The following is a 72,089-nucleotide window of genomic DNA, read 5'->3' as shown; positions in this document are numbered from 1 at the left end:
TCCAAATAAATTCTTTAAAAATCAGACAATGTGACTTTCTGGATTTTTTTCCCCATTTTGTGTCTCATAGTTGAGGTATACCTATGATGAAAATTACAGGCCTCTCTCATCTTTTTAAGTGGGAGAACTTGCACAATTGGTGGCTGACTAAATACTTTTTTGCCCCACTGTAGATTTAGGAGAAGTCTTCTCAGGTGAGCTTGAGAATACCCAGAAGCATGTCATCAGTGTATAAAGGAATGTTAATAGGTTTATTAGAAATCTTAGGCATATGGACATTGGAGGAAAAATGGGTTCCTGGAATGTCATTGACAAAGAAGTTGAAGAACATCAACACCAAGATATACCCTTGTCTTAACACCTTCGTAGGTGGGTATAGTATATTCTGTGTTAGGGCACCATTAGACCCTATATGCACTTTCAGATAGGTGTTTGTATAAAGGACCTTAACCCATTTTGTAAAAAGTGAACATTGTCCACTCCTCCCTCCCCCCATTGTTCTTTCTTATTCTGATGGGACATTTCTGGAGGCCTCAAAGTATTGCCTCATAGTTATGTTTCCAGAGGCATTCTGGTTTCCTATACATTTTTTAAAAATTAAAATTATCTTTTAAAAAAAAAGTTGCTTGGGATAAGGAACCTGGTCAGCAGCAAGCAACATATTTGATAACATACTGATGCCTGCAGGCAATATGTTGCCTATCCCTGACTTAAATCAAGTGAGCCACTGAGAGTTGTTCACATTTCTGACATTTCTTGCATGCTGAAAGTTTAATAATGAAAACGTATTAATTTACAATGAGCAAACATTTCCCACTAAAGCAGGACTTAGTGTAATTTTTTAAATTGAGGGAATATCATGTACCATTGTTATGCAGCTGCAACACCATGAGAATCTCTCCTCTTGTTTTGCTTAACATGCTGCTCTCCCACATCAGCACAGAAAATTGAGAAATCCATCTTTGCACATGTAAATTGTACTCAGATTAGTAGAAATGGAAAGCTCAGAAGTTCAGCAAAGCAAGACTAGATAACTAAGATGAAAAAGAAGGTTTTCATGATATGAAAAACTGAATGAATTTGTGGATTTGATAGATAATTTAGTATGTGCACATGTGGTATAGCCATTAATTTGTTTTTATGTGACTAAGTGTTACATATTTATGAAGGGTTTTAATTATAACTATTGTTTTAATTAATTTTAATTTTCTTGATTAAAATTGATTTCAATTTTTAATTATTTTTTTAAATTCAACCTGGGTGTAAGTATTCTGAAGCTCAGAATCAGAGGGGATATTTGAAACGTGTTCCCTTTCTTATCGCAGTTTGCTGTCAAATTAGCACAAATTGGAAGGTTCTGCATAGGCAATTGGTTGGCCATTGTGGGAATAAAATGCTGGACAAATATATTTTTACTCTGATCTCCTAGGACTCTTTCATTCTTAACATAATCCTACAGAACTGCTCATTAAATTCAATGGTGCTTTTCCCCTGGTAAGTGGATATAGGATTGTAGTTCTTGCCGTTACCTTTATTGCTATTGTTATGCTTTTGCCATTGCTAAACCCTAGGCTGACACTGAGAAACTGGTTACTTGATGTTTGGCCTCTAAATCTATTAATATGCTATGTATTAGCCACTCTAGCATCATCTTACAGTTACTTATTTGTTAGATTTATATCCCACCTTTCCTACAGGAGTTCAAGATACCATATATACTTGTGGATAAGCCCACGTGTGGATAAGCCAACCCTCAAAATTTTAACCAAAATACCATGCAAAATATGCCACCCGTGGATAAGCCAATTGTGAAAAATAGAAGTATGACCATTTTAAGGGTTGGCTTGCGGGGGGGGGGGGGGTGCTTATCTGCAAGGATATATGAGATATATGGATACTTTAAAAAAGCTTGAGGGAAAACCTACTGTAAATACTTGTGGATAAGCCAAACCCAATGTTTTGGGTATATTTGGTGCCTGAAATTCTCAGTTTACCTGCATGTATATATAGTAGTAGTATTCATTTATTTAAAAGGTTTGCATGGCCACTCTTCTGAAAGTACAATTCTGGGTGGCTCACAGCAACAATAAAAACATACAACTGAAACAAAAATCTGGCACCTAAGTCATCTCCCTGGGATGCCCCAACCACCCTCCACAGGTTCTACCACTCTACCCCAGTGCCTGGATAAAAAGCCAGGTCTTGATGGCCTTCCAGAAGGCTAAAGGGATGGAGGCCTGCTGGATCACTGGGGTGGAGGGTGTTCTACAAGTGTAATGGTATGTGGGAATGACCTTGGGAGACAGGGCAACAAGATGCAACCAAGGGAACAGTCAGATAAAAGGCAGCTTAACCTGCAGCATTAGCCCATCATGTTTCCTGTCTGGTCTACCTCGTAAGGCTGACATAAAACTTGCAAGTCTGAAAGTACTTATCTCCCTTTTACAGCTCAAAAACTAGGAAGAGTCTCTTCTGAGCCTCTTGCCCTGTCCACATTCCTGCTGTGGGCTAAGCTGCCTTTTATCTGATTGTTCCCTTGGTTGCGTCTCATTGCCCCATCTCCCAAGGTCATTCCCACATACCATTGCAACAAGGTAGAGGCAGCAATGGAAAAGGCATGCTTCCGAAGTCCCACTAGATGGCAACATTTCAGGGAAGGGACCTGAAGCGTGCCTACCCTATCTGATGGAGAAATACTCTCAGGAGACGTGGTCAAATAACCTGGACCCATGCCACATAGGGCTTTAAAGGCGATAACCAGCACTTTGAATTTATTAAACTTGTATGCTGCCCGACTCTCAACGACTCTGGGTGACTCACAACAAAGCAAAAGATAAAATTACAAGTGCAATGAAGCAAGGGGTCTCACTCACCCTCACCAAAGGCCTGGGTGAAGATGATGTATGGAAGACTTTGCCCTCTTATTTTTCCTCACACCAACAACTCTTTGTGGTAAGTCAAGCCAAGCTAAGGGAGAGTGACCGGCTCAAAAATCATCCACTGAGCTTCTGGAGCATTGTATACTTGAACTTACATCCCTGAGGATCTAATCCAACACCTTAATCATAGTTCCTTTTCTGATCCATATTATATATTCTAGTGAGGAATTATTTTGGCTTTAAATAATCCTCAAATAAGAACTGACTCTTTAAAAACAAAAACAAAAAATCCCCCCCCCCTTTTTATTTGGTGGGAGGGAATTGTTGATAGCATGGTGATCTCTATTCTCCTTCAGTTCCCCTATTACATGTGTTTGAAGTAGGGAAGACTTTGAGAATAGGAGGGATCATCTTTTTCCACTAGGTTCAAACTTGATCCTTTATCTTGATAATTCATTTTAAAATCCCCTCAATCTAAAAAAAAGTACATGATGGATGGTAAATTACATTAATATTAATCAGAGATCAAAATATCTACTTTCAATCAAGAAAATGTTGACAGCTCTTCAAGAAATAATTGGTCTAGTTTAAAAAAAAACCTTATTAGCTAGAGGAATAGGAGTAAAATTCATGTAATTGGCTTGGAACCTTTTTGTTTTTCACAATTAAAATAAGCATAATTAATTGTTTTCTGGTTCTCTGAAATGTTCTTAAGCATGTTTACTTTCTTATGATTTTTTTTTAATCCAGCAAAGTGCATTTTATAATATGGTAGTAGAACATCTATCCTGAAAGATCTTGCTTCAGGTTCCAGTTCCTGGAGATTGCTAAACTGACCTTTAAAATAGCCTTCAGATATTTTGGATTTCATCTTCCAGAAATTCCAGCCAGTTTTCTGAATGTTGTAGTCCTAACAAATGTGAAGATCACTTGGAAGAACTAGGCCTGGGATGGGGATCTCATTATGGATAATTGAGTTGCTGTCTGCACAGCCTCATTCTATTTCAGAAAGGGGCAATTATTTTGTACTATCTTAAGTCTTCCATTTTGTTCTTTAATTCCCTAATGGGGAAAAAAAATGTCTATTTTTGAGGGAATTCTTGGACACCAATTTTTGCTCTCTTTTTTTTTGCTTTTTTTTTTTTTTTTGCATCCCTTAGCTCCTCAACTCCTGAATAACAAGTTGGCAGTACCCACACCATAAATCCTCTAGGGAGCTACAAAATGGGTTGGGGACATATGTAAGTTTTAGTTTGCCAATTTTTGTGGCACTCTCTTTGCTGGTTTTGTTGGATTGGAACAGAATAATGGGAACTAGTCTCTAGCTAGGAGGATTCATTTTATAGTGTACTAACATATAATGCTTACTCTGCTCTATCGATTTTATAATCAAAGATTTTTAAAAAAAACGATAATAAATAAAATGTAATGCATAAAGAAGCAATGCAATGAATGAAAGTTGGAGAAAAATGAGCCAGTGCAGTTGAGATTATCTATAAGACACTTTAATGTAAATGATAATGCTAATAAGGAGTGAGGAGAACTTAGCAACATTTCTGGAAATTTTCAAGTCTGAGAGTAGGAAGTGAACAGTTTCAATTTCTGGCCAACCAGCATGGCTGGTAAGAAGTAACTACATAAGGGCAGCATACTAATAATAGGGGCAATGGAGTATTATGTGAGCAAGTGACTAGTGGAGTGAGTAAATATGTGTTCTGAATAGGGATATAAGGGTAATAATATAATTTGCTGCTAGTCTTTTGTATATTTACACATCAGGAATGAAGGAATGCTATGCCACTTTCTTAAACTCACTGCTTCTTCAGATTCATGGTGGCTTATAGGCAACAGTTCAAAACGTTCACAGTATAACGCAGAAATAGAAGCCATAAAACATCCATGATAAAAATAGAAACATCAATATCTACAGCAATTAGATTAAAATGTGCATGGTGAACAACCAATAACATTCTGATAGGATGATTATTCTAAAAATCATAATTATATCAATCTTACAGTAGCAATCACCAGTAAGACAACATTCACCAACCAAAGGCCTTCTGGAATAATTTTATTTTCAATGCTTCTGAAAGGCTGTTATAGTGGGTGTAACTCTGGTATCTACAGGGAAGCTGTTCCATAATCTTGGGTCCATAACAGAAGAATATTGTCTCCTGGATTCTGTCCCACATCTCATTTTAGTGCAGGATCCATCATAGTTTTTTTCCCATGATAAAAGTACTGGATAGGTTGGTTCTGATAGGTCTTTAAGAGTGGAGCCAACTCTTTTCCCCTTCCTTCTTATGCCTATCTGCATGTTTGCTTAGCTTGTGTGCTAGAATCTGCTTTTCTCCTAATCTCTGTAAGGTGTTCTAATGGCAGTTTGGGTTATTGAGTGAGTAAAAATGCACTTTAAAATAAATGAATTTTTCCACAAAGCTGTGAAGCTTCCATAATTCCTAAGATTTAGAAGTTTGGGAAATCACATGTTTAGTTCTGTGGAGAACCTCCACAGGTACAAGAGACTGCTGGCTACGGATAGCTCTCCTTCACATATGCAGCTGGAGTGGGTGAGCAGAGGTCATTCCTATTTCTTTTCCTTATATGTTTGACCCAGGATCCCATTACAGTTTTCCCCAACTAGCACTGTCTAAGCCTGTAGGACTATAAGTCCCAGAATTCCTGAGTGGCATTGTTGGGAATCATGACTGAAAAGAAGATAGGTTTCTATTTTATTTGTTTGGATAAAAGTGTAATGAATGAGATATACAGTATTAGATCGTTGATTTAAAAATATGGCAGAAATCTTTAACATACCATATTTTTCCGACTATAAGACGATACTTTTTTCTAAAATCCTTACCCTAAAAACTGAAGGGTGTCTTATTCAAGGAAGTCAGCCAAGAATCGCGGTTGCAAAACTGCCCATACTTTGTTTCTGCAGAGAGGCTTCCTCCTATTGCTAGCCTCCAATCACGAGTGAAATAGCTTGTCTCCCAAACAGACTTCCTCCAATCACGAGTCTGATGTAACTGACGTCGGCTGATGCTGAACAAACCAATTGGAGGAAGGCTGATTGCAGAGACAAGCTATCGGCAGTTTCACTCGTGCTTGAATGTAATCAGTTATGCAAAAGAGCATGGAAATAGAGCTGCAGAGAGACGGTTTGGACCTCCTCCCACCGAGTGTATCAGGTAAATGTTAACTAATTACTAAATAAAAATGTGTTCTGCACTATCTTTAAAATACTGATTTTTAAATTTTGGGCTAGAAAAGTGGGGGGCGTCTTGTACATGGGGGCGTCTTATTGTCGGAAAAATACGGTAATTGAGGTTTCAGTTTTTCTATTGATGCATCATGTTTTCTGGTATGATTATTATAATATTAAAATGCTGAGCATGTACAGTTTGATCTTTTACTTTTTTGATAGCGAGAGACTATACTAAGGGATATCTAATTTATGAATGTCACATTTGGGGCCATTTATTTAGAGAGTTATCAGACTTCAATTCTGAATGAAATATTTAATAAAAGCAAAAACTCTCTGCTTTCTCAATGTGTGTCAATCTACTGTGTGTACCTCCAAGTTAGTAGGATGCAAGGCACACTATCCTGGGTTGCAAAATAATCTCTAGATTTGTCAGCCTTACTAGGTTGACCGTCTAGAAACCGTCTGGAAACATGACCAGATGAAATAATGCTCCTTTATTGTAAGGTTACATTAATAGAATCTTGCTGGTCTGAAAGTACTTCTCTCCCCTGTCCCCTTTACAGCCCAAGAAATTAGGGAGTGTCTCTTCTGAGCCTCTTGCCCCTCCCACATTCCTGCTGCAGGCTAAGCTGCCTTTTATCTGATCGTTCCCTTAGCTGCATCTCACCCTGTCTCCCAAAGTCATTCCCACATACCATTACAGGATTAGAGATCCAGCTTGCAAAGAACAGGATGAACATGCTTGGAATAATACTGAACTTTGGTTGTGTTTGTGGCATACTGGGCAGAATGTGTCATTACCCACTGGTACTGTCCTTATTCTTAGTAGGGAATGTGATATGTGATATAGGTACAACTATGGCTAGTAACCTAGTTTATCCCTTACTAAAAAGCATTATGTTAAAATGTTAGTGGTGAAGGTCAATATTCTAGGCAGATTTAGTGATGGTCATGAAAGATTGTGATGTGGAATGTAAGAGGAATAAGTGGTAGAGTATGAAACAACAAACTAAAGAAAACAGCTATGCTGTATGTCTGAAATTAACAGAAATGGGAATGAACAACATTCTGAATCAAAATGGAATGGAGTTGATAAATATAAGTATAGAACTGAAGGGGTAAGTTTAATTATGAATCAAAGAGCTAAAAGTATGTTAGAAGGCATGAATTGGTATCATGCAGATTATTGTGGGGGCATTTTAAAATAGAAATCTATATATTGGTGGTAAATCCATGTTATATTCCAATGAATGTTGATATAGGAAGAATGAGAGATAAATTTGGGAGAAAAACGTGCAGCGGAATGTGATCAGGGAAGGGGAGATGGATTCTGTTCAGTGACGTGAATGAGATAAGAGAGTCCATAAAAAGTGATTGAATCATTTGGAAACCCAAGAATGAATGAGAATGGTGACTGTTTGGTAAATATCTGTGCAGAAAATGCTATCTTTGTTTTGAATGTATGTTTTAAGCATAAGGCTATTCATGTATGTACAAGATAAAGGAATGAATATAAATCTAAATGCATGATTGATGTCATTGTTTATGATGAAACAGAGGGAAGTAGTGAAGGGTGGTAGTGGTAAGTGTTGGATGGAACATTTTTTGATAGTATCAAGAATGGAGCTTGGGAAAATGGGCATGGAAGAAAAGTAAAGAAAGTACTTTCTAGAATGAAAGTAGTAAAACTGCAGGAATAGAATTTGTGAGTCATATATAGAAAACATATTAAAAGAGAGATCAGTCCAAGGACAATGAATGGAAAGTGGATGTAAGAAAAGATAATGTGGAAATTCTTTGAAACACAGTGAAAAGAATTATATTATGTAGCACAATCGTACTTGTGTAGGAAGGTATGCTAATGGGAAGGGTGAAAAAGGATGCATGGGGAAATGATGAAATGAAAGAGGCTGTGGATGAGAAAAATCTATATATGAGATGATTGCTGCTAACAAGGAAGATGAGAGGATGGTATTGTAGAATGAGTATTATAGAAGAATAATTGTAAAGATCAAGGAATGGTTAAGATTAAAAGAGGGAAAGAAAATGCAAAATGATTTATTGTTTTTGAAGCGTGTGAAGTCATCTAAACAAATGGAATTAAAATTTTTAAAAATGATTAAAAGTAATGAAGTGTTTGGAAGAAAAATGCAGAACAGGTGTTACTCTTCTGCAGGTAATTGAGAAATGTATGAATGTGAGAAATCAAGTTTATTGTGCATTTAATGTTTTAGAGGAAACATATGATATAGTGAATAGGCTTAAACTGTAACATGTTTTATGTGAAAATGCACTTGAAAAATGTGAGGAGGATAGGATACGATGAAAGTAAAGCATGCAAGGAAAAAAGCAGAATGCTTAATGAGTGGTTCAACATTGACCAGAGAGTAAGACAAAGTGATTATAGATAATCTAAATCCATATAATCTAATAGACATCACTTTTTTCACCTTTCCCATTCATTATATTTATCCATCAGCGTATTAGGGATGCTTGTGGTGACATTAGAGTGTGTCAGTCAGGGACACAAATAGATGCTGAATAAATGTGATTGGATAAGTAAGTTAACAAGAAGCATGTTGAGATGATTTAGTCATATAAAAGAGAATGACTGTCACAAACAAATATATGAAAGAATGAATGGGTCAAGAGGAAGGGGGAAAATTGTAGGTTGGATGAGATTCTTAAAAAAGGAAGGAAGGCATTGTATGAAGTGTATAAATGTGGAAGAAAGAATGGTTTGCAGAGATAAAAAGGTGTTTGTAGTGGATATTGCTAGTGTAAACCAGATTTAGCTCTTCTTCCATGGCTTTAATTTCTTTGGCGTATTATTTCTTGTAGCCTTTCTGCCCTTTTTAAATGTTGCTTACTCGAGTGATGGATATGCATAGATAAACCTCTCTGGTTCCATCTAAATAGATTTATGTCTGCTTTGATATTTTGTTTACATACATTTAGATACTGCCCAGCCCCTGAGACATTCTTAACTTTGTAAATCTGATCTCTTCCTTTTTTTCCTTCTAGTTTTTAGAAGTATTATGAACTCCTTAAATAGTCAGAAACTGTTGATTTGTAAAATAAATGTATTTTTAGATTTATAAAAGATATAAAGGGAAGGGAGTGTTATAAATAAGCTAAGTGTTATAATTTTGTTTCAAAACATTCCTCTCTTTGTAAAACATGATCTTACATTTCCCCCAAAATACATGAGTCTAAATTTTATGTAACAAGGAAAAAAATTCCATTCCTGTTATAGAGAGTAACATGACAATTTCTGTTTTGAATGGGTTACTTACAGAAACCACTAGAGGGAGCTAATTTACTACCCAGTATACAGTAGTTATCTGCTGGGACAGAATTAAGATTTCACTGTGTTTTGGGTTTGTTGATTGATTGATTTGGCGGTAGTGTTAATAAATTGGCACAACCATCACATAAGTAAGTAATAAGAGAAGGGGAAACTCAACTCTGCTGTTTAAAGTCACTTTTTTCTCTATCATTTCAAATTCTGGTGGTATATATCTTGGTGAAATCTTTTTTTCCTCTTCAGAGGATATAAATACTTTGACAAAACTTGTTTTGCTTTTATGGAAGTTTCTAATATGCAATGCATAGCCATCTAAAATTTTACTTCTCATGCTTTTGTCCTGCAGAGGATTGAGAGAATTGATAAAAGTTAGACGATCAATTTTCTTCTTTCCTCACAATAGAATATTAACTTTTAAGCACTGAACAATCCCTTTATTTGGAAATAAACCATAGCTTAGTGCAGCGCATGTTCTAGTCCTTATATGGCATATTATCTAATTCTAAACAAATCATAGAGCATAACTATTTAAAGCAGACTTCTGGATAATAAGTTGCTGATGGTAAGACTTGCTTCCTACTGCCCACTAGAAAATTCTCCACAGTTCACTGTTCTTACCTGCTGGGGAGCAGCCGTGTGCTTCCCTTCGTAGCTGTGGGGTATAACTTCAGATGTATTTGCAAAGCTGATTTAGTAATTAGAGTTTCAGCAGAAGTTTGAACTTTGGGCTCCAAATACAAACCAGATGTACTTTTCTCAAATACAAAGCTAACATGAAGGTTTGGGATTGGTCCCCCGCTAATTCCCTCTCTCAGCCTAGTCATCTGTTGGCCTCTATCATTGTAACAGTGGAAAAATTGAAGTACATTTTTATTCTTTACTTCCCTTCCTCCTGAATTATCATTGAACCAGTCACTCTGGAGGAAGTTTTCTTGATGCTTTCTTGATTCCTTGTGGAATCCTGGCTTTTGGCATTTTATGCACTGATCAGATTAATTTGTATGAATAGAAAGTCTTCAGTGGTCATTCATAAATTCAGTAACATGCAGTGGGGTCTTGGATCTGGTGCCATAGCTATCTACTCATGGATGATCTACAGTTGGGAAATAAAAAAATTGTATCCAAATGCTGAATTTCTGGCAGATTAGCTCAGTGTTTATCCACTATGGCAACTCCCAGGTGTGTGAATTTTAATTCCCACAATTCTCATCAATAGTCATGCTGGTTGTGGAATTCTGGGATTTGAAGTACATACACCTGGAAATTGCCAAGGTTGGGAAACACTGAATTCGCTCCATTCAGTGGAATGGAAGATGGACAATTCCCTTTATAGTCTGTCAATGTTCTACTAATGGAAAATATTCTCTGAGCAGCAGTGCAGAGAATGTAACCATGCAATGGAGATCCACAAATGAGCATGAGAAAAGGGAAGCTAAATCTTTGTTACTTAGGGAGAGGCCGGGAAAAAAAGAGCACTCTCTAGCCTGTTCAATGGCTATCTGTAATGGTGACCATTCCTGAATTACAGTAAATATTCAGCTGCTTCTCCCTGCTGATGCCTGTCTTGAGAAGGCTGGACAGCCTTTCTGACATCTTCTCCAGTGAATTGATAGATTTTTCAGAGCACATTTTGAGGACTGATGTATTTTCAAGGGATTCCAGTATTGTCTTACTATACAAGGCTGAAAAGGAACCCCTGGAATCATCCTGACTATGATTATTTAAATTTGTACCCCGCCCAACTCCCAACAATTCAATATAAGGTACAGTAATGTAGCCAGGCAGTTGGTGTTTTGTGGGCCTATGCAAATTAACTACAACCTGTCACAATATGATGGTCTATCCCATTTTGCACTGGAAATGCACTTTTGCACGTATACAGAAGTCCCTGTTACTAAGTGGAGTGGTTTGGCTGCTCCACCCCAACAAATAGAATTAGGACACCATTTAACTTTGTGGTTTCACTTCATTTGGGGCTTCAGAAGAGAGATTCAACTGCTTCAGTTGTTTCATAAGAGAATAAGGCTGTCCTGTTTAGTGGGCAGAGAAATTATGTCAGGTGGCATCTCTTAAGAGTCCAGCCTATTATTTTTCTGCAGTCATAAAAAGTATTTGAAAGAGGCGCTCCACCAAGCATTTAGTGCAAGCAGAAGAGCCCCCCCCCGAAGAAGCAGTTTCTTCTACCAGGCTTGTGCTGCTGCTTTGAAATCTGTCCAAAGGATGCACGTGCATGTAGAGACAATAGTTGGGCTGGGAATATAAGTGAAACTCTAGTAGATGTACATACTTTCGGACAACCTTTGAAGCAGCCATGTAAGCTTTCCAGAGGATGCAGTTGCTTTAAAGCTGCAAGATAGGGGTGAAGCTTTAGTGCTCATACAGGCTTTATGAAGCACTTCTTTCAAATCTTTTGCATGGTTATTTTTTTCTTTTACCTTCCTGCTTTTCACTGGATTCCAGCTGAAGATTTGGAACAAGAAGGAATATGGCGGGATCACCAGCATTCCAGATAACCTTTCCTGACAAATTTCAGCTTGTGAGTTTCTAAGCCCAGGAATGCTGAGAATGTAAATAACCAATTGCCACCTAGTACAACACAGTGTAACACAGGGCTTCCATTAAGCCGTGAAAAGGCAGGAGAGAAGGCACTGAGTTTAAGAGGGCATAGCGTGTGAGCAACCACCTTAAGTGTCAGAAAGCAGTTTGGAGTAAAGAAGTCCTAGTGTACAATAATGTTGAATGTCTGGAAAGCATCAGCCAAGTTTGATCCAGCCAAAGGAAAAAGCCTGGCAGCCTGGGTTAGACAATTACTAAGACAACATGCTAGTAAAGTGGCTGGTTTATGTAATAGAAACAGTTAGTAATGCAAAGTTACATATAGTTTTCTGAGCATATGTCAATAATTTAATACTTGTTGGTACTACTACAATGGCATTTTTGTAGAAATAAGAATGCACAAACTTTTAGAAGACTATTTTTAAATGATTGCATGCTCAGGAGTAATGTTAACAGATTCTTCCTTGGAAATTATGTTTGATTTGAAAACATTGACAACAAATACAAAAGCCAGAAAGACAATCTGGTGAAGGATTAAGCTATAGCTCCATACATTCTGAGGTAGACTGGTCAGTTCACCTTTGACTGGATGTAGGAACTTTGGTTCACTATTGAAATAAGAGATAAGAAGATAGACATATCAACAGTTCAAAAGTATGAGTGCAGCTCAAAGACACAACAAATAAACATCCAAATCTATTATCTGTGGAGGGTACAAGTGAACGCAGAATTCCAAGTCGACCAGAGTTTCCCTTCACTAAGGGAACAAAAAATTATCCTTCATGACGGGACCCCCAGTTTTAATAGCAGTTGAGTATCATCCCATTTGCTTTGCCTATAACCAACAATGGCTTTGCAAGATAATTCTTTTTTTCCCACTGGGAGGGAAGTTGAATGTTGCTGGCCACTAAAGTAGTTGGCATTGGTAGGCTTATTTTTAGTTTTGGGAGGTTTGGATGGATTTTGGAATGTCTACATGTGTTGGGGAGTTGGGTTGGGCTCCAGTTAGGTGCAGAGGCTTGGAGTAGAGCAGAGCAGAATGAGATTGAATGAGCGTGTGGTGGAATGAGAAAAATGAATAATCAGCCTTCCAACAACAAACAGAACAGCCCTCATGTAGGCCTTCTGGCTGTGTTTGGTGTGTTTCTGTCAGGGTTGGGGAGGTAGACGCCTAGTATGTTATGGTAATGGGGATATGTTGGAAGCCCTGCCACTCTGGCCTGCATGATCAACCAGGAACAGATGCAGTGGCGGGAAAGCTTGAGTAGACTTGTCCTCTGGCAGATAGAGACTTTCGGTGATGCTGCAGGAAGAGTCAGGGCAATGGTACCTGGTAACTGGAATTGTGAGTGGTGGATTCACCAAGATATTGGCCTCCCACACATGTGGGAGGTTCCTTCCTACTGGTGCCATTCTGGTGCCATTGATTGCACACACAGTTTGCTTGGTGGCTGTTTTTAGGCCTACTTACATAGATGATCATTGGAGGGTTAAGAATCTGGATTAGTTTAGGATAGTTATATTTAGTGTTCCTAGAACTTGGGGGAGAGGAGTGGAGGGGGGCTGACAGAAAACAGATGAGGCAATAACTTCCAAGTGGTGATAGGCAGAGGGAGATATGGTGGATATCTGGAAGGGAAGTTGGAATCAATATTTAATATTCACCTTCTGGCTCCCAGTATTCACCCCTATCGCCAGATCTCTGGATCTTCAGTGGGTCATCTCCAGTTGGTGCTGGTAAATGCTATGTTGGTATGTAATAAAGCACCCCTCATCCATGATCTTAGAGCAGATGAGACAGCCAATCTGACGTATATAATCAAGATTTCTGTGGGTGTGAGGCAGGCTCTCTCAGAGATATGCCCACCTGGGTTTTTGGTTGGCACCAACCAGAACCCCAGGGCAGAGGGATGGAGTAGCACTTATCTTCTGGGAAGCCTTAATGGCTTTCAGAGACTCTGCATTGCAGATTACCTGTGTTGAATTTGTTGTAGGGAGTAGTTGGGTTGTTTCTGTTTTGCTGGTCTCCCTACTGTGCAGTAACATCCCTGCCTGAGCTGTTCAACTCTGAGTTGGCAAAGGAATTGCCAGCCCGATAGTCCTGGAAGACGTTAATTTACCCTCACATGCATATAGTTTGGTGCTGTAGAGAAGTTTTTAGCCTTCATGGCAACCATGTATTTGACTGAAGTTATTGAGGGCATAACATACCCTGAAGGTCAGCACTTGATCTGGTTTTTGTCTTGGGGCAGTTGTGAAGTGATCTGAAGTGAGGACATTACCATCAGTCCTTTGTGCCCCACTCTCTTCACCTGCCTGCAGGGAGGTAGGGCTGTTTAATTGATAAGACAGAGTAGCTATGGGTACACGGTTCTTCTGGTCCTAGTAATTTTCTGTCTTTGGACTGCCCATGTACCCAAGCTGCACTGGTTACCAGTGAGCTTCTACATGCAATTGAAGGTTCATTTTGCCACTTATGAAGCTCTTCATGTAATGGAGCCTGTCTATCTGACAGACAGCCTTTTTCCAGTTCCTTCTGCCCACCCATAAGCTTTGACAGGGTGGGTGTGCTTCACGTCCCATCTGTTAAGCAATGTCATCTGATGGGACTTAAGAAGTCCATCTTAATCTGTTGGAGCACTTGTGCTACGGAATAGCATTCATGTAAGCTTTTAGACATTCTTTAAAAACCTGGCCTTTCCCCCAAGCTTTGGCATAGGTTGGTGGTGTGCCCATTTGATATGCATTGTTGGTTTTCTTTGTGATATATGTTTTTTCCTCTTACATGATTTTCTTTCTGATTTTTTAAATTGTTTTTAGGTGTTGTACTGGTTTTAATTGTATACTGCACAGAGTTGGCTTTGAGTTAGGTCAGCCTTAAAAATCAAAATTATAAACTTAAGTATCTTTGATTTCTTCACTTTCAGAAAAATAATTTTTTTATCAGGATACTTTCTAATGAAAGCTATTCAGCCACCTTCCAATTTTGACTCCATGTTGCTTTCCATTTTTAATGTTGATCTCAAGAAAAAATATTTATCAAGGCTCTCATAGTTTTCTAAGTGTTTCAACAAGATGAAGAAAAAATGCAGTTGGTTCTATTAACAAATAGGATTTCTTGTTATTCACCAGTTTATTCAAATATTAACATCTGTTAATTAATTTACTCATGGCTACGCATTTCAGATTGGAAGAGCCCAGGGAATATAAGTGGGTGTGTTTGTGTGTGTACACGCACCAAACCAAACCAATACAATACAAACCAAAAATGCATATTACAGCTATTTTCACTGCAAAACACCTACATTATATTAATGTAAATACTGGATGTTTACCAAAGAATTCATAAGCATTGGGCAATATAATAGTAGTCTCAGAGATGCTCCGTGATGTCCTGCATGCCTTTTATCTTTCCCATTATTGAAGCTGTTTTACTCAGTGGCATTTTTGATACAGAACCAGCTCTTGCTCTTTCAGTATACAGTGCATTCAGAAAGAATTCAGACCCCCTTCACTTTTTTCAGTTTTGTTATATTGCAGCCTGATACTACAATCGTTCAAATTCATTTTTTTCTCATTAATCTATACTCAGTACCCCATAATGACAAAGTGAAAACAGAATTTTAGAAATGTCTGTAAATTTATTAAAAAGGAAAAACTGAAATATCACATTGGCATAAGTATTCAGACCCTTTGGAACAACACTTGAAATTTAGCTCAGGTGCCTCCCATTTCTCTTGATCGTTGCTGAGCTGTTTCTACACCTTGACTGGAGTCCACCTGTGGTAAATTAAATTGATTGGACATGATTTGGAAAGGCACACACCTCTCTATAGAAGGCCTCACAGCTGACAATGCAGACTGTACCAGAGCAAAAGCCATGAGGTCAAAGGAATTGCCTGCAGAGCTCAAAGACAGGATTATTGCAAGGTACAGATCTGAGGAAGGCTACAAAAAAATGTCTGCTGCACTGAAGGTTCCCAAGAGCACAGGGGCCTCCATAATTCTCAAATGGAAGAAGTTTGGCACAACCAGGACTCTTCCAAGAGCTGGTCTCCTGGCCAAACTGAGCAGTCGGGGGAGAAGAGCCATAGTAAGAGAGGTGACCAAGAACCCAATGGTCACTCTGACTGAGCCCCAGAGATCCTGTGTGGAAATGCAACAAAGTTCCAGAAGGACACCGATCACTGCAGCCCTCTACCGATCTGGGTTTTCTGGCAGAGTGGCTAGATGGAATCCTCTCCTCAGTGCAAAAGACATGAACACCCACTGAGAGTTTGCAAAAAGCACCTGAAGGACTCTGGTCTGGTGAAACCAAGATTGAACTGTTTGGCCTCAATTCTAAATGTTATGTCTGGAGGAAACTAGGCACTGGTCATCACCTGCCCAATACCATCCCAAGAGTGAAGCATGTGGTGGCAGTCTCATGCTGTGGGGGTGTTTTTCAGCAGCAGGGACTGGGAGACTGGTTAGGGTTGAGGGAAAGCTGAATGGAGCAAGGTACAGAGATATCCTCAATGAAAACCTGCTCCACAGTGCTCAGGACCTCAGACTGGGCTGAAGATTCACCTCCTAACATGACAACGATCCTAAACACACAGCCAAGACAACACAGGAATGGCTTAGGGACAACTCTGTGAATGTCCTAGAGTGGCCCAGCCAGAGCCCTGACTTGAACCCTATTGAACATCTCTGGAGAGACCTGAAAATGGCTGTCCACCAACAGTCCCCATCCAACCTGATTGAGCTTGAGATGATTTGCAAAGAAGAATGGCAGAAAATCCCTCAATCCAGGTGTGCAAAGCTTGTCACGTCATGCCGAAAAAGACTCGAGGCTGTAATTGCTGCCAAAGGTGCTTCAACAAAGTACTGAGTAAAGGGTCTGAATACTTAATGCCAATGTGACATTTCAGTTTTTCCTTTTTAATAAATTTACCGACATTTCTAAAATTCTGTTTTCACTTTGTCATTATGGGGTACTGAGTGTAGATTAATGAGGGGGAAAAAAATGAATTTGAACGATTGCAGTATCAGACTGCAACATAACAAAATTGAAAAAAGTGAAGGGGGTTGAATATTTTCTGAATGCACTGTAATTAAGTATGATTCCCTTGAATGTGCTATTTTTTTCCTCTGGAAATCCCAGAGAATAATAATTTATAATAAGAATAAATTTAAATGGATGAAAGTCCAAATAATATTTACATTTCTTATTTGTTGTTGTTTAGGTTTCTGGGTTCCATTGGCTGAGATTCAGGCGGTGCAGGCTAATGTGAAAACTTATGAGAATTGCATGAATAGTGCTAGATGTAAGAGTCGATTCATTTGCTGGCTTTGCTTTTACTGATGATTTTGTAGCAGTGACTTAATGTGCAAAAGCATAGGCTACTTGCAAATGTAAGTGGGTCATTGGGGGCGCATTACTGTAACTCCTTTGATCGCTAGAGATTCCAGGTGAAAGTAATGGTTCTGACTTGACTTTGGTCTCTTAACTGCATAGGCCTTACTTCATTCAGCTGCTGCTTCTCAAGGATATCCATATGTTTATGGTTTTATATCCATAAAATGTTTGCAAATGCAGAGATAAGGAGGCCCAAACTAAAAAAAATAAAATAAAATACTGCGATAGCATGGTCTTTTTTTTTATGAGATTTCCTACATGATACTCTGAGATGCCTTAAATTGAACTACTTTTATTATGGAAAAGGGTATTCAAAGAGCACCAGCTTATTTCCATTTCAGCCCTCTTTAATTAGAATACAGCAGGGAAGGCTAAGAGGTGAAGGTAACCGTTCATGTACAGTCCTGTCTCTGTGGAAATTAGGTACCTATGCTCTATTCTGGCCTTAGAAGTCTTGAATTTACTAAAGTCAACCCTCTTTCTTTTCCTAATTCAGTCAGGCCAGTATTGTACCATGCATCGGTTGGCCGTGAAAAGCTCTGAGTAGTTGTATGACCTTCCATTTAATAGGGAAATAGACTCACCTTGAGCATTCCCCATAGCTCAGGGAAGTAAATTCTCATTTTCCTACCAATGGTTGCCTCGGTCTTGGAGACTGTAACTGCTCTTACTTGTTTATCACACTTATGCTCACTGCAATCAAAGAGGTTCTCAGTGGATTATGGTAATTAAGAGCAATCAGACAAGGCACTCCGAATTAAAACATCCACATTTAGAGTACAATAGAGGCTAAAGCCATAAACATAAAAAGCATACATGGGTGTCTTGTCATTTACAGTAAACTCTCAAAATAACTCAGTTTTCAGAAGTTTCTGGAAGGCTAAAACTGTGGAGGGTAGCCTGGACCCAATGTGATTTCAAAAGAGCAGTCTTGTTGGTATGCGATTTAGGTATTTTTGAAACTCCTGGGTTTACCTGGCTTGAGCAGAAGAGTTTGCCCAATAAACACTTTGATATGGCTAAGTTACCCCTGTTTTTCTTGCTGTCTTTTGGACTGGTGCCATTTGTACCAGTAGAATTTTGCTCCCCTTCAGTCTATTGTGCTTTTGGACAAATATCGAAGAATTATATCCAATTATATTTCCTCCTCCTTTGCTCCCTCAGATTATCCCTCCTCCTCCTCCTCCTCCTCTTTCCACTGCATTAGTCGTTTTATGAATACAAAACGTCACCACACAGATGTTCTTGGCTGTCTGCCATCTCATGTGTTTGCATCTCTCTCTGCATCTTTCATCCTCTTCCTTCTTCAAACTCTCAGTAATTTATATTGCAATCTTGCCTTATTTTACTTTCTCTGTAACATTTTCCTCTTCTGGAAAATCTTTGCTTCCATTAATTTCTCCCTAATATGTTATAACTATAGTCTGCTGTACCGTCGTTTTGGTGTCTGTCTGAGGCTGGCTGAGGAAATTGGATATGGCAGTAAAAATCAGGGATTTCAGTGAGGAGAACAACAACTGGCAAGGTCAGGCTTCTTAGTGATGAGGTTACTGGAACAGTACTTTTGAGAGATCCAAGTCAGCTTTGGTGGCTCAGTTTTTCCCCTGTTAGAATAGTTGAAGGATGTTGTTGCTGAACCTTCTAAAGCTTATTTTGCATTTTCCCCTTACTGATTTTCATTACATTTTATGAAAGAGAATCTGTTTTAGAATTTTTTCCAAAGAAATTCTCATGGGTGGAGCTTGATGTTCTGCTTAATGGGTTATATGTAATGGCCAAGTGGTGTATAAATGTTCTGTCTTTCAGTGTATATTAATCCCTCCAGTTGACTATAGCCTGCCAGCCTTGAATAAATGTTAGGAGATCAACTCTCACTCAGAGTAATCCATCTTCAGCTTGACAGACCAATGGCATAATGTAACTCAGAGAATTTTCTCTTTCCTTCAGAAAGTTCTGCTTGGGGGTTAATCCTCTGAGGATGATGTCAACACTGCATCCTCTGATTGGAAAGGTGCTGAATATGGAATTGATTGATCTTCCCCAAAGATTTTCCAAGCAAACCTTTTGTCCATAGGTTGCAAAGTCCAAAAACTAAAAGTCATGGTAGTTCTCCAACATTATTCTAATGCATACTAATTTCTGTGCTTCCTTCACTGGATTAATTAATCCTCTATATGGCAGCTAGGGGGAAAAAGGCATTTTTTCATGAAGTACCTTATGCCTTCAACATAAAAAGCTGGATTTTAAAAATATATTTCTGTGCTAGTTCCCTCTGCTTTTGGGGTGGGGGAGTGTAACACAATGACAGGACATTTACTTCACATATATTCCAAGTCTACTATATGACCTTTCAGTTAAAAAGGGGTTGGGGAACAGAACTTGGATGAGAGTTAGGTGATCAGCTCTCTATCAGACTAGCTAGTCTGGGGCTTGGTAGACAATAATTCAGGTCAAGGTAACTGTGTGTGCTCACGTGTTAACATCTGTTAGCAGTGGTTCTCAAACATTTTGGTCTCAAAATGTTACATTCTTAAAAATGGTTGAGGACCCCAAGTAGCTTTGGTTTTTGTGGGTTACATCTATCAACATTCACTGTATTAGAAATTAAAACTAGAAATTTTTAAATATTTATTTATTTGACTCTGTGGACCCCCTCAAAGAGTCTCAGGGATCCCCAGACCACACTTTAAGAACAGCTGATCTACAAGTTAACGTCTATATTGTATTGCTAGGCTTCCATTGTGTGCTGCAAGGTTGATGTGTCTTAGATGTATTCCTTTTTCATTAGTAATTGGAAATATCTGAACTGAGGTTAAAAAAAAATGAAAAGCTCCAGTACCAGTGGATGGAAGGAAATACTGATAATGCTGCCAATAGTTTTTCTACAGTTGGCTACTGATTTTTGTCCTATCTTGAATGAATTTGTATAACAAATTCTCTGGTTTAAGTGATTTCAATTATGGGCAGGTAGGGAAGAATATATTTTTTAAAAAAGAAATGTTGGATGGGCCTTAAAAACCTTCCTGTACCTTAATAGCATGCTTTTTGTAACTTGATGATAGTTTCAGTAAATATATATTTTTCTTTTGACATATATAAAATGGCATACCAAACAATTTCCAGGTATCAGTGTTCCAACAAGAACAGAGAACACTTAAATATCAAGTTTCCTTAAATATCTTCATGTTCATCCCAAGTCACCAGAATAGTAACAGATTTAAAGTCATAGTCCTATTTTTCCCACCAACTGTTAAGTTGTAAATTAGTATTTCATGCTCCTAAAGTGATAAAAATAGTTTATAACAATTGGTGTTACTTTATCAAATCTGTCCCATTTTTTTCTTCATTCTTTCAAATTTAGTAAATATCTTGCCTGTAGTCAAAGAAGGGTAAAGATGTGCTTGGCTGTTTACTACTTCCAGTATATCAATTTATTTGTTTCAAGCATTTATATGGCCTCCTATATTAAATAGTTAGCTCCAGGCAGCAAAGAACCCATTTGCAAAAAATCAGCATAAGAGAACCCCATAACCTTTAGCATAAGTTAAAATAATCCAGAAGAAAAAAACCTAAGAACCCCTTTAGCATAAGTTAAAATAATCCAGAAGAAAAAAACCTAAGGCACCATATAACAAGCTCGCGAACCGGACACACTTACAGTGGGGCAAAAAAGTATTTAGTCAGCCACCAATTGTGCAAGTTCTCCCACTTAAAAAGATGAGAGAGGCCTGTAATTTTCATCATAGGTATACCTCAACTATGAGAGACAAAATGGGGGGAAAAATCCAGAAAATCACATTGTTTGATTTTTAAAGAATTTATTTGGAAATCATGGTGGAAAATAAGTATTTGGTCAATATCAAAAGTTCATCTCAATACTTTGTTATATATCCTTTGTTGGCAATGACAGAGGTCAAACGTTTTCTGTAAGTCTTCACAAGGTTTTCACACACTGTGAAATGGGTATTTTGGCCCATTCCTCCATGCAGATCTCCTCTAGAGCAGTGATGTTTTGGGGCTGTCGCTGGGCAACACGGACTTTCAACTCCCTCCAAAGGTTTTCCATGGGGTTGAGATCTGGAGACTGGCTAGGCCACTCCAGGACCTTGAAATGCTTCTTACAAAGCCACTCCTTCGTTGCCCAGGTGGTGTGTTTGGGATCATTGTTATGCTGAAAGACCCAGCCACGTTTCATCTTCAGTGCCCTTGCTGATGGAAGGAGGTGTTCACTCAAAATCTCATGATACATGGCCCATTCATTCTTTCCTTTACACAGATCACTCATCCTGGTCCCAGAAAAACAGCCCCAAAGCATGATGTTTCCACCCCCATGCTTCACAGTAGGTATGGTGTTCTTTGGATGCAACTCAGCATTCTCTCTCCTCCAAACACAACGAGTTGGGTTTAGACCAAAACGTTCTACTTTGGTTTCATCTGACCATATGACATTCTCCCAATCCTCTTCTGGATCATCCAAATGCTCTCTAGCAAACTTCAGACGGGCCCGGACATGTACTGGCTTAAGCAGGGGGACACATCTGGCACTGCAGGATTTAAGTCCCTGGCAGCATAGTGTGTTACTGATGGTAGCCTTTGTTACTTTGGTCCCAGCTCTCTGCAGGTCATTCACTAGGTCCCCCCGTGTGGTTCTGGGATTTTTGCTCACCATTCTTGTGATCATTTTGACCCCACGAGGTGAGATCTTGCATGGAGCCCCAAATCAAGGGAGATTTTCAGTGGTCTTATATGTCTTCCATGTTCTAATTATAGCTCCCACAGTTGATTTCTTCACACCAAGCTGCTTGCCTATTGCAGATTCAGTCTTCCCAGCCTGGTGCAGGTCTACAGTTTTGTTTCTGGTGTCCTTCGCCAGCTCTTTGGTCTTGGCCATAGTGGAGTTTGGAGTGTGACTGTTTGAGGTTGTGGACAGGTGTCTTTTATACTGATAACAAGGTCAAACAGGTGCCATTACTACAGGTAACAAGTGGAGGACAGAGGAGCCTCTTAAAGAAGTAGTTACAGGTCTGTGAGAGCCAGACATCTTGCTTGTTTGTAGGTGACCAAATACTTATTTTCCACCATGATTTGCAAATATATTCTTTAAAAATCAGACAATGTGATTTTCTGGATTTTTTTTCTCATTTTGTCTCTCATAGTTGAGGTATACCTATGATGAAAATTACAGGCCTCTCTCATCTTTTTAAGTGGGAGAACTTTCACAATTGGTGGCTGACTAAATACTTTTTTGCCCCACTGTACATTGGGCTTCCATAAGTCCTGGTGAGAAAGCCAGGTCTTAACCTTCCAGAAGGTCAAGGCCTTCCATAGGGCAGGTTCCATATTTCCGTGAAAAGGTCCAGAATCCAAACCATATTTTAAAAAAGTGATATTGCTCATTTTAAACAATCAGTGACTAGATTATCATGCATATTTGGCTACACAACTTGAGTTCTCAGGGTTGGAGTCAGAGTCCCTCAGAAAGTTGGCTACTGAGTTGTAATTTTTAATGGGACAAAAAAGGAAAATTATTAAATACATGGGAAACTTTGATATGGACTGTATTTAATGTAAGTTGGTTCACTTTTAAATTATATCAGATTTAATTTTGACTGGCCCACCACTCACACACGTACACACACTACTCTTAAATATAAGGAGGCTTAGAGAGCGAGTAAAGTTACTAATCAAAACACAGTTCCAACTGCTGCATATCTTTTTCTTGTATATAGTAACACAAAGGACATCATAGCAGTGGCAAAACACTGGAAGGTTAGAAGTAGAAAATAATAGTGCCTTGCAACCACTTAATCTCCCTCCCCCTTTCCCAAATATAGTTTCATGAACAAGGCATGATGATTGTACAATGAAAAGCCTTATTTAAGTGAATTACTATTCACTTTGGAAGAAGGGATCATTGCTTTGTTTTCCTAAGTTTTCAAATACCACGTAATAATTTCAGTAATAGATTAATAGTAGCTCCATTGATTTTTACCAATTATATTGCATTATAATTTTCTGAGTAGATTTGGTACAATATAATTCGTCCTTTTCTAATGGACATTAATGTAAGCATTGCTAGTTTGATGGCTAGAATATGAAAAATGTTTCTAACAAACACAGTTTTTTTTCTTTATGTTTAAACATCCATCCTTAAAGTTATTAATGGACAAGAAGACTTGCCTTCAGCATTTTTTTAAAAAATGGTTAGACTCTTAAATGTTATTTTGGTTCTGACTGTATCTTTTCATGTTGGATGTACTAAAGGCAGAAACCTGAATGCTTTCTTAATTTAAATAGAAAACAGTGTGATTAGCTTAGCTTTTATGTATTTATTAGGATATGTTTTTGCTTTCTAAAATGAAGAAGCTATAGGAGACTTAAATGAAGGCTTCAAGCCAAAATTAACCATTGGACATTTGAGAAACATGACTGGTGGTGACTTCAGTTTTTCTTTGACCTCACTACCTTCAGTATTATTTTTCTTAAGTTGTATTCCCTTTGGGAATGTCACCTGTTCAAAGGGAAAAGTGTGGCATGGGAGCAGGAAGGTAGTTGGGTCATCCTATTAACTTACTCCTTGCTTGTAGGAGTTTAACATCTTCACTTTGTGCATCTCTTGCTCATATTCAGATTGTTCTCTGCTCACCTGTGGAGTAAAGATATATTGCCTTAAACATTAACAAAATACTAAGAGTTCTGAGATGTGTATGACTTTGTTGGGTTCAGTAGTTGAATTTAGTCTCCTCCTTTGTGAAGGTGACAGTTCAGCATTGAAGTTAAAATTGTTTGCCGGTGGTGACTTTAGCCATGTCTGAACTTCTATATTGTGTTCAAATTCTGACGTATAGCAATCATCTTTGATTCATGACAGCTGACATTCCAAATGATGTCCCTATTTTTTAGTTGTCAGAGTTTGATATTTTGATAATTATTAGTCTAAGATAATTGGCATGAATATGGCATGCATATTCGCGAATGAATATATTTCAATCTTGTGCATGTACAGGTTTTTTTTTTTTTTTTTAAAGGAGTGAAATCCTATTGGCGGTGAGCAGAGATGCTGATTTATCCTTCTGTCCCTAAAGTGAAACTAAAGAAACAAAGTTTTTGCATTTTCATAGGTAATTCAGGTCTAATTTGAGACATCTGATTTCTGTCCTCTACAGTAAATCCTTGTTCCACCTTTCTGTTGCAAGACTGAAACTGAATGTCCTCAGTGTGCAACTGTTATTGAATTATCTGATCACTTCTTCTACTCAGTTGCTTTCTTTTTGGGGGGAGGGGAGGTTAGGCTTTGTAATTATCTTATTTGTAACTTGTTTTTAGTGCTGCAATGCCTTGTAGATTTCATATCCTGCATTTTTCTTTAATTAACTGAATATATCGTATCAAAATTTCCTTTTTTTTTTTTCCTTCCTGGAATGTTATACTCTCTTGTAAATGAATCTGACTTCATAAAAATCAGTTTTTACTAATGGCATTTGCTTGTCATTGGCAGGGTTGATGTTTAGGCCTTAGCAATTTTCTAAAGCCTCTTCAGAAATATTTGAACTGTATAATAACAGTTACTTCAGTATGACCTTATGCAATTTTTTACTTGAGCTTAGCTTGTAGGAAAAGCTTTAATGTCTGCTGCTATGCTGAACAAGGAACTGTTACTGACATTAATGCAATTTTGTATTAGTGTAGGGATGTTTATACCCATTTCATCTAGAAAACTTTTCACTGGTTCTGTGCAATTTCCTAAATATTGGGATACTGCTCAGGATAATTAAGAAAATGCTTTGATCAGTAGCAGCTATAACAGCTTCTTACAGTTGCAATATCAATTGATCTTTGGAATGTCACTTCAAAATTACTAAACTCTGAAATTTTCTAGCTATGTCATTTCACAATTTTTAGGGAGTAGACATAATGACATCTCAGCTTTCATTGTTACAGATCACTTGATCACAGCTATAACTCTTAGGAGTAAATCTCATTTATATAACTCTAGCAATAGGTTCCATTGTGTATAATACCCATATTTTATTCTCCATTTTTATTGCCTATCATATTTTGTTTAATTGATATGGGAACTAACTTGCTGAATAATTTATATAAGCAAAGCATGTACAAACTAAACGAATAAATGAGTTATCACAAAGTCAAGGATCTATGATTAAATGCATCTTGCAGAAAAAGGAAAGTTACAAGAAATCTCTTGCAATCCTGTAATAGAAATAAAATTTAGAGGTATTTGGAAAAATGGTTTCAAACTGTTGTTTTAACAGGAGAGTGTAAATAGTTCATCAGTGATGCCATATTTAAGCTATAACATCTAGTGAAGCCTAGTCAAGGGACCCTTGAGTGCTAACAGTATTTGTGAAATAGATGAATCTATGTTAATATATTGTTCTATTAGGAAGGATTGAGATTATCTTAATGCATTGTGACATTGAATAATAGAATAAACCCTGCATCCTACTGACCAAAAGTATAGTAGAAGCAGTTAGGTTGGGGTCAAGAAAATGATGTATTAGATGAAAAACAAAAAGAATTTTCTGAGCAGGTTATAAGAGTGGTATCGGAGGCCCCCAAATGACTATAGACATTATAGATTTTGCTGACACTAGATGGTCATGAGGATAGCAGCAGTTTATGAAATTGCCATTTTTGCCACATTACTATTTTATTTAATTTACTCAAGACTACAAAAGGGTTGTTGGGTGTGCTTTTTAATGTTTTAAAACCTTATCCAAAAAATTGCATTTCATGCTCAAATCGCATATTGGCAGGTCATATATAACTAATGTTTCAGTCTTCTAAAGACTCGCAAAGGATATTTTGTGTCAGCCCTTGGAATGTTATTTTCACTGCCAAAGGATCTTCACAGATCCACCTTGGTTTTAGAATAACAATTTTACAATTAAGATTATCTTGACCTAAATAATCATTTTATGGAAGGGACTGACCATCTAGTCTAGGCAGAATGAGGAAATCCAATCCAGGTTCCAATACTCCTGTTATGTGTTTTATTTAGTAACCTTACATTGTACCTCAGTCGTGTTGCTCAGAGTAAGTGATGCATCAGCTCTGTGGAGCGGCTTTCCTATTTTCCAGAGAGATGTAGGCAGACAGGAGAACTGGCTTTCCCATTATGTTTTGTATTTCATGAACAAGTCCATTCTTTACCACGGTCAACTGAGAGCTTGTTCTACTGTGCTTTGAGACAATGTTATATGGGACAAAGGACAGGACCTTTTCAGGAATGGTAACAGAACTGTGAAATGTCTTTCTTTAGAAAATGTGCCTCACCTCTTCTAGTCTTTAATTTAATAAAAAGTTTCATTTCACTAGGTGTTTGTATTGTTCTCCTTTCTCCTTTCTGCTTTAGATTTTTTTTTAACGTTCTTCTGATTTTTAATTCTGAATGCCTCTGTATTTTTATTTTTTATTGATTTGACATACATGCACAGCCATAACTCTGTTCCTTTTCAGGGTGAGCAATATTATGCAAAACACAGAAAAGGTGTAAGAAATAGAAAGCAAACAGAATTAAAAGCATGAGATAGAGGGTGGAAGAGAAGAAAATACAGCTAAATCTAATTTATACCAGTACCATTCAGTATATTTTTCAATACCGATTTATCAGAAAGACATGAGAGGTACCTTTCTGTGTTTTTGGAACCCACCATTACTTTTATTACATACATATATTGCTTCATATATTGGCTTTTGTTCTTTAAACATTTCACATCTCTCTTTTTGACCCATCACTTCCATCCAGTCACAGTTTTCTCTGTCTTCCTCTTCCTTGCAACCCAGCCATTCTTCCTTGATATATTTGTTTGCAATGTGATCCTCGTTCCATGTAAGCAAAAATTTCTTTGTCCTGGTCATTCCCTTTTTTTTTCTTCCCACATTTATTCGTCTTCCATTCATTCTTGATACCATTACTTGTTTCTTGTATTCTCTTCAGTAATTGCAGGTATGTATGGAAAGTAACTGCACTTACTTTCCATATATACCTGTCTCTCACTTCTATGTGACTAGGTACACAAATTCTTCTATTTAATTTAAAATCATTTATGTTATTCTTACAGTTGTTCACTCTATTTTCCTTTTCAGGCACAACTATCTTGGTCTTCGATACACTAATTTTCATATCCCTATTTTTCCTTGCATCATACAGTATCATTCACAGTTAATTCTTCACGTTCTCAGCCAACAGAATGGCATTATCTGCAAGCAAAAGTGCATGACATTCATATCATTGATATTGCCTCTAATAACACTTGAAGGTAGGGCAGGTCAAGCAACAGACACCTCAGGGATTCCAAGAGTGCTACTTTATCATTGTATCATAACCTTGGAAGCCTGTCTAAAACCTTGACTGCCCCTTTTGAAGGACAACAAAGTCAAGACAGCTGTTCTGGCTTCCTTTCTCACATTTTCTACTTTCCCCTCTCCCACTGAGAGGGGACTGAGCAACTCTTTCCCCTCTCCCATCTCCTTCTCAAGGGCTAAATCCTTTTACATACTACCACCACTCCGTACATAGTTATCCGTAAATACATTAAAGAACTGAAGAGATATCCTACACCCTTGTCTAATTCCTTGCTCAAAATCGAACCATTTGCCAAGCTCTCCATGTATTCTCATGCATGCTCTTATTGCATTCATAAACTCCATATTAATGCAAAACATTTTACAGCTAAAACCTATTTACTTTATCATATGCTTTCTTTAATACGTTCATATATTTCTCTGCTGAAAAGCAAAACAGTCTAGATCTATGCAAGCACCCTGCTTGGCATAAGGTCACACTGCATTCCCCCAGTTTTGCTCATTATCACTTGCCGTATTGTCACCTTTCAATCAGAAATCTGTTGGGCACCTTGCAAATGAATACTTAACTATTTCCTTGTAGTTTTTGCTTTCACTTACGTTACTTTCTCTTCATAAGCTGAAATAATAATGGCATTCTTCCAATTATCAAACACAAACGTAGTCTTCACACATAAACATACACTTTAAACAAGTTCCACAACCATTCCTTAAACAAACCAGCACTGTATATTTTCTCCATCTATAACTGCAGCCTTAATCATTCAGTTTCTACATTGCTTGCAGCAAGCTGTTGAAATGGGTATTTAAGGTTTTTCTACTTGTATAGATTCTTTAGGAACTTGGCAAGGAAGCTGCTGAGGAGAATATATCAGTTTTGTGTCAGCATAGTGCTAATTTTGATCTGTTTCAGTAATATGGCACGTGTTCACTTCACACAAAAATTGACTCGCTACTAAAATACCTTCCCCTTGTTGATCTTCCAGGGTTGAATCATGAGGGTAATGAAATCCTGGAGTCCAGAGACCCAGTATTTTATCCTCTCCAGAACTTCCAGTGTCACTGATACTTTGGTGTATCAACAGCCTTAAGAAGCCTCCTTGTTTTTATGCAGTGATGTCTGCCTGGAGCTTGTATTATGGATTGCAGTTTTGCTTTGCTGCTTCCTTAAGTGAATTCTGTTTACAACACCTAACATTTACATAGATATTATATCTCTGCTATTGTTACTTACCATTAGAGAATGTGCACATCCTGGCTATTTCATAATTAGATTATAGCCTTTGCTTCTGCTTTTTATACCTCATGTTTGCATCTAAATTTATGTATTATACCATCTTATATTTCATTTCTAAATGTGAATCACCTGTTCAATTCTGTCTGCTTGTAAACAGATTCCACAGCAGTACAAATAGTAGTATATTGCATCAAAAGTAGAGATTCTTCTGACCCTTTAAAGATTAGCATATTTATTATGAAGTTACCTTTCACTGACTATAATCCATTTCATTAAATCCTTGAGGTATTATCCCTTAAGGGGGGGATGATACAAAATGGAGCCAAAAAGTTATGAAATTACAGGTTTCTAATATTGTCTGATAGTATAATCACAGTGACTATTCACAAGAGTAATATATTTGGAAAAATGCTTGTTAATCCATGTCTTAACTGATACAATGAAATTTCTTGATGAGTTATAATCTACTTTTTCTTAAAAGTAGAATTTTCTCAGCATTCTGTAAAGCAGAATGTCTATAAAGAGGAGAATGTTTTCCCTTCTTTTAATGTTTTTAATCTATTTGTCAGAACATTTTTAAAGTCATGTTTAAGTAATTTAAAACATAATTATGCACTTATGTTTTACAGTTTCCTTGTGACTGGGTGCCCTGTAATTTTCCATTACTGAGAAATCTGAAACTTGAATTCACACATCTGGAGATTTCCAGAGTACTGGAACGTATTCTGTGTGAACACACTCTTGTATAAGAACATACTCTTGTAGGATATTTAGAAAACTGTATCATCAACAGGGATGGTTAAATGGGATATAACAGCCATCCTCTTACAACAGCTGCATTAGATACTGGTTTATTCAAAGCAGTGGGCTTTGTCTTGGGGAAGACTACATTTTCCCCATTAAGTTCTGCCCAGGGTTTAAGACCTTTTCTAAGATTATTTTTCCTCAACAAACATCTAAAAAACATTTAGTAGGAGTTTATGAATCCTTTGTAAGAGAGGCCTAAGTAGCTAAATAATGCAGTGATGTTCAGAGTAGCTCTTTGCCTCCTGAGGTGATACATAAATATAATGTAATTTGTTTGTAGCTGGGTTTGTTGACTGATTTTTCTTTCACGGATATTTGTTTAGCTTGCTTTGGTTTACTCTGCCTCTGATTTATAGTTAAATGTATTCTTGTCTGCCACCATTTGTTGGAAATGTAGAATGCAAATCTAACAAGCACATGTTTTATCAAACTTCATGATCTGTAAATGTTATAGCCTTGTTTCAGTACTTTCTGCAGTTTTTCAGTCATAGTACTTTTCCTTTTCTGCTGAGACAAATATGTCAAATATGTAAAAGTATCAATTGCATTGATACTTTTGCTTGGGGGTAGAAAAGGCATGTGGTGGTTTGTGAATTTTGATGCAAGTTCACAACTTGCAGAATTTATCAGACCTATCAGTGCATATAAGGGTCCTAAGAGAACCCCAGCTGACGAACTAAATCATTATTAAGCTTTGTTCTGTTAGAACACTCAACACTTTGAAAACTTTGACAATTCCCAGTCTGTTATTCCATGAATAGAAGGGCTTTTAAACATAAAGGTATTGAAATGAATTTCTGTGTTTGTTTTATTTTTTTAAAGGGCTAAAGCTTTATGGGGAAGCTAGTTCATATAAGATCTTCATGTTCTCACGTGCCATCCCATGAGATTATGGGCATTTTTAAAATTTTTAAATCATTTTTAAAGTTTTTGTTACTTTGTACCTATGAAATTATGTGGTTTTAAAAACGTGTTTCCTACTAAGTGGTGAAAATAGTGAGATTTTGTGCCGTAGCAGCTGCCATTAGAAGAAGTTGGATTTGATCGATGTAGTGGTTTTTGCTATGCATGCTTATTGTGAAGTATGATTATGATTGTTATTCTTTGTCAAATTACTTTCATGCAGCTTTCTTTAATTCTACCTTAGTGTTTGGTCTATGACTACATAGCAAACAAAGCAAGTGATATTGCCCACGACCTGAAAAGGTTTTGTGACCCTTGCTATTAAACAGAATGTTAAAATATTTTATCTGCCTTTTCTGAAGGATTGTGATTTGTTACTCACAGTATTTGGATATTGGCAATATTCCTGATTTGTTTTTCTATGAGTGGAAGGGCCTCTCATCCTCAGAATCTTCTTCTAGGCAGAGGTGGACTAGTGCTCTCTTTTTGTCTTTGCCTCCTCTTGGTTTGTCGATAGCTGCTGCTTCAGCAAATTATGGATTTTGGATGAATTGGAAGAATAATGAGCAAAAATATAAGCAACATCTTAACTTGTTCATAAAATTGTTTATTAATTGTTAATGAAATTATAGCATAGTTACCATCTTTTAAAATGTTTTCCTGTTTCAGTGAGTGTGCTAGTCAAATTGTTGAAGTTGCTTTTTTCTTATAAGCATATAGTAACTTTAAATTATTTTTATTAATACAGAATTAAAACACAGATGTACTTATGTGCTTACATAACCTTTTTTTTCTTTCTCACCTTTTCTTTAATCACTAGGACAGAGTTTGGGATATGGATTTGTGAACTACATTGACCCTAAGGATGCTGAAAAGGCAATCAATACTCTGAACGGATTGAGACTCCAAACTAAAACTATAAAAGTATGTAAACATGTGAGGGTAAAACCTAATACTAGAAGAAAATAGCATGAATAACCTGTCCTATGTATTGGTGGTTATGTGGTTTTAGAATTAGTCATAGTTTATTCACAAGTTTTTGCCTTTGTTGCTGGAACTTACATAGGTGGTTTGCATCTATTTGCAACCATGGTAAAAGAAAATCCTAGTATTTGTCAAGTTATGTGATACTATATTAATATTGACAATAATACAAAATATATAGCACTATATTTAATACTTCCCTGATAAATGTTCCCAGCAACTGAAGCAGCTGAATTTTCCATGTTTGAATTCCCTTTGTGCATTGTCTCAAGGTTTCTATTGACAAAAGAGTTGCAAATAAATTAATTTATTTGCCTTGCCTGGGGGCTGCAGGAGGCATGGCTGATTATGTCTTTGGAACAGTCATTGAAATTTGCTTGCTGCGGTGAGGGAGGTTGGGAGGCAACAAATGGGATGCTTGGGCAGACTTCTAGCCCATGAGCCACAATTGTTCTCCCCTGTTCTAAAATAATACATTGATTTTCTTGTTGTTTGAGTTATACTGTAGACTTTTTTAATAAAAAATTTATTGCTTTTTAATTAATAACAAAAAAGAAAAAGAAAAATGAAACACAAAAGTAATAATGCAAGAAGAAGAAGAAGAAGAAGAAGAAGAAGTGCTACTACAAAAAAGTGACAAAAATGCAATGAAGGAAATAAAAACTTGGCATAATTATAACATTAAATAGTTGGCATCATTATAACAGTAAATAGTTACAAATCTATATTTTTATTTAATGCAAATATTATTCAGATGCATGTACATTTCCAATACATTTATGTGACTCATTTTTTTAACCTACTGTATTTTGCATAAATGAGTCCCATATTTCATTATATTTGACCATACAAAGTCTATATCTACAGGCAATCCGCTCATAAGTGGCAAGTGCAATCAGGTCTTCAATCCATTGAATAAATGGGGCCATACATTTATCTTTCCAATGCTGCAATATCAGTCTTTTGGCCATAGTAAGGGCACAGAGAATCCATTTACATTGTCCAGATGTCAAATTCCATGTACTAGGTATATAATTCAAAAGAATATTATCCTCTGAAAAATTCAGCTTTTGTCTCACAATCATATAATCCACTACTTTCTCCAAAAACTTAGTAAGTATAGGGAATTGTAAAAACATATGCTTTAAAAAGGCATTGCCCTTATTACATCTCCAACAAAATGCTGTTTTTGACAATCCTTTTCTAAACAAACATAGTGGAGTCCAATAAATTCTAAGTATTTTTTGTTGTATAAGTCATAGTTTAAGGTCCATTGACGCTCTTGCTATAAAAGTTAAGACACTCTCCCATTGTCTAGGCAATATAGAAACTTCTAATTCTTTATTCCATTCATCCCTTAACATCTGAATATCAAATTGATTTACTGATAACAAACATCTATAAAAGCTAATAGTAGGTTTCTTAGTTCTAAAGGATTTAACAAGTTGTTCTAGTATCTTGGGTGTCTTGGAAGCTGAAAATGCTGCTGGTCCAAACAATGTTGTTAACAAACGTAGCTGTAGATATTGCCATTGGGATACCTCCGACAGATGATATTTATCTCTTAACACAGAGTATGTTAAAAATTCATCTTCACCATCTATCAAACTAGTGATAGAATTATACTGTAGACTTTAAGCCAAAAGGGTATGTGGAAAGCTAGATCATCCTCATTGGCATCTGAAATCCCAGCTGGCTATATCCTCCCCTCTTCTGGGTTAATAAATCTATGGATTTTGGAGTTCCTGCTTTTTGAAAGCCCACAAGATAAAAAAGAGATTGAATGAAACTCATTCAGTCACTTTGGTTGGTAAAAATAAGTTCTTTGCCTGGACACGAGTGAATGGTGGTATATTGGAGAAACATCAGATGCAAGTACTCTAATCCTCATGAAAACAAACTAAAATGCTTATTGTTTAGGAATTTTTGTCCTTAGTGAGGCTAGGGACAACATTTATTCCTCATTAAACAAGGACACATTAAGGGAAGATGAAATCTGCTGTGAATAGGTAAAGTAAGTCTTAAATGCTCATAAGCAGCATTTATGTGATGCCCATGAATCGCAGCTGGCAGTTTGTTCCAAATTATGTTGGATTTCAACATCCAGTATTTCTACTCATCAACTTTGCTGGCTGGGGCTCATGAGGGTTAAAATCTAACATTAGTAAGACTATGTCACCATTGGTCACAGAGGAACCATGTAATATAGAATTGTTGAAGTAACGTTTTATACATTTTTGTCAACCAGTGAAATCCTATAATCAAAAGGCAATTTTTTTTTTCTGGGAAGAACTGCATTTCCTCAGAACCATGTTGTTGGGGACCACGTGTTGGGTAGAAGTTAGGTAAGGAATGGGGACTTATACCTATTATCTCAGATACAGTTCTTTTGTACCCTCATTATTTCTTCATTATTCCCCTTCCTCCCTCCCTCCCTCTGTCTTCCAAGCAGCAGGTTCCAGGGAAGGCAGAAATGGCTCTTACCAAAAAGTAGAACTGATTTCTTGCAGGCAACTTTTGAAATTAGTCTAAGGGCCATAAGTTATCCATTCCTTCCTTAATCTATAAAACATGTTAGTCTTCTATAGGGCTAAGGGTGGCCAGATAATTCTTCCTTTCAGAGTTTTATTTAATATTTTAGAACTGACCATTAATGTTTGTATAACATTATTACCTGTCAGAATATAGTTATCTTTTAATCAAATTAATTATGTAGGTTTTCTTCCCACTTCCTGGTATTTAAAACTATAAATGCATTACCATGAAGGCGTGCGTAAGAGGAATTTGAAAAGTTCATCCCACTCTCTGTATTCCAAAGATCAAAAAAATTATCTTGTTGAGTTTTCACTGCAGCAGTTTTCACTGTGGAAAAGACACACAACTATCAGTGTTAAAAAGTTATTTGCCTCTTTGGCACTTAATTCTCTAAAACTGGGATTTTATTTCAAGGAAAGTTAAATATATTTATATATTTATGCAATATAGAACCAGTTTGGTCTAGTGGTTAAGGTGCTGGTCTAGAATCCAGGACATTGTGTGTTCTAGTCCCACCTTAGGCATGAAAGCTGGCTGGGTGACTTTGGGCCAGTTACTCTCTCTCAGCCCAACCCAACTCACCTCATAGGGTGGTTGTTGTGGGGAAAAAAGGAGGAGGAGTATTATGTATATATTTTACAAATAACTCACCGCATTGAGTTATTTATAAAAATAATAAAGGCGGGATAAAAATCTAATAAATATATTGACAAACGCAATAGAACACATGCTTAAAAAACATGACAATTAATTTCAACATTATACAGTCTATTTTACTAGCATCTGTAGATTTGCAACAATTCTTTCAAAATAAATATACCAATCGCATATCTTGTTGAAGAGACTTCTGTATTTATTGTAAATTGTTGAATATATGGATATCTTTTAAAATAAATAAAATGCTTAAAATATAACGATTGCTAGGATCAATAATACAGCTTTGCAAGAAAATAGTACTATCCTCTTAGTGTATATATTTGCATGTATGTATGTGTGTGCATGCATGTGTCACATAATCACTGGTAGATGACAGTTTTTAATGGTGATTTTTTTCCATTAGTGAAATATGTATGCATTGTACAAAAACCTTTTAGAACATCTGAAGGAAATGAAGTGTGAAGGTGAGGAAGAAGCACCCTCACAACCTTTGTGTTTTGTTCTTTCCATATCATAGAACATTGATCCTAGCGAGTAGCAAAATGAGATCCTATTTGGAAGTTTAATTAAAGTGAGTGAATTTTATTGATGCTATCAATCAGCAGAGATTGAGTGAAAGGGCTTGGTGCCAAACCATTTAGTGCTCTTGACAGGGTAATTAAATACCACAGGACTGTACTTTCAAGATAAAGCGAAGGGCCTTCTGCAGAAGTGATTTTTTTGTTGGGACAAAAGAAAGGTATTTTCCCTTCCTAAAAAGTATATATGAAGACTTAAAAATTGACCACTTGTTATTTATTTATTTATATATGTAGGTATGTAGGTAGGTTGATTTTGTCACCTTGCATTTTTTTGGAGATCTTGTATAAACACTTGTATAAAAATAATTTTTAAATAAAAATACTTTTAGAATGCAGTTTAATTTAAAATAGTTCTTTTCTGTTGTTCATATGTTAAACTCATGCTTTTTGAAAAAGATAGCAATGTTAAAACTCACAGTCTAATCTTCAAAAATACGTAATTTCTAAGAATGTTCTTTACAGGCAGAGGTAGTTTTATATACAGTTTGTATCAGAACTAAGGACTGAGAGGTATTGTCTGCTTATGATTTTGTTAGTTACCCTGATTGTTGAATGTAGCTATATGAGGCTTACAGAGAAAGCTAGAGTTGTCAGATTTGGGCTCCCAGAGTCTGTTTGAATAGATCAGTCATGCTTAAGTAGGAAAGTTATGCAAGTAAAATCAGACACAGAAGGCAAAGTCAAGACAGAAAATTATCTGATGAACAGAACAGCGAGAATCAGAACCTTGAATGCCTCTGAGTGATTTATACTGACTAAAGCTTTTCCCTAACAGGGCTATAGAAAGGTGAGGGTCCAGGAATGCTTTACAGTCAAGTGAAACCTTATGTAGGTAGCCATGATATAAAATGTGGTATACAATCTCTTCAACAGCTGCCTTAACTGTGAAAGCTGCATTGTCTGATTTCATAGTCTCAGAGTTGGCCAGATCTATCGGTTAACCAAGGAACATTAAGTCTGCATCTTCTGGCCTGGAGAACTTGAATTTGAGATCAATGGAGGAAGCAAGGACAGGAAGCTTCCCTCAAGGGAAAGCAAGGGCAGGGGGCTGGAAACCATGATACCCATTTCTTGGAGACGGATTCTAACTCCAGATGGTTCATTAAGATCTAAAACCACCTTCCTTATGCTATGCAATTAAAATAGCCATAGTACATATTGTCCAACACATCTGCAGGGTACTGGGTTTATGGAATGCTAAGGCAGGAAGTGTATTGTTTCAAATGCTTTTGCAAAAAACTGTTAACCCTTTAAATGAAATACACATTTTAACATTCTTTTTTTATTAAAACTGCTAGATAGTCATCAAAAGTTGAGAAGTTATTGTACCATAGAACCTTGTAGTGCATGATGATTTACTCCATAAATCATTTAACTCATATTAGTTTTCATGGTTCAGACCAGCAGTTTGAAATGTCAGAACAGAAAATATTTGCTCTACCTAATGTGACTGGCAGGGGAGGGACAATTGCTTTGTTATTGTTGCAGGTAACTCAGCATTCTCTGTTTCTTGTTATAAAAGTTCTGAGTCATCTGTTTGTATGCTTGAATTTGTACAAATTTTATTTTATTTATTCAATTTAGGTAGCCGCCCATCTCGGACCAGTGATTCTGGGTGACTAACAATAATAAAAACAAACACTTAAGACATAAAATTAAATATAAATACAGCCAAGAGATCTTAAAAAACCATCAGTGTTAGCACAACCATGAAATGGGGCCCTTTGCACACTCGGGGCCCCAGGCCCAGGCATAAAGCCAGGTCTTCAAGGCCTTCCAAAAAGGTTGGGGCCATCTGAATCTCAGGAGGGAGGATGTTCCAGAGGGCAGGCACCACAGCAGAAAAGGCACGTCTCCTGGTCCCCACCAGCCGACATTCCTTGGCTGATGGGACCCAGAGCATGCCCATCCTGCCGGACTGGATGGGTAGAAACAACTGGGGGAAGTCGGTCCCTCAGGTAACCCGGTCCCATGCCATGAAGGGCTTTAAAGGTGACAACCAGCACCTTGAATTACACCTGGAAACACCGGCAACCACTGCAGCTCCCAAAGCAATGGTGTTACATGTGCCAAGTAGCTGACGCTATTTACAATCCGGGCAGCTGCATTCTGCACCAGCTGAAGCTTCTGAATGCTCTTCAGGGGCAGCCCCATGTAGAGCGCATTGCAATAGTCCAAATGGATTATTATTTTTGTTCCAACTTGGCGAGGCAGCGTGAGTTGACTTAGACATTGGTACCAGTTGAGACAGTGGCATGAAGTTTTTTGGGACACCATTGCCAAGTAATTGTTTTTTAGCCTTACTTCAAGGTGAATAATGATGAATACTTTCTTTGCTGATTGTGTTCCTTTTTAAGCAAAGCACTAGAAGGTTAAAGCAATAGTACAATTGAATAACAATAATCATTTTATTTAAATAAGGAAATAAACATCAAATGCATATACTGATCCATTGGTGATTCTTCATTAGTTTACCCAGAAGACCAAATCCTCCCCGTGATCCTCTTGAGAAATATTTTTAGTAACGCCTTCGACTCACCGGCCATCCGCTGATCATTTGCCAGAGAGCACTTTGAGTTTGCCTATTTTGTATCTTCCTAGCAAGGCACAAAGATAAGTGCGTTAGTCACTTTTATTAAAGCTTTACATAGTTCCAGTTAACTGTGGATCCTGAAAACAAAAGCAAGAAAATAATTCTTACATTTTCCAGTTGCAAGAAGATGGTTACTACAAGCACAAGACAAAGGCTTCTGGGTGCTTGGAAGTACAGAGCACGGAATATAGGGTCCTCGGGAACAAAGAAAGATTCAAAGTCTTCCTCGGTCTCAAGAGGGTTCTTATGTCCTTCTATTCCTATGTACATCTAGCATGCCTACCTCTTAAGGATCATTTATCTCAGACATCTCCTCACATCAGCTTACTTCAAGAAGCACACTCTGATGAAAACTGCTGAATGCAGAAACCCCCTCCTCAGTACAGGTATGGTGATAGATAATCTAGTTGGTCTTTGTCTTCTTGAAAAAGAGATCCCAACAACTAGTTGGGGTATAGTCTTAGTTCAGTAAAGTAGGTGATTTCAGTAGGTGACGTGCAGAAGAAGCAAAATACAGGCTTCCTGTGAATTTTAAATTTAAGTTTGCATGCTTAAATACCTACAGGTTTTAAGATGTTTATCCTAAACAGTGGTTTAGTGGGAATTGGTCAGTTTTGAAAAACATAATTGAAGCTTGGTTTACGTTATTGCTCTCTTGGGTTTTAAATGTTCCTCATATATATAAACAGGGTAGCTCTTTTCCAGAAAAGAAGGCGCTCTTGTGTTTTTTAAAATAATACAGATGAAGTAATAATACAGAGCTTTGTGGGCTGGCTTTCTGTCGGAATTATGGCTGACTGCCTTTTTCTCAGATGTTTATAGGAAAAGATCGAGGTGCGTACTCCCCCTTTGCTTTCATAATCAACTTTGCATGTTAATACTGTAACGCATATCAGTACTAACAGGAGAGAAGTTGCAAGTAATTGGAAATTGAAGGTAAGACTTCCTTCAAGGGAAGAGAAGAAGTAGATGAGGGGCAGGGAGGGTAGCCATATTCTTAATGCCACTGTTTAGCATTGTGTTCAAATCATCCATTTTCGTGTACAAATTTTATTAAGAATTCTACTCTGTCACTAATAGATTGTAATACTAATGCTAATAGTAGTATTATGATCTAATTACTAATCCATTATTAATAGATAGTAAACACTGTTGCCAGTCAATCTTTTTGGAAAACCATGATCAGTTAGACTTCAAGTAAATAATTTTATTTATGCTATAACTAGATAAAATCTCTACATTATGTGATCAATAGCCTATAGGTCTTTTTATTTCAAGGCAGTTGCATGAAGCTGTAAAAACAGGAAGCACTGTTTTTATTTATAATCCTTTTTCTCTGTCATTTCCCAGATCTAAATGGCCATATTTCCCTGAAATTCTAATTAGTCAAGAAAAGGGTAAATAAAGATACCATTCCTTTGTTGGTAGTAGCTTATATGTGTAGAGTTGAAACCAAGGAACAGTGTGAGAAGAAAGCTAAATTAAGTTTGTTTGTTTTTTAATCCGTTCAACTGTGTCTGATTCTCAGAGGCTGCCTGGACAAACCTCTGCAGTTTTCTTGGCAAGGTTTTTTTTTCGGAAGTGGTTTGCCACTGCCTGCTTCCTAGGGCTGAGAGGGGGTGACTGGCCCAAGGTCACTCAACTGGCTTTGTGCCTCAGGTGGGACTAGAACTCATAGTCTCCTGGTTTCTAGCCTGATGCCTTAATCACTATACCAAACTGGCTCCCATTGAGAGCCAGTTCAGTGTAGTGGTTAAGCACCAGGCTAGAAACCGAGAGGCCATGAGTTCTAGTCCCGCCTGAGGCACAAAGCCAGTTGAGTGACCTTGGGCCAGTCACCCCCTCTCAGCCCTAGGAAGCAGGCAGTGGCAAACCACTTCCGAAAAAAAAACCTTGCCAAGAAAACTGCAGGGTCTTGTCCACACAGTTGCCAGGAGTCAACACTGACTTGAAGGCACCAATACACATGCGCGCGTACACACACACACGCACACACACACTGGTTTAATTTTTCCAGTCAGATTGCTAACCCATATAGTTGCCAGGGGATGAGTAGAATTTTCAAGACATCTTGATCATATATTTCCTACTTTTATGTCCTGAGAAAGAGATATTCAAAATGGATCTATATTTTTTTCCTGCATTGAATAGCTGATCAGAATTTGTGCTTACCATGTTTCTGCTACATTACCACCATCTTGAGTTCCTTCAGTGTACAGCACATTCTTGCTTTTTTTATGTAACGCTTTTTCTTTCAAAAGAACGGAAGCTGGTGTGCTGCACAAAAAAAAATATATTGACTGTACAACTATTACAATTAGGTTAACAGACATAATCTGGAGATCTGTCATCCTGCTCCAGATAACAGGAGTAGATAGATAACTTGGTGCTCATTGAACTAAGCTTAGTAATACTTGGAAAGCCAAGAGGTTTCCTTTTGCTAGTTTTTGGCAACACACAAAATCTTGTTGCTTCCAAAATGTCTTTGGTGTTCCAGTAGACCATATTGCAAGTTTCTACCCTGTTACTAAGTTCTAGAAGAATGTGGTTATTAAAGGATGTGGTTGTGCAATAGCACATTTGTGAATCCTTTATTTCAGGATTGTTTCTGCAGTAGGCGTATATTGAATTATGTGAAATTGTTGTGGGTGCATGGCTGTTACAGAGTGTGGGAGAGATGTCCTTTCCTAGAGTGGTTGCCACGTGTAGTCACCAGATTTAAAAAAGAAAAGTATGGAACTTAGCCTAAGAGAGAGTCCTCAGTTGCCCTCAGGTTTGCACTATATTGCGGACTTTTAAGCAACATATTACCTTAAGAGTTCAAGACACAGAAGGATTGTGCAGTGGTGGTTTTAAGCTCCTTACCATGTTACAAAACACGCTTTTTGTAGTGTTTTTGGTTAAAGCAACCAGTTGGTATGCTTGCTGGTTGAAGAAGGATAGGAATTGTTAACTTGGCTAGTGGTTTAAGTGGTTTCTCTATTTTTTTCACTGGTTTCATGCATCAGGTAATACCATGGGTCCTTTAACTATGACTGTTGAATAAGCCACAGTTGGCTTGGTCCAGACTACCTTAAAGTTTAAATCAAATAAGCCATATTATGGCTTAGTAGAATATATGAATGTACCCTCAAGCTTTCACTGAAACAATTTTAATAAATGTTTGGATGATCTCTATTTTGTTACTAAACTGATAGGCATTCAGTTGCTATTCACAGAATGGATTAGGTTCATAATTACTGAAATAAAGAGCATTGGAGTTGAGCTCTTACACATTGAAGATCTGTGGTTGATCTGATCCACTATTTTGTCCTGAAAAGACAAGTAATAGTAATGGTGGTTCTGACGTTTCTATGTGTGGTGAAAATGCAGCATTATGGGGAAGCAGCCTGTTTTGGATCATGTATTGCTTCCTGTCCTGAGTAATGAACTGCCTGACTACCTTTGGAATGCTCAGTGCATTGTTTGAATAAATGGAATATTCCATTGCCAAAATATCCCATTCTGCACATCATTATTCAAACAATACTTAGGACTTCCCAGCTTGTTCCAGTAAGCTTATAAAGAGATGCTTATGAAGAAGCTTTAGAAAAGAATTTGTTAAAATTCAAATTCTGAGCTGTCAATAGAAGAGAATATATGTAGCTCAGTGTTGAACTGTGGAATGGAGTGGGGTTTTCCCTCTGTTCATATACAGTGGCTTGCCCTGCCAGTGTTGGGGTGTGTGTGTGTGTGCGCGGCCTGTTTTCTCCTGGTAGTTCTTTGATTAGGGTATTGTTTACTGCTTGATTGTCTGTCTGGTGATAATCTTGGTGTTAATCTCTGCTTAACCCTTAATGACCTAACTAAGAAAGGCCATATCACAAAAGAAGAACAGTGGTGGATGAAAAACAGTGGCCCCATTCTCCCATGTTTCTATGGGTGACCAAAAATACATAAGCCCAACATACCTCTCTGATTAATTGTATCTTTACCAGGGACTCCAACATACAACATAGCGAAAACAAAAAAGCTTGGACATCTCACAGAGAGGAGCGAATATTCTATCAACTCCTCACTACAGTGCCTCCAGAAAATCAAAGGTGTACACATAGATGAAGATGAAAGTACGGTCTCATTTGATGTTACAGCACTCTTTACACCCATAAACCCAGAACTAGCTAAAGAATCCATGTCAGCAGTACCACAAAACACACCTGATCTAACCAAATATACCAAGATCAAAATACCCATAATCATAGACCTTATCAACCTCTGCCTTACTACCTATTTTCAGTTTGATAGACAAATAAACCAACAAATCAGAGGCACACTCATGAGATCACCACTCTCAGGACTCAAAGTAGAGATTGTAATCCAACATCTAGAAACTATAACACTTCCATACATACAGTCAAAAGTATAGATACAGTATGTAGATGACACCTTTGTTATAATAAAAAAGGAACAACTAGAGAAGACACATGAAACTATCAACATCTTCTTCAAAGGAATAAAATTCACCAGAGAGAAAGAAAACAACAACACACTGCCCTTCCTGGATATCCTCATCAGCAGAGGAAACAACAACAAATTAGAAGCTCAAGTCTATCAGAAAACAACCCACACTAACCAAGTACTCCATTACCAAAGTAACAACCCAACCTCCCACAAGAGGAGCTGTGTAAGGACATTATTCAAATGAGCGCAAATGTACTGCAGCAACCCAGAACAGCAGAAAAAGGAAACAGATCACCTATACAACATCTTCCAACAAAATGTATATCCACACAGCTTTATCAAAAAGTGCCTGCCCACTCAACCTACTACAACACAATCAACACAAGCTATGAAAAGGATAACATTGCCATACATCAGAAACGTCTCAGAAACAACCAACAGACTGTCACAACCACATGGCATCTGTGTAGCAGACAAACCAACTAAAGCCCCCCAAAACATCTTAAGTAAACCAAAAGACCCAGTAGCTGAAGAAGAAAAAACAGGAGTCATCTACAACATACAGAGTAAGGACTGTAACAACTACTGTGTAGGACAGACAGTCCGAAGGCTAGCAGAGCGCATCCATGAACACCAACTACCAGTCAGAAGACGTGATGAAAACTCCTTAATCTTACAACACATGGACAGACTTAACCATAGTTTCAACTGGGAAACTGTCAGCATCTTAGACCAAGCTAAATCCAAAAATGTGAGTGAATTCCTGGAAGCTTGGTATTCAGACAAGGCAGCCATCAACAGGCACATAGAGATAAACAACATTTACACACTACTCAAAAGAGACAACAAAAAGGAAACAAAAGACCAGAACATCTCACCAGCAATCATCACCCAGATAAGCAGAGATTAACACCAAGTTTAGTACCAGACATACAATCAAGCAGTAAACAATACCCTAATCAAGGAACTACCTGGTCTTCCCATATGGGCCTATAGTTTATTTAACCACAATTGTTAAAGAATATTTCAGTGAAATTAAAGCATCCTTATGTCCCACTAGCCACAGCATGAAGATTCCCTATAATAGATTTTAGAGAACATCTCTTAATGACATTGCGTTCCTCTCATTCCCAAGCAGTCATGGAGGCAACCTGGATTTGTGCTCACCTGTGCCAGTTTGAAAGAAGCTTTCCATCTTCTCTTGACACAAATCTTGACGTATGAATGATCTGTGGTGCCTCATTATGATTGGTGATGATGTCAGGGTGGCATCTGCCAAGCTACCCTAGCCACTTAAACCTGCTGTGGGCATGCCACCTCCTCCAGTCACTTCATAATCATTTTGGCTTGGCCTGCAGGAGAAACCAATGCTTCACAAAGTACCACTCAGCATTACATGGACTGCTTCTATACACTGATATTCCAGTCTTCTGAAAGACCTCTAGACCTGTTATTAAACATATGTTCAATAGTCATTCAAAAGACCTGTAGACTTGTCTACTTAAAAAAGGGAGAGGGGGGCTTCTGTTTAAACTGGGGAAGATGTGTTTCTTCTTTTGTCAGAAACAAAGGTATTACAGGTTTTTCTGCTTCTGTTGACGAGATTTTGTATGGCCATGCTTCGTATACTTTTGAGCAGAGTGGTACCATCTGCATACTCTTTGGGGTCCTTTCAAATGCTGCCAAGTACAGCCACTTGCTATGAGCACTGCTGTGTCCTTGTAGGCTGCAAGTCTTAGGGCTATCTGGGAGTTACATGGAATTGACACTAGACCTGCAAGTTTCCCCTTTAAGGCCAAGAAACAGGAAACTGAGTAAACCTTTGTTCAAAAATAGCCCTTAGCTCAGTGTTGTCCAAACGTGGCCACTTTAAGATGAGTGGACTTCAACTCCCAGAATTCCCCAGCCAGCCATCTTAAAGTGGCCACGTTTCAACAACACTGCCCTTAGCTGATAGATAGTGAGGGGAAAGGGGATGGATAGGCTTGGGATGAAATGGGAGAGTTCTCTCAGCACACCATTTTGTAGCCTTCCTCTACCCCATCAACTTGGCAGCTTCGCTATCTTTAGATGCAGATCTATTGCCTTTTCAGAAGACTGGTAGACCTGTATTGAGAATAGCCTTAGCAGCAGGTTGCTTGTGTGGAGAATTTTGAACTGGCAGCTTATCTTTGGGGCAGATTTAAAATGGGTAAAGCCTCTATCCCAAGTTCTTGCTCATGTTAACCCAAGCTCGCTATTCAGGTTAGTGAGAGGCATGTATTAAAACACAATTTTAATAAAGCAGGGCTGTTGATTAACAAAGGCTATATCTGGGCTGCCCCATATAGTAGAAAGATGGAATAGAAATTTTATTTGTATAAAGCCTAATAATTGTTGTTTTTGCTAATCTCTAGGTTTAGCACTATTAATTGTGGATTGATAGCACAATTGCTATATATGGGGAAATGTTTCCAATTTAACAACCAGACCAGTTCAAAGATAAGAGTACCTTTGAAGGGAGAGTTCTTCCAACTTTGACCTTGTGGGTTATATCATGGCTAGTGTTAGCTTTCATACTTACAATATATTTGGTTTAAAACAAACCCAAACCCATATCCAAATCATCCTTATTATAACATAGATTCTTTTCTAAAAAAAATAGTAATGTGGATCCCCCCCCCCCAAAACAAGTTGAACAGGACATTTTTCAGTAAATTAAACTTATTAGTGTAAATCCATAAAGTTTTCAGTTTGCATTGCAAAACTTTTTGATCAATAGCATATTGGTTAATCCCCTGAGAAATTGTGAAACTGTCAAACTTAAAAAATATTGTCTTAATAGTTGATATTTATTTATGCAGTGGCATCAGTCTTACTTCACAAAATGTACTCAAATTTTGTGTAGTGAAATGTGCAAAGGCTTACATCTTATTCAAGGATGTATATTTTCAAATAGAAACCATTATGATTATGTGTGCATGTACACATAAACAAACAAAACAAACAAAATTATGAAAATCAGTTTTTAAAATAAGTTGTTAAATTGGCAGTTCTGAAATGGCTACAGTGATGTTGAACATAGTGCTTTAAATATAATTAAATTATAAATGTTCCGGTTCTTGGGTGCTATATAACCTCAATATAATGGAATATATTTGTTTCACAGGCAGGTGTTGATTAGTTAGAATTAAAAAGAAAATACTGAAATGCAGGATTGAGGCAAGGACAACAATAGAAATGTTATTTTTCCATCCAGAGCTCAGCTGTTCCCTTTTCCTTTTTTGGGGACCCCTATCTCCAAATTCAAAAGCAACATTTTTTACTGGAGAGCAGATTTCAAAGATATATTGTGTTTTGACTTTATCTTTTCTCCTATGCATTTAGGGCAGGTTCATGATTTATTTTTATCACCTCCTGAGAATAGTTTTGTGAGTCTCCCAAGGCTACGGGTGAGCAAATCTAATCAGTTTCAGTGTATACATGCAGTCCCTGGATTAAGAATGGGTTCTGTTCCTAAGTCTGTCTTTAACTCAAATTTGTATGTAAGTTGGAATTCATACTTATGAATGGGCTTCCTGTTACTAAAAATGGTGGACGGCATTCTCCTTCCTCGAGCTGACGAACTGCTGAAGCGCAGCAATGTTTTCATGAACCACTGAAAACAGGCTGTATATTAAAAATATGCGGCTTCAGCAGTTCATGAAAACATTGTGTGGCTTCAGCAGTTCATTGGCTTGAGGAAGTAGAACACCATCTGCCATTTTCAGTAATAAGCAGCCCAGTCATAAGAATGAATTGTCCATAAGTCGTACGTTCTTAACCTGGGGACTGCCTGTATCAATTCTGAGACTTACAAGACTGGTTAATCTTCTAAGAATTAGTTTGCATTCAGACTGTATCATTTTGGTGCACATTTTTGTTTGTAGTTTTCCCTATTATGCACAATTTCTGCAAATAATTTTTCATAATATGTATTCTGTACCTTGTTTTCATGCACATATGCATTTCTGCACTGACTGTTCCCCAATTCATTTTTTCTATTATTGAATGTGGAAATTTCAAAAATGTATACATTTCAGATAACCAAATTTCAGTTTGTAAATAGGTTTTAAAATACAAAATGAATTTCCATCTGCTTCCTACCTAGGGCCACTAATGCTCTTTGCTAGATAAGGAGTTGAAAGTAAAGCTATATTGTCTCAAACGATGCAGTTACGGCTGGATTACTTGCTCTGCACTGATCAGAGACAATGTGCTATTTTGGTCAGCATTCTTCCTTCTTTGAAATACTTTTGTATTTGGGGTTCTCATTCACTTTTGCATCTCTGACTTAGAGCCGCAGACTATTCTTTTGTGTGAGTGAAAGATACTTGTTCACCAGGACTCCAGGGCACCAGTTCACTTGGGAATAAATTAGCTGGCAGTGCTAGTGCCAACCCATTTTGCAAGCTGAGTAGTGTTCTTTAGATAATTTAGTGTATCTTAACAAATCACATAAGAGTGTTGTATAACTTTGTAAATGAAATTTTGACGAAGTAAGACTCCTTTAAGGCAAACCTAAGGAAATCCAGGCCCTACTCCTGAATTAAACTTATAGTTTCAGTGAAAATGATTATGTATTTCAATTTGAGTAAAATAACTGAAAATCTATTTTATCAAATCTTGACTGATAAAAATCTCAGAGTTGTTTAAAAGTAAATACAACTTATTTGAAAAGCAATACTTTTTAATTTTAATTTGACATACAGAGAAAAATGTGTCATAAAGCAGTTTTATATATTTACTATATTTACTGTTTATCATATCCATTCCGTAACAACGATTATTAGTTTCAGCAGCCTTTCCCAAGCTGGCACCAATTTCAGAAAGTTTGGGTTACACTTCCTTAACTTTTAAAAAAGTATTTTAAAATGTGTGAAATAACATCTCTAAATAAAGTCACCTTTTTCTATAGCAAGAAACTATAGAACATTTTATGCAATTGCTTCCACATGGGGTAGCATTTATTATTTATATTTTTACATTTGTCATACATACATACATACATGTATGTTTGTTGCCAACTTTCTGTAATACAATAATTGAAAAGCACAAATAAGGGGACAAGGGACTAAAGCTTTCCTGAAATATGTTTGTACTTCAATTTTTAGCTTAAATCAGAAAATATTTTTGGCTTCATGAGCTTCATTCATAACGAGACAGAAATTAATGATATCTTAATAGTAGTTTTATCAGCAGGGTGTCCACAGTGTAGCCAGTGAAGTCAATAGACATAACTTCATTTCCCAAAAATAAATTTTAAAAAAATCCAAGTAGAAGGCAGCAAGAAAGAAAGATGCTTTAATTATTCCTTGCCAGCAAAAAAAAACCCACCCTGCTCTTGGCAATTATCATCAGAAAACCAGCTGGCTGGGGTATTTTTTGCTGGCAAGCAAGGAATAAGACGCTTACGGCATCTGAGCACTTGCAGCGATATCACTACCCGAGCCCTGCCCTGTAGGAGCGTCACAACACCCACGGGTAAAGGAAGGACTTGCGTAGTGGAGTCATGGTGGGATGGGACTTGCTATAACCTTTGCTTTGTTGCCATCTGACAGAATGGCACATTAGAAGGCTGACTGAAATATTATGCTGCCCTACTTCCCTACCTCCATTCTTTCCCCTGCCAGTGCGTGATGGTATAATCCTGAATATTAGTTCATCAGTGCTTGTTAGCCCTCTCTGCTGCCCAACAAACTCCAAGGGATGTATTTGCCTTCTCACTTCCTGTCTTTTAACTTTTTTTGGTACAGTAAAAAAAAAAAAATCTACAGGGGCACAATAGGATTTGGCACCACCATTAATGTGGGGCATGCCAAGCTTCCTGTCTCCTTTTGCCTCTTTTACTTCCCTAGGGGCCTGCAAGGCAGCAAAGAAGAACAGAGCCACAGAGGGAGTGCTGATCTGGGGTGATTATCTTAGTCCTAAACAAATCAGGGCTCTTTGAGGCTTATTATAATCCTGTTAGGTCCCTGTACGCGTGGTATTCTACCCTGCCTCTCTCCATAACACAGTAGACGAAACAGGCCAAGGATGTATGCTCTGAATGTAGGGTTAGGTATGTGTTTTTAAAAGAAGGCAGCCTTCTGTAAGTAAATCTTCTTCTCCAATTATATGGTCATTTGCACGATCAAGTTGCTTTTTTTCATTGTACAGGTTTCTTATGCGAGGCCAAGTTCAGCTTCTATTAGAGATGCAAATCTGTATGTCAGCGGTCTCCCCAAAACTATGACTCAGAAAGAGCTGGAACAGCTGTTTTCTCAGTATGGACGTATTATTACTTCTCGCATTCTGGTTGACCAAGTCACTGGTAAGTAGAAAGCTGCTTTGCCCTGTCTTTTTCAGCCTTCAAAATATCGAACGTATAAAAGTTTACGTGGGGCAGAAAACACAATTTTCTGCTGGAATTGTTCATAAATATGCATGTATAAAAATGGCTTCTGGTTTGTAGTCAGGTGGGCTGAGTCATTTCCACCTTGAAGGTGCAGATTTGAAGCCTGTTTCATGCCTTGTAATAAATTTATAGTTGCTGTAATCTCAAGCACTGAATGAAAATAGTCCCCATGTTCCTTGTAAAATGCTAATAGTGTATATTTTAAAAGAAAAAAGTGAAGCCTTATATTGTAGTGCTTAGCAGTTTTCTTAAACTAAGAATATGTGAAATACAAACTCATAATCATTATTGCGACTTAAAAAAAAAACTTACATTATCCTAATGTTGAAAAATGTGAATTGTAAGATCTTGAGAAAAACAAATCACTAGATTTAAAAAATAAGCCTGAAAGGAAGATTGACTTGATACATAAATATTGAGGAGTTCATTTTTATTAAACTCACACATTGTTCTTCAGGCATTGCCAGTTCAGTGAACACATTGGTCTTATTATCTTTCTCTATGTAGTATGAATGAAGCAGTGTAATGCATTGGAGAGATTGTACTATGGAGCATACACCATACAAAGAGTTTTATGGGTGCTTTATTTTCTTACATATTGTAGAACCTTAAGAAATATTCATTAAGCTTTTAATAATCTGGTGTAACTACTTAAATTACAACTTGACTGGGTTTCTTAAAAAGTTTGAACCAAGTTTCAAGCAAAAAAGGGTGTTTTTTTTTTTAATAATAAAACAAGGGAGATTTTAAAATAACATTTGAGCCCCACAGTGCAAAAGTAGTACACAGCATTTTGTTTCCCACATGTAGGAGTGACAAGGAAAACAGATCTACTTCTAGAAAAACAAGGTTTTCCAACATTTGCATAATTAGATTTTTATTTTATCATTTGTTTTTCTTTTTGGTATTAAATTGATGGGGTTACAACATCAGCCACTGGAGATTTTTTTAACAGCTGTTGATTGTGATCAAAGAAATATGTGCTGCTTGCTTGCATATCTGTTGGATTTTTCAGTCTCATGCATCACAACTTCAACTTAGTACTGAAATTCCCGCTTAAAGCCAGCACAAGCAAAGTTTTATCCTTATTGTAAATCTGAATACAGTACTTTTCATATTGCCAAATGCTCTTCAAAGCAAAGTTGTAACCAGAAGAGCTTCAAAAGAGTTTCTGAAGATAAAATTCAACTTGCTTACAACATATAATGCATGTAAGTAACTAAAAATGGTAGTTGAGAAAATTGAACTACACAGATAAATTTTTAAAAAAAGGAAATTTAGATGAAAAACTGGAGTTTGAAGTATAATAATTTAGATCCCAGGTTTGTAATATGGAATTTTTGGAACATATTAAGACTATGAGTTGATGTGGTTATTTACTGGAGTTTTACAACCTTGCTTTAAGCAAAGTTGCTGCCGAATGGAAAATTATTAAATTCATGGAGAGTATGCCTATCAACTATATTTAGTTTAATTCAGTTAAAATTGAATTTTAAATTGAATTCTGCTCCCACTTTTTTGTCTTGCCCCATCTACTTTTTTCATGATCATCCTGGAAGTTCTAATCAAAAGCCAACTAAACCTTTGAACCAAAAATCATTGTGTCCCCATGGCTCAATCTCTTAATGGTTCAGGTAAGAATTTTTTTAAACCTGACTGATATACTTGAGGTTGAACCGGGAGCTTTCCTTGTGAGCAATAGAGAGACATTGATATCTGCTAAAATATAGAGGGCTAAGAGAATGATAACATACTCACATATAGTACTGTCTATTGTTCATGTACTGTTATTTCTTTCTTAGTCATCGCTGTTGATGGAAAGGATTGATTAATGGATCACAAGTTGCTGCAGCCCAGATTTCGGGACTACTTAACTGCACTTAAATTTGTTGCCTCTCTAAAGATATAACATCTCCAAAAATGTTGAAGCTCTTTGGGGGAAAAACCACATTTTTGCAAAATAAACTTTTTTGTATAGTAAATATTTCTGTATTAAATGTAACAATATAAATCCTACAATAATATAAAATTGCTATTTGGCATATTTATAAATAAATAGAATAATGCCTTCTGCCTGTCTAACAGTGCAATCCTATGCACATCCTGGTGAATTCAGTGGAATTGATTCCAGGTAAATATGCATAGAATTGTAGCTTCAGAAAGCATAAATTCCTTTGGCTACAATTTTGTGTATATTATGTGGGAATAGGTCCCACTGAACACAGCAGGGCCTGTTTCTAAGTAAGAATGCCTAGGATTGCTCTGCTGGGTTTGTTGGAGGCTGCCTTCATCATAATCATTTTAAGGGAAAGATGAAAAGGTCTGTTACTAGATCAAAATGACATCTAATAAAAGATAGTTTCCTTTAATAACGCCAGATTAGATCAGAAGTTAGCAGAACAAAGCAAATAGCACTTTACAAGCAAAAAGAAAAGAAAAAAGCCATACATCCTGCTTATATGGAAAAAAAGAGAGAGAGAGAGAGAAGGCCTGTCCATTTTCCCTTGCTCCCTTCTTGTACTCCAAAATAAACATCGAAACCATCGCATTCCTTGACTAAGGGAAATAAAAAGAGAAGTTTGGCTGTTTAGAGATTCCAGGCTTCTTTGGATAGCCTCTCTTTTCCTTGAGAATAAAGATGTTTTGCTGTAGGAAACAGGCTGGCAAAAAAGTACAGTATGTGGTGATAGAATAAGGCAAACAGGTTGTTACAGGTTGATTGTTACAAGTCTACTTTAAGTGGTCATCAAAATAGATGTTTTGTCGTCATCCCATTTTTCCCCTTAGATGTTTAGTTCTTTGCCTGCCTTTTTCTCTCTCTTTCTTTCCCCCTGCAATTATAGCAACAGCATTCCAGGACTGTTAGTTGTATGATTTTAAATACACCTACAACTACAATTGTGTATGTGTATGCGTGTATTTTTTACTACATTTCAGTCCTCTCACTTCATATTTGTTGCTGGTTTGGGAGAAGTTGGTGTGGATGCAAATCAATAATACTTCTGGACGTTTTTAAGGTTTCGAAATGCTGAATTTAGTTTCCATACGCTTTTCACTTGTATAAATATTTGGTACAACATTTGATAGCTTCTTGCAATCATTGTGCTTCTGTTGGTGTGAAAAAGTGCATGTATAATTTTTTTTTAACTGCATGATATCCAGTCTTTTTTTTTTCCCCCTGAGAACTCAAGTAGTATATCAGGGGATCTTCCTTAATTTTGTCTTCTAAACCACAGCCACACAAAGTAGGAAGAGCCAATAGAGAGTGACTAAATCAAAATCATCCAGAGAGCTCTGTGGTCAAATAAGATTTGAACAGTGGTCTCCGTGGTCCAAGTCTCATGCTGTAATTACTATGCTATACTGGCTCTAGTCTTTAACAGGGATTTCCGGATGCAGTATATTCCAATAGTTTCCCCTTTCCTGTACTCACAGCCACTCATGCTCACATACATACATTCTACTACTCCTCTCATATCACAGAATGATGTTGTATTTAACTATTAGCAAGAAAAACATGAACCCAGATGTGCTCTGAACCCATGAAAGCTTAGTCCAACACATTGTTTTGTATGTCTACATATATTTGTTTGCAACATTACTTTTCCTCTTGGATTCCTTCTGTAGTAGAACTTCTTGTGCAAGTTGAATGGCAAGATGGAAATGTCTGATCCTGCTATCTACTACAGGAATTCTCTTCTACTGGTTGGGTTCATTAGGGCTTCCTGGATCTGAGGACTTTTCATCCATACTCTTGGATGGGATAGCATTTCCCCACTCAAGTGTGGTGTGCAATCTGGGGATCCTCTTGGACTTACAGCTCCTGCTCAAAGAGCAGATGGCAGCTGCGGCCACGGGAACTTTTGCTCAGCTCCATCTGGTGCACTAGTTGCATCCTTTTCTGGATCAGGAGGTCCTTCAGACGGTCGCTCATGCCCTAGTCACGTCAACGCTTGACTACTGCAATGTCTTCTACATGGGTTACTCTTGAAAATCACTTGGAAGCTTCAGCTGATACAAAATGTAGCAGTGTGGGCAGTGATGGGCATGTGTCAGTATGCCCATATGACACATCTGTTCCATGAGCTGCACTGGTTACCCATCTGTTTCTAGGTGCAATTGAAGGTTCTGGTTATTACCTATAAAGCCCTTCATGGCATATGGCCAGGTTATTCGAGGAACTGCTTATCTCCTGTGGTTTCTGCACAGCTGGTACATGCCAACAGAGTTGGCGTGCTTTGGGTCACTTCAATTAAACAATGTCATTTATTGAGACCCAGGAAGCACATTTTCTCGGTTGCAGCACACATCCTTTGGAATGAGATTCCTCCTGAAATCCGTGTGGCTCCCGCCCTGTTCACATTCCATAAAGCCTTGAAGTCCTGATTGTTCTCCCTCTTGTTGGGAGTATCTGTTGTTTTTAGTTTTGTCTCTATATTGTGCCTGGATCCCATCTTGTTTTTGGTTTGCAATGGTTTTTATGTTGCTATTTGTGAATTGCCTAGAGCCAGTTGGAGTTGAGCGGTGTCTAAATTGAAATGAATAGCTTAATCATGATTTATTGAATATATAACATTGCACTAAACCTGAACCATGTTAATAACCAGATTTTAATATTATGCTGGTTGTGATATTTATCCATAATAGTGGTAGTATAGGTGTCTCTGTGCTGCTTCAGTCAGGCAACTCTACGTAGCTTGTAGTAAAACATACAATACACAGAGTACATTACAATAATTCAGAATTATCAACTATAATAAAGAACAACAATAGATACTATCAGCATAAATTCAACATAATGGTAATATTAAAAACTATAGCATCTTATAACACTGAACAGCCAGATTCATCCCAACTCAGATGCATCACCCATTCTTGCCACAGTCACCAAATGCACATCTAAAAAGCCATTATTTTTAAAAGCTTAAATACTAGGAGTGAGGATATGGGAGGGCATAGCAGAGTTTTTGTCTGTATTTTAATACCTCGTTTCATTCTGTTGTGCCTTTTTCTAGTCCGCGTACTATAATAGTACATGATAGATATACAGGTGTGGTTGCACCCACCTGTTGGCTCCCATCTCTTGTGCTCCTGCTTCATTACAAATGTTTTATATGTTATATTGTTTCTTACAAAAATCCACTTTAGTTGCTGAATCTAATTCTTTTGTGGTTTGCTTTCTATGATTCTGCTGACTTACTTACAACTGCAGAAACAGAGTTCTTTTGGGGAGGGGGAGGAAGCTCCTATAATGCTTGGAAGTAATTGCTGAATGCATTCTGTGCTTCTGTGCAGGAGTTTCAAGGGGTGTGGGTTTCATCCGGTTTGACAAGCGGATTGAAGCCGAAGAAGCCATCAAGGGCTTGAATGGGCAGAAACCTCCAGGGGCCACAGAGCCAATCACCGTAAAGTTTGCCAACAATCCAAGCCAAAAAACAAATCAGGCCATCCTTTCCCAGCTGTACCAGTCTCCAAACAGGAGATATCCAGGACCTCTTGCCCAGCAGGCTCAACGTTTTAGGTAGGTGGAACTGTCTGTTGCTTCTTAAGTCCGCCAGTCTGGATTTTCTTTTCAACCAGTATCACTTGCCTGTGTTGAGAATTGTATTTTCCTCATATGAGAACTGTTGATTTTTAAATTTAGTATCTGACAGGCATAGCAGTAAATACTTTGAGGTACTGCCATCTGTTGGTAGCTATAAAAAGGAGAGTTTTATGTAGGTAGGTAGTAATATTTAATTGGAGGGTATTTGTCGTTCAATTTGCAACATGCTTTTAGGGATATTTGTTAAACTATTAGAATAAGATGTTTTTACAAGGTAGAAAACCTGTCTGAATCATATTTAGATACCACATTATCTTTACCTTGAAATAAGTCCTTTCCTTCTACGTTAGAGTCTCTGTAATTACTGTGCATACTTTTGATACAGGGAGAATTTTTTTCAGTAGTTTTCCATTATTTTGTGTGGATCTCTCTTCCAGTAATGCAGACACAGAGCTATCAGCCATACGTTTTTCTCTGTGATATTTTAGTGTGCTGAAAAAGCAGATGGTGTGAATTGAAACAAATACTGTATTAATCTACATTCACTAACTGGGGCTTTTATTTTAGTGTTGTTTTATGAAAGATTTGTGTGTGAGAGAGGGGGAGATCAACAGCGGGGATAAATAGGCTTATTCTGAATTTGATGCTAGTTTCTTGTGAGAATGCAAGAGAGAAAGATTAGTTGTGCTTATCAAGTTAGCAGAATGCTCAGATAAACTTTGTTTTAAAGAAACCTTGGGACTTTAATTAAAAAATAATGTGCCCATTTGAACACCTGGCCAGTGGCAGTCTTACTTAAATAACTTAATCCAAACAGCTTCTTTGCATGTTGTGCTATTAATTTGTTCACCCAGAAGAACATTTGCTCTAGTGAACCCTTCTATTGGAGCAGAAAAAATAAATGTTTTTATTCAGTATTCAGTGGATTTCCTAGAGTTTCTGGAGGTATTCTGTTCTGTTTTTGTTGTTCAAAGGATATTCTGTCAAACCGCTGAATATTGAATAAAAGTAGACTTGCCCTTTTTCCATAGGCAGACTGCCTGCTCCAGGACTGAGTGCCAGGGCAGAGCTAGCAATGGTCAGAAGAGGAATTCCAGAATGCCTTGTGCCTGAAGTAAGGCCACTGGGGAATTGCTGCTGCACTGACATGAAAAGAGGTAAATTAATTTTTGCAGAAATAGCCGGTGCCAGGGTTGGGGCATGCAATCTCCAGTGGCCTTAAAAAACCCTGAGCAGATCTTTCTCACAATACAGTGGGCCAGCTTTCCCAAGCCTACCGATGATAAAGGATATGCATTATATCAGCAGTGGTGGTAGATGAATCTGAAGGGGATATGCCATGAATGCTAGAATAGGCATATAGGTTAGGAAATAGGGGGATGAATCCCAAGAGTTGCCATTAGTTTTTGACCGCCTCTTCCATTTTTAATACAAACCACAAAAATTGACTTAACTACATTTTTCTTTTCATTTTCTTTTTAAAACAGCATTAGCCCATGTTGTCTAGAGCAATTTTAATATCAAGCATTATAAATTGCATGAGTTTTTAAACTGTTTTGCTGTAGTTGTTTGTCAAATGAAAGAGCTCTGTATTCCACCAGAAGTGAGAAAGGTATCTTTTGCTGAGTTCATATCAACTCAGAAATCGTTGAGGTTCTTCTCCAAAATTAAGACAGACATTGCCACACACACAAAAGGAGGAAGTGTGTTTGTGTGCCTGTGTGTTTTGAAGAGTTTACCATTACAATTGTCTCTGATGGTTATCTGATCCTTAGATCCAATGCTCCAGTATACCAAAGGCAAGTACTTTATGCTTGCTCTTGGTACTCTCCTACTGCTGCTGCTAGTCAAAGTGTTAAAGTGTTAAAGAGAGCTTGAGGGCTTCTGAGGCTGGAAAAGTATATGTGTACTTTGTAAGCTCTCTTTTCATTAGACGCAGGCTCTGACAAGCAGCAAAGCTTTTAGAGGAATCTCACATAAAATATCAGCAACTCTAGCTTGAGTCCATGAGACTGTTGTTAGGAGATTTTGTTCTTAATACCATGCTCAGAATTAAACTCTGGATCTTCAGAATACACAAAAGTACCTCCAGAAGTCACAAGTTACTGCAAAGATTTTACACATGAGTAAATGTGTTGATTTGGATATTTTTCCAGAAAACGGGCCCCTGTGATGAATTGCACTGTAGAGCCGATCCCAGGAGTTAATAGCATCTGCATACTTACTTCAATTAAGCTTGCTATGATTCAGTTCAATTTCACTTTCCTGAGTAATATGAAAAACATACAGAAGGTCAAATGTTCATGTTTTGTATTGAAGTGAGAAGGCTGAATCAAAGAATATGAGTTTTACTGTCTCTCTCAAGAGTTCCCCGAAGGATAGTCATCTCAGTCTATGGTGCTTGATAATGCAGAGAAAATTTCTCAAGGTTTGGAATCTGGAAGTATCCTTTATCTTTTTGTTAGAGGTGTGTGAATTATGCCAGAGGCTTTAAATGGGGTCCTCCTTACTAAAATGGATGTATCATCCAAAGATTTTAGGTTTTGGGCATTCTAGGTCTTCCAACAGTGCAGAGGACAGTCGCTAAGATGCTTGGTACAGTCTGTAGTTATATAATGTTTCTTACTTGGTCTGTTGTAGTAAATAAAAATGATTCCTTGGAATGGAATTGTTGAGAGGGTTGATAGTTTAATAAAGCTACAATTCAGAGTGGCTTTGGCAGGAGAGGTAGTCTTTTTTGTGGGCAGAGATATATTTTTTGAAAATTATTGTTGAGAACTACAATGAGCAGGGGAGCAATAATGCAAGGATGTCAGCAGAGGGCACAGTGCTGAAATTTGTTATTCTTTTCCCCTGCTTTGGGGGTATTTTCCAGTATTTCATTACTGAAGGTTTATTGCATTTATTTTACTTCCTGACAAAAAACCAGAAGGAAATTCCATCACTGTTTTTTGTCAGAATGTTAAGTTGCTCTAGGGAGTTCAAGAGGAGCAGGCCTAGTGCTGAATCCAGTCTGTGGAAAGCTTGTTCTGAGTTATAGAAACCCATAATATTAATTCAGGAATGTCGTTTTAATTCATGCCATTGCTTACGTATTTGCAGCTGCCCAAAGAAGATGCCAAAATGTCAGCTAATCTCAGCAGGTTAATTATGTGCAATATCCAAAGCAGTATTTTAATGTCTGGCTAGATTCTGCTTCTAAACATATGACATTGAAAAATGCTATTGTTTTTTATGTTTCTTGTTTCATATTGGGAAACAAGATTAATATGTAAACTTATACGAACATAATTAAAAGTTTTAAAAGATATATATATTTTCCTGCCTGGATTTGATTTGAAAAATGCAGAACCATCTGAAACCTGCAGTCAATCTGTAATTTGTTAACAGAGCTACCATTATACATACTTAAAAAAACATTGGTAATTCATATTTCACCAGTGCTAGTTTGCTGTTCAATCACTACTATTTGCTTAACATCCTGGATATGGAGATGGTAGGGTTCTAATTATTGGCTACTGTTATTCACTAAAAAGATAGATAGATTGGGACTGTTTGTAATGGCAACGTCTGTACAACTCTTACTAGTTGGTAATGGATGTAAATCGCAGTTCTGTTAGAAGCCGCATGTTTACAATAAAGCACAAGAAAGTGGAGGTAGTTAAGTAGAAGTAATGCTATTGTTAAAGCAACATAATGCTGTGTCTTCACTAAATATTGTAAGAGTTAAAGACTTGTTCTTAAAAAATTATAGTATTAGCATTCAAAAGCAGTATTCATTCTTACAAATATCTTCCCATTCTTTATTCTCTAGAGAAACCTACATGTGTTGTATTGTGTTCTCAACTTGTTGAAAGTCTGTGTTCACATGCCAACAACCCCAGATGAAATTGGTAAATATTAGAACTTGGATTAAAACCATAAATATTGCCAATCACCTGATTGCTAGAATTTACATCTTTGTTCCCAAACTGGTGAATTACCTATATCTGGGCATTCAGCAAATAATTTGATTGTCATTTTATGGTCATTTCTTGAGTTTGTTTGTGTTGCAGTATTAACTAAAACACGTCCATGTATGCAGTAGATTTTTCCAAGGTGGCTTGAAAACTGGATTTTTCAAAGATGGCCTGAAAGCTCATAATATACATTAGCATTCTGTTGTCTCCTCTTGTCAAGCCTGACTCACGGGGTTTATTTATAAAGCTGGAATTTTATACTCTGTCCACCAGGACAGCAATAGAATGAGAAAAACTGTCAGATTGTAAAGTGGTTTAGAAACCTATAAAGCATATTTTGATTACAGACCATCAATGAGTATCAGTACTTCTCACACCTATTTCAATCAACTTAAAAAAAAGAAAACTGTCTCCATCATCAGAGGTCTTCTGTCCATGGCATGCAATTGTTAATTCATAGTTACTTTTACAACACATCTTAGAAATCTAAGGTGATGGAATACTTTTTTTTTCCAAAAAAGAAATAGATTAAAATAACCTGTTATAAAAATAAGATAGTGTTTTATTTGGTTCTACATTTGCTTCTACTTATGTAAAATAAGTCATACATAATTAACGATACCTGAAGGTTTCAGAAGTTATAGCCAATTTATTAGGAGGTTTAATTTCAGAAATCATGTGAAAGTATAGGCTGTGATTATATGCCATATGAAGTTGACTGAAAAGCAAGCCAAAACATTCCATATTTGTTTCTCCCCATTATTCTTTAAACAAAGGATGTTTTGGTTTGCTTTCAGTGACAGATGGATAAATAATATGGAACAATCCTAATAAGTTTTTTAGCCATTAGATTCCCCCCTACCTCCTGTGTTAACTAAGCCAGAGATAAATTTTTAAATGATTTTACATCTCCTGGATATGTGAACTCCTTCCTGGAATGATAATGGCAGTGATAATGAGGAGGAGGAGGAGGATGTGGAAAGTATAGATTGGGGAGGAGGCCATTTCCATATCAGGATATTTGTGGTCTTGATACAGCTTCTTTGTAGTTTGGAAGGCTGTTCTGAGAAATAAAAATCAAGATGAGACTGCTAAATGGGCAGAAATGTCTGAGTGTACAGTACATACCACTTTTTTTAAAAAAAGAATTACGGTGTGCATGTTGGCTGTATCTCTATATAATACCTAAGGAGTTAACCTATTACATATAGTGTGTTTCCATTTCACAGCTAAAGCTGTTCTGGTTTTGAGCGTAATGGCTCAGCGTCCATGTGAGTGTTCATGAAGGGAAAGGTTTTGGTTGATAGGATAAAAATGTTGGCACTGTCTATCCAGATCTAGTAAACTAGGTTGCTTACTTATTTTTCTGGTTCTCAGAGTCTGGATGCTAACAGACTGTTGAACGTCAACATGGCCTCCTGATATAGCCACCATATTTGTGTTTTAAAGGACAATAACAGTTGTGGCATATACAGTTTAGACAAAAGAAAAATTGGCAACAACTTTAAGTGTAACACCCCACAGTCTAGACTGGCTGTGCACTGCAGCATAGGACACTCTTGTCCTTCCAATAGGCTGTGTATATTTACAATCTCTTACATTGCACATAGTTTGTCAGATGCACCTTTTCTTGAAGAGGGGGAAATACTGAACCTGGGACACATCTGAATGTCTCTTAATGTGGATTAAAAGAAAATGGGAGCCAGTTTTGCAGTGCACGTATCCTCTTCTTCCCATGATTTGTCTTGAAAGAACTGGGGGATACAGTTGCCTGAATTTGGCTTCTGATTTCTCAGCAATTACTGAAATCCAGCATTACCCTAAGCATCATTTGCATTACACTCTTGGAGCATATAACTAACTGCTTGCTTTGCAAAAGAAGTTCATACTTTGTGGTAAGTCAAACCCTAAGGTTAAAAAATTGGGATTCTTTTGTTCCTTTCTGCTGACATGGTAAATTCCTAGCATATCCTCAGTTCCAGGCAATAGTCTTTAACCAAAGCTAAATCTTAACATCTTAAAATATTTGATATTACAAACAAGGTACAAAGTATCAAGATAATTTTGTAATCATCTAAAATCTTGAGAAAATTGCTAGTAGATTTTCTGCAGAATAATTATATATGCACACACTGTCTCTTATGTGTGCACTTTCTCTCTCTCTCTCTCTCTCACACACACACTCATCCCAATGAGTTTTCAAGGAAAGGCATGGGAGTACTGTATTGACAAAATCATTTAGTCATTGGTGCTCAGATTTCTGAAAGGATCACTATATAAAATTTAACATCTGAACTACATTCATGTGCATATTGTATCACTTCAGATATGCCTAATGGTCTTGCTTGTGCAGAATTAAAAGGCAGAGCTTCTGAGTGCCTCTTTTACCTAAATCTCTAATGTCAACTGAATTGAAGCTGGATTTATGAGAATTCTTGGACAGTATCTCTTTACCAAAATTCAGGCAATGGAAAGGAAGTAATGCCAGTATATTATCTTTGTATAACTACAGTTTTGTAGACATTTCAAGAAAATCTAGCAACTTACACATGAAAGTAAAAGATTGAAAGGCTAAACCCTTTGCTAAATGTGTTTTGCAGGTTGGACAATCTGCTCAATATGGCTTACGGAGTAAAGAGGTAATGATGAATTGTGTTAGATCCATAACTAACTTTCCTAATAACTTCTTGTTTGAACTAAAAGTACTGGTACTTCATGTATTTGATTTATATTGAATGATCTTTGCATGTTCAGACATTAAACAACTATTTTTGTTTCAATTTATCACTTCATCAGCTTTCTAACATAGTTTAGGGTAGTGCTTCCAAAATCTGGGTAAATTACCCCAAATTGGGTAAAAATAGTTTTTCTTTGGGTAACGATACACAAATCCATTACACATCATAACAGGGACATTTAAATTGACTTAAGTAAAAAGAACTTTCTGATAAGCAGTTTTAGGTAATGAAGGAAAAAGTTTGGGAAACACTAGGGCATCTAGTACCTGCCATTGAATTACTTATTTTGGAGTTGTCTTTTGTATCAGTCTTTCATTGTGAAAGAATTTGGAGCCCTTTTGCACTTAGATGCTTAAAGCACATTTAAACCATTAAGATACCACCACCACTCCCTTTTCAGTTCCAGTCATCTTCTGTCTGTGCAACAGGCAGGTACAGATTTGGAGCAAGACTAAGAATAACATTTGGAGTATGTTGTATTACCTAAAAGGTTAAGAGAAGGGTTATAATAATTCCATATTATTATATGGAGCTTGAAGTTTCAAGAATATTTGTCTCTGTAGGATTACCCAGATGTAACATCACAAATCTGATTTTTGTTTTGTTTTGTTAAATAAGTGTTTAGTTGTGTTAATATAATTGACTAAACCCATGGCTGAAGCAACAATTGATGAGTTCACACATCTTAAGTTCCTTTGTGAGAAAGAATATGAACAATGCAAAGCAAATACATTTGTACTTGTTACTTTTGCACCATTGTTATTATCAACGTGATTGTCTTTTGGGAAAGAAATGATGTGATTATAATGTCCCTGCACCTTGAAAAAGAAATTAATATTTTACATAGACATGAGTTAGCATTTTACTAAGTTTTTAAAAGGAACTAAACCAAAGATTCCTGAAATCGAATGCTAGCACTATAAACAAAAATCTTACTGTTCCTATCTCTTTATTAAAAGAAGACATTACTAGCCAGTCCTGAGCTAAAGTAATAGATTAGAGATTTGTGTCCAATTGTACCTGTCTACAAGTACAACTTAAATTTCTAGTAGATTAACAGTGCGGTTGAGAGAATCCAATTTCTTTTCCCCACCCCAGGTTCTGAAGAACTGGGATCTGGAGCAATCTGGGGAGATGTGTGTGGTGGTGGGGGAAATAAAACTCCTAGTGCAAGCAGAAATCCACTTATCTGGTAATAGATATAGATCTTTGTACACAGCTAGTTGTTAAAATTAAACAGTTTTGTTTTATATAATCCTTTTGTTTATATCATCCCTGACATACAAATAGCAAATTCTCAAGAACCTTGGCTAACCACATTCCAAACATGGCAATCACAGTGTTCCTCAGACTTTCTAATAGCTGCCTACAATTCACTTTTGCATCTCAAAAAACTAGAACAGGATGAGCTCTTCTGCCATGTCATCACTGAAAGTAATTGAATTAGTCAGCTTACCTCCAGCCCACACAAAAAGCAGAATAGTCTGACTTGAGAAAGAGTTACTACAGAGTGTCGTGAGAGCTATATTTATTTTATTGTTCACAGTAAATTAGTAATTTCTTCAAGTCACACAAGTGTGTCCTGGCACATACTTTTAGTCAAATGGCACTATAACACTGACCATGTGCTTTGTATATGTCTATAAGAAATGTGACAAAAATGCATACTTGAGGGAAGAAATAGTTGATCTGCAAGAGGTAGGCAGAAGGGCTCTTGGTTTAAGTTCCTTAAAGCACGTTGATACATAAAAGTAGATTTCATTCTAAACTTGAATAAGCTTCTAACAAAAATTATTTTGTCGTCGTCTTCTTCTTTTTTTACCCTTCTACATTGGTTAGTAGGTTTTCTCCAATGACGATTGATGGAATGACCAGTTTGGCCGGGATCAATATCCCAGGACACGCGGGAACTGGATGGTGCATTTTTGTGTACAATTTAGCTCCTGATGCAGATGAGAGCATCCTGTGGCAAATGTTCGGACCCTTCGGAGCAGTGACCAATGTGAAGGTTATCCGCGACTTCAACACAAACAAGTGCAAAGGTTTTGGATTTGTGACTATGACAAACTATGATGAGGCCGCCATGGCAATAGCCAGCCTGAATGGATACCGCCTTGGAGACAGAGTCTTGCAGGTTTCCTTTAAAACAAACAAAACACACAAAGCCTAATGAGGTGTCCTCAGCCCAATTTGTATTTGAAAACTATTCAACAAAGGCAAGTTAAAAGAAACTTTATACATTAGTAAATGTCTTTGTAAGTCAGTGTTGAGATGGGGGAATAAAAGACTAGCATCCTAAGAAATATTGCGAGATTTTTTATTGCTAGTATTTGAATTAAACTTCTTAAATATCTTATGTTTGAATATGGACAAGAGGTACAGGGTTTTTACCTGTCACAATGCATTCTATAGCCTTCTTTGAAGAAGGTGGACCTTTTAAAATGTTTGAGCTAAGGGAAGAAATTTCTTTTACACGACTGCCTTGAACCTGTGAGTAGATATTGAGGCTTTGTGTTATAATTCTTGAGTTAGTTAATCTTATGTTGTGTTTGAGTTACACTTTAATGCCTTGCTGTTTAGTCTGTTCAAGAAGTGTTTTGAAGTTTACATTTTTATTTATAAAGTTTAAAAATATTTATTTTGTAATTATGATTTGGGTTGGGGAAGGGGGGTGGTGCATTATAAAAGCCTATTGTAAGATTAATGGAGAACTTTTCGTAAAGCTGTACCTTGCCAAAGAGATAAGAGCCTCTTTGATGTGGGTTTAAAAAAAAAAAAACAAAGCATCTATTTTTATAAAAAAGAGAAAATTTGGAGAAACTTTTTACAGGTCCTGGAACAAATATTTTGACTTGAATACTTTGAGAAATCTCTTCATATGACACCTAGTGAGCTTTTAAAACTTACCAGGAAATTTGCAGTGGTTGGGGGAAAACACTTTAGAACGATTTATGATGTAGAAATTCTTTAAGAGATCTTTGTTACTCAAGAAGTGGAATCACTGGGAGAAAGCACTGCTGGTTTTGGTTTTGTAATCGTTGGTGCAATCTCTGAACATCCTGGTTACTATGTGATAGGTGGCTCACATTAAACTTGTGATTTTGAAACAGAAGAAAATTTAAAAGTATATAAGAGCAGGCAAGAAATTTAAATTAACTGAGATGGGGGAAAAATCTGTTCTTCCTATAGAATTCCCTTCAGATAGAGCTCATGGTGTTTAGTGATGTACTTGCAGTATTGTTTGAAGAATTGTTTTGTCTTAAAGAAAAAAAAAGATGTTTGCACATGGTTTGCATAGTGGCAGACCAGGAAGAAGCAGTCTTGCATTGGATATATTTGAAGGTATTTTGAAAGTTATGTTCAAGGCTAACACCTGAGCTTTGTGTAATGTAAATAAGATCTTTTGTTGATGAACCTCTTTTCAGCTAATACTTCGAGTTTTCTTCTGGTTTTTGTTTTCTTTACTTAACATGCCAAGTGATGTTCAAATGTTTTTGTATTTTTTTTTCTTTGTAAATGGCATTAAGATTGTTACTTGAGGTCTGCTTATTCATTTTTGTTGTCCTGGGGACTTGAATTTACAGTGGATCAGATACGTTGCAAATTTTGTCTGTAGATAGTCTAGCTTCAGCTGTTTATGGTGATGCTACATTTTTGTTTATAAATATGTTTGTGGTAAAAAAATGAGTATAACCATAGGTTTTGAACAAATTCCTTACATTTTTCATACCAGAATCATAAATACCTGTATGCTATTGAAATTTAACTTTGTATGATGCTTAAAATCACTTATTTGGGGAAATAATAAAGTCTTTACCATGTATGGAAGAAATTTAAGGTCAAAAAGTACAAATATTTTCTGATTAGCATCTAGCTTATAATAAATTTTTAAAAAGCTGAAGGCTGCAGTGCCTTCACCGGGATGCCCTGACAACTATATAGTTACGTCCTGCTTTTTGTATAAACTGAGATGCTCATATGCTTCCCCTTAGAACAAGCAATGTGCTATGCATAACATACTTGTACATGATCTTTGCAGTTGCTTTTTTTGATTATTTCTTTTAAAAATCGTAGTTATAAATTTTCAGTATAGTACAGTACATAATACTGTTGGAGAATAAAGTGTGTTAAAGTGACAAGCAACTGTTCATGCTAGACCCATTCAATGCTACTCAAATCAATTGACTTTCTGAAGTTCTGTTCACTTGAGGTGCATTGAGCAATTGTTCTGTATTAACACAAACACTCTGCTTCAGAAAAGAATAGTAATAATAATAACAATAAAGAGATCCATTATTGGGGGGGGGGAAATGTAGCTATATTCTTTGCTACTATATACTACGGTAGCAAGATCAAAGGCATTGGTGAGAAGGCATGTCTATCAGGCTTCACTTTACACTGTTTAACAGAGCACTTAATAAAATGTAAGGCTGGTATTTATTTGAAGTTGTACAGTATGACTTAATTCACATCTGTTGGAGTAGAAAAATATATTCTGTTGAGTATTTAAAAGAGGCTGTACATGTTTTCTTTTGTGTTTGGATCCTTTGTACTTTTTCATGTTCAGTACATCAATAAACAAAAGTTGAAGGGAAAGAACAATGTGGTGCAGAGGTCTTTTAATAGTTCATGTTTCTTTTGAATGTGCTTTCCTGGGTGTAAAGTTTTCCCTAAGTTTTTAAGTTAAATTCAAACTACCTAGTACAGGAGCCACCACTCTAAATCGAAACGGCTTAGATGGGTTACAGCTTCGTGGTGTCACTGTGGTACAGTGTGAAATTGAAATCTTAATACCTACACATGTTTTAAGCTTCCTATTCAATAATCCCATAGCAGAGAGGAAAATTCTAAAAGCTGTGTCTTCTAGGGTTGCAGGAATCTGCTTTATTTTGTGAAGAAATAGTACTTGAGACTTGTGTATGCAAGAAAGTGGAAAAATTCAAGGAACATCAGATCAATGGGCAACAGTCATAGAACCTAGCAGGCAGCTCTTAATTATATTTATTTTATCAATTTATATGTCACCCACTCCTAAATGGCTCTGGATGGCCTGCAACAGGATTTGCATAAAAAACATATATAAAACTCTAAAAGACCTGGCTTAAAATATATATTAAGAGCCCTTCAAACTGTAATGAAATGGCAAGCCAACAGATCTTAGGCTCCTCCAGTGAAAAAGTAAATTGATAGACTTTGTGAAGTGTATCATTTTAGCAGCTGTTAAAATAAAAATGTCAACCTGTAAACTCAACTGCTTGGCTAATGTAAAGCCTCCTTTTTATTTCTCTCTCTCTCTCTCTCTCTCTCTCACACTCACACTCACACACACACACACATACACATACACACACACACACACCCCTCCTGCCAAGAGCACATTGGTGCAGTGTGGCATCCAGTGTTGATGGATGACACTAAGAAATTAAGCTTTTAGTGAAGATGGCATCAATTTTCATAGATTACTAATACTTTCAAAAACACAGTGATTGTCCTGTGATAAAACAAGGTTTCAGACTTTCAGTGTATGCTGCTGGTAAGAGTAAGAAGCCTAAACCTGGAAAGATTCTGCCAATGGAGAAAACATTAGAACTCAAAAGTTTGCTTATTTCTGTAACCTAGGTTAACCCAAAGATGTATTTACTTTGAATAACTATGAAAATCATAGAAATTATCTTTCCACGTGGTGGGAAAGGGCTTAAGGGGATAAATTGTATTGAATGGTTATATGAAACAGAACTTCCTATGCACTGAGTTTAAAGCAGAATTCACTGTATTCAACATTGTTTTGAGTTACGGATAATTATTAATTCAACCGGAAATATTTGCTATTCCCGGTGCTCAGATACTTTGTATATATAAAGTCAAATACACCATAACTGTTGGGCTGAAGTAAAAGAGCGTTTCTTTTCCAGCACCGTTTTGTTTCAGGTAAATGTCTGTTGTGATCTCTGAGAGAATGGCAGTAGCTGGACTTCTGTAGAAATTTACAGTGCAGTATTCAGCATATCTGCAAAATTAAAGAGATTGGTTTTCACCTAAAACGGATACAGGCAAATCGTAACATCAGTTTTGCATACACGTTCCCTCTCCGTGATTGGCACAATGTTTTCATTCCATTAGTGAAGTTGTGTCTTAACTTCACAGAGTCCTGCAAAATACAGAAAGCTGATAGCCCTTAGGAGTGAGAATGTATAATGGAATTTTAAAAAGCCAGGAGGGTTAAAAGGTACAATGAGATTTCAGGACTTTTTGTACAGAAATCCATAAATTACAACTAGGTTGAGCAATCAAGCATCTACAGAATTGCATCATGATAATGCAGAAGCATTATATGCCCTAAAATTAATGATACTGATGTCCTAGTTTGCATTTCTGTACTTACTTGGTTGATAGGTAGTTAAATTCCCAAAGGTTTGGAGGTAATTCCCAGAATGGAACTTAAAACCATGAAATGAAAGCTAAAGCAATTGCCTGCAGAGTAAAGATCAGAAAGTATAAATACAATCTTTTCAAAGAACTAAAGGACAACAAGTTTAGGGAAAGCTTTTTCTTTAAAAAGAGAGTCAACTTTTACCTAATGCCAAATATATAATGTGGATACCTGGTGAGCTTCTCTGAAGATCAGAAGACCCTGAAGAGCAAGCTAAATTTCTTGTTTGGGGGAGTTTGTTTAGGAAATATAAGATTAAGAGACCTTAATTGACACTGATCATCTGGTAGGTTTTAGCAATGTTCTTACTTAGCTAGTGAATTCTATGATCTAAATATGTTTAGGTAAGCCTAACTTCCCAAATGTTTTTCCCACCACAGGTATTCCCTGAACCAAATCCATGGGTCCAGTCACTGAATTTTTGCAGCCAATTGCAATAGGAAACTTAGTAAGCAGTCTGTTACTGTATAATGCCATGCTATAAAATGTTTAAGGAAATGAACTATGGATGTAAGTTTCCTATTTAAATTCTGCACATTGACTTTCCCACCCCTAACCAGGCGTAGGCATCATTTTCAGCCCAGGGGGCATACTTGTGCTTTCTGCTCTGTCTGGGAGGTCTGCAGAGCCTGACCAATAACTCAGATTTCACTGTATTTGATCCTTAAACTTCCCCACAGCCCCCAGACATAAAAATAGTGAATATTCAGTCCTATCCTCTTTGTGGTGCCGGGGAGGATTCAGATTTCCCACCTTGATCTTAACCTTAATTGGAGTTCAAGTGTACAGATGTTTATGTCAACCAGGTAACTTTTAACCACGGTTTGCAAAGGACTTAGCATCTAATTGAGTTGAAAATCATTATTACCATTATAAGTTAGAATGTTGGAGATGTCACTATTTTGAGGATTTGCAATGAGCCACAAAGATTTTCAGTCACTGTACATGGTGTTTTCCATTAAGCCTTAACTGAGAAAGTGATATTTCATCTGAATTGTCTGTTCCTTAGTGGCTGATCACATAATCAGCTAAATAGGACCTAGTATAATTGCTGATTACTACTTTTGAAATGTTAACCATTTCTGATTGTAGGTAAACAATTCTAACTACGCAAGCATAGTCAATTCACTTTATGTATAAATCTCTAAATTTGTTGAGATTTCTCCTTCAATAGGAGAATTGAAGGATAAATCTCCTTCAATAGGTGTTACATCTGATATGGGGAACAGTTTGTGTATATTAAACTGATTTTAGAACTTTCTTTTAGATGGCTTATTTGAATAGAGATTTGGATCAAAAATATACAGCGCTGATGTAAGATTATCAAAATGGGGTAAGAAGTAGAATTTGCTGGGTTTGTCCAAGCTGCAGATCCTGTCCACAGCTGACGATCTGAATGCCCACTTGTTTGCTTCTTCCTTGAGGCTAACAAGAAAGGAAAGAAAGGTAGCCTCACTTCAGACTATCCATACAGCTGTCTCCTTTCAACTTGAGTTTTTTGTCCTTTATTAAAATAAAGTTTTATGTGCCACTTTAGGTGGTGATGGTACATGGAGTGCCCTTCTTGGTTAGGCTTAGAAATGTAAGAAGTAGAACTTGGCAACTTCTCTGTCTCTCTCTGCCCAGCGTCTGTTCTGCCACTTGAGCTTTCCATTTACACGAAGAGAGAATTTCATCCATAATGTATTAGGTTCACACAATGTGAAAGACTTCCTTTCTAAACTGTACTAAATTGTAGTATTTTCTGTCTCCTTATTTGAGATGTGTATCAACTGCTACACGTGCATGTACACAGCCACACTTTTTCTTTCCTGTTGCGTGTTTATGGTAAGCATAAGTAGGACTTTAACATTTAATCAGTAGGTTAGTATCTCAAGTCTTCCTAATTAATGGGTAGGGATAACTTTTAATTAGCCCATAAATTAAGTGTATTTTTATTGCCAGTATATTGCAGTTTCAGGGAAGGAAAAATAAATTATATAGTTGATGATTCTTAATAAATTAACACTATACAGGGTGTACCAAAAGCCAGACCCCATAAAGCAATAGATGATCTAAAGGAGACCATCACATTAGAATTTGTGAACATCAAAGAAAATTTTCATGTACTTAGAAATGTTCAGAGGTTGTGCATCCAGCAAGTAAGGAAGTGTTTAGAAGAGAATGGCAACCAATTCAAACATTTCATGTAGTTTACATAATAAATTGTCTGTGGAGCCTGTAGCATAGACACCTTGTATATGTGTGTATGTGTGTGTAAACACCCACACACACATACTCAGCCTATCCTGCATTCCCTTCAATTTCCTTTCCTTTCAGCCCCCATCCCTGCCCAACACAGAAGCATGTCGAATTGGCAGGGCTTCTTTACACACAGCATGGAAACAGCAGGTTGTGTGTCGTCTTGTCTTCAATCCTCCTCCTCCTCCTCTTCCTCCTCACACTGACACAGAAAGAGATTCATGCCAGCCAAAATGAAAAGCAGCTTCCCCACCCCAAGGCTTAGAAATAGGGGAGTTCAACTTTTGACTTCCATGCTACAACTCTTAAACTTGCTGCAACTGTGAGGGAACAAAGGTCGTCTTCTTTTTTTCCTACCCCACATTACGGCCTTGATCTGGATTGGAACCCTGGCTATTAATATTTTTTTAGAGAAAACAAACACCTGTGAGGTTAATAGAATTCCCTAATCCACAATACAGATTGCAGTACAAAGGTTTGCATCAGGGATGGATGGAATTAATATGCATGAATGGATGATGGATGGGTGAGGTAAGGTGGGGCATACATGACTACAAGGATGTGGAAGGTGTCCGTGCCACGTCTGTTTATGACCTTGACTATTTGTAGCCTTCAGGAGAAGAAGTTTGGCATAAACACTGGATGGAAAGGGAAATAAAGTTTAAAGAAACATACAATTCTTCCTTATTCCAAATCTAAATCATTAAGTTAAATGACAGAAATGCACTTTTTCCTGAGTTTCAGACTGAGCTCTTTCCCGGCTCTACCTAGTGATTCCAGGGAGTGTTTCAGTGCAAAAGATAATGCTTTCTCACTGAGCTGTTGATGTTAGTTTATGACCATAATCAACTTTAACTAATGCTGAGCTATCAGCCCTCCTTTTCTGTACTGTATCAATGCATCTTAGAATAGAATTTCTCATACGTGCAAGTTTCTAAATGTCTTTCACTGCTCAGGGTTTACTTTGCCTAAAAGAGCCAGGTCTGAATGGCTCACTTAAAGCTGATGCCCATGGAAGTAGTTTTCCACAAGAATTTGGTAACAGTTTTCTGTACCAGTGGAGGAGCGCTTCTTAGATTGTGCCACTGAAGGATTCTCTCATCGAATAGGAATCATGGTCCTTGTAATGAACATGGTTGTCTTTATGATAGGTGACACATGAAACAATTTTGGATAAAATCAGATTGTGCTCCCATCTTGTCAAGTTTTGACTGTTTCTATTGGCAGCAGCTTTCCAAAATCAGTGGAATGGGAAATAGAAGATTCAATGAATGTTGCCTTTTTTTATACAGAGCATAGATACTCCACCACTGGCATCTACCTGGATTTTTTTTCAGCAGACATGAAAATCAATTTTCACTTGGCTCTATCAGAAGAATATCCCATGTTATATTTTTAAATCTCTAGCCTGCTCACTCTCACCTTACGAGCAGATGATAGACTCAAAAATGAATGGTAAAATATCCATGTAAGGTAAGTCAAAAAAAAAAAAGCAGCCACAGATGACACTTCTCTCCAACTGTTCTTAAGATACACTGTGAAGCGTAATGGCATTATGTATGATGTTGGTGTTGCCTTAGCCATTTCCTCCATAGTAAATCAGACCTTCAAACAATTAAACAGTGTGCTTTCAAAACTAAGCAAAATAAGAAATGTTGCGGTGATCTTCAAAGGATCCTTTAGCTGTGTATTATACGCAGTACTCTACACTCTATACTGTGCTGCTAGTGCTTACATGCAAACTCTGTGCTTGTTCCTTTTAGTTTAGGTTCATTAACAGTGTTCTAAATTCATCTTAAGACTGGGTTAGGGCATAAGGAAAAAGGCAAACCTTTGTGTAAGCTGCACCCAACACAGACCTTTATGTTTAGTTGCCTACAACTGTTCTGGGTATTTTAATACTTTTAGCAGATGGAAATTAGGAACAATGATTTAATGATATCACATTGGCAAGGGAGTAGTTTGAAGTGTGTTAAGTCTCTACGAAGATGTAACCCACCTTATTCTGATTTTTCCACCTGAATTAGAGGGAAAATTGCAGAGCCAATGTTTGGCAACATCCTTTTGATTTTTAGCAACACACTTCTGGAGGGCTTTGTGTGCCAGACAAAAAAAGTTTTCAGTATAGATCACAGGTTGCCTATCCTAAGATACGTTTTAGAGAATGTTTCTCAAAGGAGTCGGCTGTCTAGCCCCATGTAGCTGAATAAGATCAAGGATATTGTACAAGCACTATACTGATTTCAGGCAGGTAAAATCTTGGAAACTATAATAAAAAAAATTCTTATTTATAGTGAATTAATTAAGGCAGCATCTCTAAATGATTTAAAATGCTACTTCC

General features: G+C 37.1%; 1 protein-coding gene across 2 annotated transcripts; it reads left to right on the top strand.

The window, feature by feature from the left end:
- The first annotated feature begins 31,454 nt into the window (after positions 1–31,454).
- Positions 31,455–65,663, top strand: ELAVL2 (ELAV like RNA binding protein 2). Of its 2 annotated transcripts, none has more exons than XM_025166350.2 (5): positions 31,455–31,554; positions 48,598–48,751; positions 54,131–54,356; positions 60,940–60,978; positions 62,920–65,663. In XM_025166350.2, exons 2-5 carry the CDS (start codon positions 48,670–48,672, stop codon positions 63,245–63,247), a joined length of 675 nt encoding a protein of 224 aa, XP_025022118.2. In that variant the 5' UTR covers positions 31,455–31,554; positions 48,598–48,669; the 3' UTR covers positions 63,248–65,663. The 2 variants fall into 2 exon arrangements, with proteins under 2 accessions (XP_025022118.2, XP_007427773.2); XM_007427711.3 differs by having other exon boundaries at positions 62,917–65,663.
- Positions 65,664–72,089: the final 6,426 nt, after the last annotated feature.

Source organism: Python bivittatus, unplaced genomic scaffold, assembly GCF_059951505.1.
Source record: "Python bivittatus isolate LINGU-HERP-01145 unplaced genomic scaffold, Pbiv_v1 ctg000850_np1212, whole genome shotgun sequence".
NCBI classification, from domain to species: Eukaryota; Metazoa; Chordata; class Lepidosauria; order Squamata; family Pythonidae; genus Python; species Python bivittatus.
Note: the sequence above shows the minus strand (reverse complement) of the source record. Positions and strands in the feature narration are given on the sequence as shown.

What these genes read in the sequence shown, in the direction of transcription:
- ELAVL2 (XM_007427711.3), top strand. Translation starts at nt 48,670, where the DNA reads ATGACTCAGAAAGAGCTGGAACAGCTGTTTTCTCAGTATGGACGTATT. An exon ending in TCTGGTTGACCAAGTCACTG is followed by an intron (nt 48,752 to 54,130) that starts GTAAGTAGAAAG and finishes GCTTCTGTGCAG; the next exon opens with GAGTTTCAAGGGGTGTGGGT. An exon ending in CAGCAGGCTCAACGTTTTAG is followed by an intron (nt 54,357 to 60,939) that starts GTAGGTGGAACT and finishes TGTGTTTTGCAG; the next exon opens with GTTGGACAATCTGCTCAATA.